Consider the following 72,089-nt stretch of genomic DNA (forward strand, 5'->3'; position numbering starts at 1 on the left):
GACTGGATTCAGTCTGTTAATAAAGTTTAATTCAGTCGGATTTACACTCTTTTAACTAGTTTAAGAAAAAAAAAGACAGTCCCGTGAACCAGATTCGAACCAGTGACCTAAGGATGATAGTTAATATCCACCTACCAACTGAGCTATCACGGGAACAGACTTGTCACTGTTTACAAGTGTACCTATGTAAACATAATATTAACGTATTTTTGAGTAATGTCTCTGTAAAAAGCAAAACTGGACTGTCTGTGTAAAATTAAAAACTATTATGTATAATTCAGCGGCCTATATTTCCATATCATTATGAAGTGCTTCGTTGACAGTTTCAAGTGTGAAGTGCTTTCAAACAATTGATTAAAGAATGACAGTTTACATGTGCAACAGTCCTCAGCTCTCTCAACTGAGCTCTTGTCATCGTTTTCAAATATATTCATGTAATTTCGACTTATATATATAGCGAAATACAAATCAATATATTACGTATGAATATTTCTACTTTGGGTTTAGCCTATGCAAAATTAAAAAAAAAATCTATAGCGTATGATTCAGTTACTTCCATAACAACTTATCAATCATAGTTTTTATTAACGCATTAAGTATGAGTAACTTTTATGAGTACTGTACGGAATCCTGTTGGGGCCATTTATAATGTCGCCGTCGCATTTGTGGGGTCGACACACGACAACGCGAAGTGACATAGCGACATTACGAAGTGACACCCGACAATCGCAAACGACGGCGACAATCCCAAACGACAATGTCGCGATATCCACTTTTGTCGTGTGACGACCCCACAAACGCGACGGCGACATTATAAATGGCCCCAACAGGATTCCGTAGTACTGTAATAAAACACAACTAGATTCTGTCAGCGCTAAATTAAAAATTCTGAAATATGATTCAGCGGGAGTCTGTACCCTTGATACCAGTTACCGCGAACCGGATTCGAACCAGTGACCTAAGGATGACAGTTAATATTCACTACAGTCCTCCGCTTTACCAACTGAGCTATCACGGGAACACGCTTTACTTACTTTTCATTGAAGAACATAAGATTTATCGATTAACGTATTGGTTAGGAGTAATTGCACTGTAATGAAACAAAACTGGATTTATCTGTGCAAACTTTCGAAATAATGAAGTATCATTCAGTCGAATTCATTTTAAAAAAATGAAACTTTAAAAAAAAAACAGTCTCGTGAACCGGATTCGAACTACTGTTGACCTAACGATGACAGTTAAAATTGTGCTAAGGTTCTCCGCTCTATCAACTGAGCTCCCGCCATTGTTTTTAAAATGTACTAATTTTCTTCAGAATAATCGAGCGAAATACAAATCAAAATCTATTACATATATATATTACATATGAGTAATTTTTCTTTCGATACAGTGAGTGCAAAATTTAAAAGTTATGATGTATAATGCGCGTTTGTTATGGGTTAATTCTATAATATTACTTTTATTAACGCATTAAGAGTGTTATAAAACAAAACTAGATTCTGTCAGTGCAAAATTAAAAGATTATGAAATATGATTCAGCAGGAGTTTACTTCTATAGTATGTACCCTTGTTACCAGTTAAAAGAGGGACAGTCCCGCGAACCGGATTCGAACCAGTGACCTAAGGATGACAGTTAATATCCCTCTACCAACTACCACGGGAACACGCTTCTCGTATTTTATCAAAGTACATTGGATTTGTCAAGCGTTATATCAACAGTAACGTATTGGGTATAGTAATTTCACTGAAATAAAAAAAATCGCTTCAGTCTGTACAAAATTTAAAAATAATGAAGTATAATTCCTACAAATTCACTTCCAAAATATTACAACCATTTTAACCAGTTTAAAAATAGAGACAGTCCCGCGAACCGGATTCGAACCAGTGACCTAAGGATGACAGTTAATGACCACTACAGTCCTCCGCTCTACCAACTGAGCTATCACGGGAACACGCTTGTCGGACTTCACAAAATTTATTGCATAGAAGTCGTAAGACAGACAGACGTTCAGATTTTGCCAGCTTTTTAAAAGACAAAATACTTAGCATATGAAGTATAATTCAGCGGGCGTTTACTTCCGTAATACCATGTACCATTGTGTGCAGTTTAAGAAAAGGGCAGTACAGTCAAACCTGTCTATAAAGACCACCATTGGAGAGCCAAAATGTGGTCTTTATTAGGAGATGATCTTTATTCACAGGTTAAAATACACTGTAAATGTTAAAATGGGAAACAAAATATGTGGTCTTTAGAGCCAGATGGTCTCTGTTCAGAGGTGGTGGTCTTTAACAGGTTTGAATGTACCGCAAATTGGAATCGAACCATTGACTACAGATGACTGTTAATATACACTACAGTCCTGTGCTCTCACACACTCAGCCATCACGGGGAGTCACTTATTACATATATGAAAATATTACTCTTTATTTACTAGTATGTACACTGTTTTAGCCAGTTTTCAAAAATAAAGAGCCAGTCTGGCGAACAGGATTCTAACCAGTGACATGGGAACATCAGTTACCTTCCTCCCGTCACCCAGATTTTCTGAAAACACGTTCTGAAGTGCTTGACAATAAAAATGCAAAACGGAATACAAATAGATATGAATATACGAGCAATCGCGATAGTTTGATAATACGCCGACACCAATTTTTACCTGTTTAACTATATTTTACGAAATCAAATATAACCTAGTCCATGTAGATCACCATCACCTCACCTCTAACGGGAAACTAAACTGTTTAATTCACGCACACAGTACCACTCAAATTCTTTCAGTACCACTCAAATTCTTTCTATGAACAATTCGTATGTGGAATATCGTCCCAAGCAATTTACAGTCCAGCTCCAGCGAGCGACTGACTTCTGTACCCCTTATTTAACGTATTGCTTTTGTTTTTAATAAAAACATGATAGTTTTATTCCCGTGAGAACTATCTCACTTTTATTAAAAATAACAACTGTTCACATGCATGACTTGCGCTTCTGCCATATAACCACAATATTATGTATGTATATGATGCACATTTTTATTTTATATTTTCACTATTATATACAATGTTCTTTTGTTGGTCACTGGCAATCAAGGACGGGCATCCACACAGAACCGTTTCTTTCAATGATGGGTTGGGCTGAAGTCATATATATCTGAGGTCATCGTAAAATAATGACGCTCATACATGGTCTCACTGTAAACTTATAAAACTCATAGATATGGGGTCATTTAAAAGTTATGGAATTCATAGATGTGTATTCCACGTAAAGTCATGGAACTCATTGATACGGAACCATTGCAAAGTTATGAAATTCATAGATGCGGGTTCCTCGTAAAGTTATGAAACTCATAGATGCGGGTTCCTCGTAAAGTTATGGAACTCATAGATGCGGGTTCTCGTAAAGTTATGAAATTCATAGATGCGGGTTTCTTGTAAAGTTATGGAACTCATAGATGCGGGTTCTCGTAAAGTGATGGAACTCATAGATGCGGGTTCCTCGTAAAGTTTTGGAACTCATAGATGCGGGTTCCTCGTAAAGTTATATAGATGTGGGTTTCTCGTAAAGTTATTAACAGAACAGAACAGGTTTTATATATGCGGAGTTGAACTTACGCTCCTCTTCCATACATGTTATACATACAAACAAGGTGCCAGCATATCAATATAAAAATACACTTATATATCAGTAAAAAGCAAAAACAACAATAATGGAACATGTATGTGGCTAACTTATTTAAAATCACTTTATTGGTTGAATTAAACAGTACGTATTACTGCTGCTACTGTTGGAAGTTCTAGCAGTAACAACAATAGTTGGAAGTTGAACGCGATACAATATGAAATTATGTATCTTTTTGCAGTCGGAAATTTTAAAATCTTTTCGTCTTTTTATGTCTCAGGAAACGGGCTCGGAACTCTGTTACTGCTGTAATTCACAACTTTCAGGAGAGTTTGAGGACGCATTGGACGATATAGGTATATTGTTGATATGTTTGTTCAAAAGAGGTGCATATTACGTTGCTGACCAATTTTCAAGATACCGACGGTAGCGTATTGTTTTTAGAATTTTTAGATGTCCGAAAATGGGCTCGAATCCTTAATTGTTACTGCTGTAATTCACAGCGTTCCGGAGGACTTGGAGAAGAATTAAACAATGTAGATATATTGTTGGTAAGTTTGTCCAAATGATATATGCATATTACATTGTCGACGGATTTTCAGGATGCCGACGGCATACGTCCAAAGAAGGCCTCACATGTTTTGGTGCTTAGTTATTGATATATTCTGCGCCAAAATGATGCACTTGAGCCTAGACTTCGTCACCTTAGGTCATCGTAGGGGCCTTAATGAGATACAAAATGAAATTAGTTGTAGCAATTCATGCATTATGCGCCCATGAAGAACGGTGATATGTGTAGAAAATCGTATTTTTTGTCATTTTCAAGAGTCCGAAAATGGGTCCGAATCATTGTTACTGCTGTAATTCATTGCTGGTATGAATGCCCAAATAACAGTACATATTACATTGCCGACGGATTTTCAGGATGCCGACGGCATACGTCCAAAGAAGGCCTCAACACGAAATTGAAACATGCATTGGGGCTTAGATACTGCTGTATTCGGCGCCGAAACGTTGCACTTGAGCCAAGATTTGGTTACCTTGGGTCATCGTTGGAGTCTTTGTGAGATACAAAATGAAATTTGTTTTAGCAGTTTATGCATTCTATGCCGACGAAGAACAGTGAAATTTGTTCAAAAACCGCAATTTTTGTCATTTTTCAGGTGTCCGAAAATGGGCTCGAATACATGTTACTACTGTAATTCACAGCGTCCAGGAGGACTTGAGTATGAATCAAACCATGCGGATATATTGTTGGTATATATGTCCAAATAATAGTGCGTATTACATTGCAAATCGTAGTTTTACACTTCGGTAATAAACTTAGATACTATTCATATCCGGAGTAGCATTTTATATATTTGTACAATGTACACAACACTCTGTTCGTATTAATATTCTCAAATCATCCTTGCCTGAAAGTGTCAATAAGTGTCTGCTTGAAAATATTTAGAAACTGTTTGTTAGTATATATAATGGGTTTTCCAAAACATAACCAAAATCAGTGGAACACAAAAGGTTTTGGATTCGGAATGGAACTCATAGATGTGGGTTCCTCGTAAAGTTATGAAGCTCGATCATAGTTGTGGGTTCCTCATAAAGTTATGAAACTCACAGATGTGGGTTCCTCGTAAAGTTATGAAACTCATAGATGGGGTTCCTCGTAAATTTATGACACTCATAGATGTGGGTTCTCGTAAAGTTATGAAATTCATAGATGTGGGTTCCTCGTAAAGTTATGGAATTCATAGATGTGGGTTCCTCGTAAAGTTATGGAATTCATAGATGTGGGTTCCTCGTAAAGTTATGAAGCTCGATCATAGATGTGGGTTCCTCGTTAAGTTATGAAACTCATAGATGGGGTTCCTCGTAAATTTATGACACTCATAGATGTGGGTTCTCGTAAAGTTATGGAATTCATAGATGTGGGTTCCTTGTAAAGTTATGGAATTCATAGATGTGGGTTCCTCGTAAAGTTATGAAACTCATACATGTGGGTTCCTCGTAAAGTTATGGAATTCACAGGTGTGGAAAGTTATAGAATTTACAGATGTGGGTTCCTCGTAATGTTGTTGAATTCATAGATTTGGGTTCCTCGTAAAGTTATGAAACTCATAGATGTGGGTTCCTCGTAAAGTTATGGAATTCATAGATGTGGGTTCCTCGTAAAGTTATGAAACTCACAGATGCGGGTTCCTCGTAAAGTTATGGAATTCATAGATGTGGGTTCCTCGTAAAGTTATGAAACTCACAGATGCGGGTTCCTCGTAAAGTTATGAAACTCATAGATGTGGGTTCCTCATAAAGTTATGGAATTCATAGATGTGGGTTCCTCGTAAAGTTATGAAACTCACAGATGCGGGTTCCTCGTAAAGTTATGGAATTCATAGATGTGGGTTCCTCGTAAAGTTATGAAACTCACAGATGCGGGTTCCTCGTAAAGTTATGAAACTCATAGATGTGGGTTCCTCGTAAAGTTATGGAATTCATAGATATGGGTTCCTCGTAAAGTTATGAAACTCATAGATGCGGGTTCCTCGTAAAGTTATGGAATTCATAGATGTGGGTTCCTCATAAAGTTTTAGAGCTCAAAGATATGGAACCATCGTAACTGCATGAAACTCACTGATATAGAGTATGCATCATCTACTATACTACTTGTCCTTTCGCGGAATCATATACTGCGCTCCTAAAGTCGCGCAATACTCGTGCATATTTCTAGATTACAAATCTAATATCCTATAAGAATATCACTTTTCTTTATCAATTTCATCAAAAGTTCCATCTATTACATTATCTGACAATATAGATTAAAACAAACTCTTTTCGTTATTCGTCCCATGTGGTTCTGGGACGATCTGTGTATGAAAAGAATTGGAACCACTGCCTTACCCTTGCGTGATCGTAAGAGGCGACTAATAGGGTCTTAACACTTGGTTTTGCAGTAACTCTGTGATTCCAGCAGGTGTGCAAATTTTGATTCCAAACCTCATGCTTTTATTTCGATGTAAATGAGATGTGGAACCAAAATTTGTAGTCCTGTTTGGCGCCATATAACCTATACTGTGTTGGTGCGCCGTAAAACCCAAATAAATAAATAAACTTTTCGTTATTCAACAAATTCTATCAGTTTCAAACGCATTATTTCCATTCAGATAATTGTTTACTGAGGATACGTTCACAATAATATTTATTTGCAAATGCAAAATTAATGGTAGATTATAAGGTTCTTTCACTGGTGGTAGGTGCATATGGGAATGTCTGGTTCGAGTGTAACTGTTTTTGGCGGTAACGAGGCTGTGCCGAGTTACCGCGTAAACAGTTACCCGAGAGCCGGATATTTCCATCTATACACTTACCCCAAGTGATGGAATCTTTTTCTTGCATGCCATATTCAACAAATTATAGTAAAAATAAATTCAAACAAATGACTTTGTTATAGCACTTGTTTCTTACAATAGTAGCGCATTAACAAAATGGGGGAACTTTACGTCCGTAAACAGGAAGTACGTCATGACGTTACAAATACAGTTCCGGTTTTGTTTTATCATCTGTAGTGAAACTGTATTTTTTTCCGTAAAATAACGGTTTTTGAATCGGGAAATTCATTGTAAGGAACAGAGAGAACTATCAGGGTATTTGATTTTTATCTGGTTTTACGTAAAGTTATTATAATTACTACACGAACTTCTGCTACAAAAATGTAGTTCGTTATACGTCATTTAGAGCACGAGAGTCATCTTCATCTTACACCCCGGGGTGTAAGGTGGAGTTTTCAAGCACCAGTGAAATCACCAGAAATCCCAGTCTGGTATGCAAGAAGATCACTTTCAGACCAAATTAAATATTCTATCAAAAATATTTCTAGTACTAATACACGTACAATAATCTATAACACTACATCCAAACGTACTGTTATTTATAGATTGTTAGATTTGTCTCGAGAAACAGCCTATGCACGAAATTCTTCAGCGGAAATATTGCGCAACTTTAGGAGCGCAATATCATTCCGCGAAAGAATGAGTGCATAATATTATTTCTTGATGCAAATCTAATAATTCTTTTATTGCATACGCATGTGCTAATAATCAATTCATATTAATATCCCTAACTGACATAAATGTGTTCATTAGCATGAGTAAAATTTAAGATTTTGACGTTAAAGAAATGTTAACGCCTACATACATGAAACTTCCGTCACAAATGACAAAACGCATCCGATGTGAAAAATATTGACGTTTCAGGTTCCATTGTAACTTAACGGAGTTTATAACTAAGTATGTAATAAATATGTAAAATCACCACTATTACCTCCAAATCTGCCAAAATGGTGAACACATAATACGTTTTACAAAATTCTGTTAAGTATCTGCCGAATTAATTGACAACATCATAACTATTGTGTCTAAATATTTATTACCGTTGGCATGAATAATATAACGAAGCTGTTACAACAGTATATATTCTATATTACCTACAGAACATAAAGGACAACCTTTTCAAAAAGATATTCCTTTATCATGCACTTTAACTTGAGCGTATCAGTTAACCGCAACCTATTAACATTATAGATCTGTCTGTAAGTCGATGTTATTAAAAAATAACCGACATATCCGAGAAATAAGCTTTACCTCCTAAAGCAATTCCCGTGAATTCCGTCCAAATAAAAAATTAATAAAATAATAAAAGTAGTCACTATATACTGTGCACGGATTCCAAGTAAAGCATGCTTCCAACATCACTTCAAACGGACAAATGTGTACAAGGTCTGCATTCATTGGAATACTGATGGTTTTACTTGAAAAAATAATAGTTAAATATGTTCTATATCAATGGAATCCATTTTTGCACGATGCGTTAGCAACTGAGCATTCGAGCATCGAAGCTGCGCATTGAAGAAGCAATATAAAATAATAAAAATGAGTTTATTCTGTACATTTCTGAAATTCTTTAAAAATATATGTACTTAAATTAAGATACCTGGTATTGGCTTAGACTTTGATCACCTTTATCTTTGATAGCTGTCAATACTTCACAATGACCTGAACTAATGGGTAAGTTTTAAAGCTGCACACAATCGTCTTTAGAATAAATTCCTTCCAATCATATCTGGCTGGCGCAAGACGGTCAATGGGAGGTAATCATAACTTCAAAAGTTTAAGTTTCCATAGCAAAGTTTCGACAAATGTGATATAAACATTTCTAATTTCAAACCACTTCCAACGCAAAGCAGGTTCATTTGATTTAATCTGATGTCCAAAAACAAACGGATTTGGTTGAGCTATTATGCTAGGTTATATAGCCCAAGACTAAATTATCGGAACTGGGCATTTATAACTTACATGGCAAGTGTACCATTTCACTAATTCGTTTTCTGATATCATGAGATGTATCGAGCGATATCTTTAAATTCAGTGTATTTAAGGATATTACTAATTACAAATTTAAGATTATTATAAAATGCCTTTCTGATATCATATAGAACAGAGTTCAAGACATAATAAAGTCTATGTACACAATTCTGATATCCTTACTTAATACGATCTGATGATATGATAAATTCGTATTTTTATAGCTGAACATACAACATTATTTCATTATATCAACGAGTCGTCAAAATTTTAAAGATATCTCCAAATGTGCGTAATCTATGATAGGCCTATCGTTTAGTCGCACAGTAGTATCAGTGTAAGACTGTTTTTATGAGCTTATTAAAAAGTTGTATCTATGAATGGATATCAGTAATAATTTATATATCGAACTGAAGATATCATGAATTGAATGCGTCATCAGAGTATTTATTACGGTTCTAATTTGAGTAGGCCTAACCCTGTGGAATTTAAATTAATTCCGCAAGTTGTTCTATTCATTTCTTTATATGAAAGTTTATCGAATCTACTGTACTGTAAACGTGCGAAAACGATTGCTTCCCGCTGCTCTCTAGAAAATATTATGCCTTCCCTATTGAAACTGCTAGCTACGGGCCTGCAATTATGTTATTTTTTATCATCAAATTAAGTCAGAGAAAACGAGAATCATTTCTGGTAGGCTACTGTACTCAACATTTATTGTAAAGCAACTGTAAGGAAGCACTAGGTGGATTGAGTAGCAGTCTTTTACTTTTTCTACCCCCTCCCCCACCCCTAGCGCATGGCCATAATGTATCAGTACTGAACGTTTGCCATTACTATAAATGATGATGATGATGACTATAAATGATGATGATGAATGATGAAGCATTAAAAGCCATTTGGGCTATCTATTTATATAAATGTTCTATATACAGTATGCTATTTTAAATAAGAGGGGGACTCTTTTTTTGAAAATGTTCTCGCTCCCTTCCCTCACCAAAAAAACTTAAATTATTGAAAATGTTGTTAAGTGGAATTGAGATCAATAGTAGATAATATTATAATAGCTGAGTAACATTTAGGACCTAAGGTAGAAGCATCGCCTCGCTGCCCAACAGCTACGCCACTGCAATTTTCTAACTATTCACTACTCTCGTGGCGGCGACTTCAAAATGGCGTCGAAACGAAATTTGTACAGACCTGCCCAAGTTCAAGAAAATGTTGGCCAGCGAAAACCAAGGCATGCTTTTTTAGTATTACAAAAGCGAAAATATGCAGTTATATAGTTCCTTTCAATTGCTGTCTGGATCAATGTATCCTCAATTAGAATAAGTTAATAAATTCTGTCGAAATAATGCCATCACATTTCGCGATGTGGAAGATTTTCAAAATTGTCTCTCGCCAGTCTCGGAATACATAGATAGTAAATTAATGACGCGTACACGTATTTATTATTCAAAATGTGTTTCAACTTTCATAACAGTCAAAATTTGCTAAGACCACTGTTGTGAAACGAATTTTTCATAAATTCGTGATAACGCGAAAATGGTTGGCAACAACCATAACCAAAGAATATCGTTAATTTGGTATTCAAGTTTGATGGTTTCTGGAAAGGTACAGAAATTGCAATCTATTTTTAGACGTACTTTGATGAATTCCAACCTAGCTATGGGTGGGGAAATTAAATTTATTTGTCATAATTTTCAGTCAAAGCAGTGGTCAGGAATTCCCAATATTTTTCACTTGTCCATAGACAAGTGAGACTTAGACAGCCCGGACCAGTATGTGGAAGCTACCACTACGCGGACACATATGTTCTGCAAGGTCTACGCATTTTACCCTATCTTGTATGACAATAGTAACGTCAATAACATTCGCTATACATACATTCTTCTGGTAATGTACAATATATATTTCAACTTTCACTATAGACACTGGCGTTGTTCCAACAGACTGGAGAACTGCTAATGTTGTTCCTATTTTTAAGAAAGGGGATCGTTCTAAACCATCTAATTATCGTTCAGCTTCTTTGACTGCAGTCGCATCCAAAATGCTCGAACACATCGTCGTTTCAAATGTTATGAGTCACCTAGACTCCCATTTAATATATTGCATGAAAATCAACACGGATTCCGTCAAAAGCGTTCATGTGAGTTGCAACTATTATTGACCATAGATGATATCTCCAAACATATTAATGCCGGACATCAAGTTGATATGGCTATCCTGGATTTTTCCAAGGCTTTCGATAAGGTCTCCCACCAACGTCTTTCTTCAAAATTAAACTTCTACGGCATCCGAAACAACACCAGACAGAGGATTGATTCATTCCTAACAGCTAGAAGCCAGAAAATCACGGTCGAGGGTGCGACATCTTCTTCATCACAGGTCACTTCCGGGGTACCCCAGGGGACTGTCCTGGAACCCTGCCTATTTCTGCTATACTGGTTCGAGTCGTAAATTCGGCCACTTTTTGCGTTTTTTCATAAATATTTCTTTCTTTATACAATTGATTTTTACAAAATTTCTACCATATGTGCTTTAATACAAGCAACATTGATTGCTATCATTAACGACTGTTTACAGTATGGTAAACAATAAAACCGCGCTTAAAATAACGGACAAGTTTAGCCTCCATATTTTACCTTCTAGAGGTTGTAAATATTCGGCCGCTTTTTGAACATAAAGTTGGTTATATTTTCAACATTGTCTTTGAAATAAATCGATGCTACAGCCAAAATCGTTCTTTTTTCAACAAATTGAAATCAGTTTGCAATAGCATACTTCGTGGGAAATATTTGCTATCAGAGATTTAAAAAGCGCCTGTCATCCTTCTCACACCAGCATGGTACGTAGTTTATTTTTTACGTCACTGTTTATCACACATTCTTGCGTAAAACTGCTGTTCTTGTCACTTTTCGGGGGTGTTTTAACAGGAAAGTAAAGAGATTCTCGCGCTCAAGTGCTGTTATAACACTTTTTATACATGCGTGTTCCGTGGCAAAGCATAAATGTACTATGGCCCCGAAACGGATAATTCAAAAGGAAATGAATCCAACGTGAAAAAAAACAACGTAGACATGGAAATTCAATGACGTTGAGGGACTATATATATTCATTTACTTTGTTTTAAACGCGTTTTATGCTAATTATTACATGTTCTTCTCGTGTTATAAAGTTTAGATTTGAATTAACCCTTGCCGGGCCTGAGCATAAACGAGCGAGTGCGATGATGTCACGCGACCCGCAAGACAAAATATTTGCTATTTAGAGTACACAACTTTAGGGAATGACAACTTTTTTTCTACTCACCTCCACTTGTTGTTTTTTGCCGACATTGTTGCTAACACAAGTGTTTGTGATGACACAGATGCGTTCTCAAGCATCTGGCTCGAAAAAAAACTTTAAAGTGGGTGGCCGAATATTTACGACCTGGCCGAATTTACGACTCGAACCAGATCATCAGTGACGTAGCAGATAGCATATCCTCAGAAATCCAACTTTCTGCAGATGATTGTTTTATATCGTCCAATCATAACACATGAATATCATCGATCACTGTAAGACGACCTGAACCATTTGGTACAGTGGAGTGAATCATGGCAAATGGAGTTTAACGTGAAAAAATGTGCCATCATGAACTTTTCTAACTCTACTAATAAGAAAACATTTAATTATACTATGAATAATGAAAAACTTGAAACTGTAAAACATCATCCATAACTGGGGGTAGAATTGAGTGATAACCTCAAGTATTACACACACATAGAACAAGTAACAGGTAAAGCATCTCAAACGCTTGGATTCATCAATGAAAATTTGTTGAGGAACCTCAAAACATGTCCATCAGTCGTCAAAGAAAGAGCTTATCGTACTAGTGATTTCTTTGTGCTTTTGTTTTTGCTTGACTGTTGACTCTCATTTTTTCTCAGCAGCCGAAGTTTTAACAAAAATTTGTCCAAAACTTTGTGAGAATTGTTCACATTTCCGGTTTCTAATTGTCGAGCTACCATGACATTGTGCAAAGCCATGCTAGACCGAGACCAAGAGCTAATCAGAACGCGGAAAGTAATGCTAAATTCTAGACGAAAGTGTATGGTTTCTCCATAACTTCAGCAATGGAGAGGCCCTTGTTGGGTTTTGTCACCTCTTACTTGAAGCAACAGCATTACTAAATTATTCTTCGTTTTTCTCAGTTTTATACTTGAGAATATACTGTGCTTGTCAGCAGACAAATGGAATGAAAAAGTTCACTTGTTTGCCTGCAAAAAGTCCCGAGTCGGACAAGTTGGATAAAGGAATTCCAGACCCCTGAAGAGTCTTTAAGACCTCTGCCTGTTACAACATTTACACCTGTGGGGTGCCTCCATGGCAGAGAGTCTTTGATTCTGAACTTTCTCTTTTTATATTTTAGGAAAACATTAGCGCAGGGCAGATTGATAACTAATGGTGCCCCATCACAAGGCAGTGTCCCAGCCTCTGGTAATTATAGTATTATTTATTTTTACGTTTTCTTTACTCTACATAATGTTAGAAAAAATTGTCAAATAATAGATAGTGCATTTTTAGCTCAACTGTTTGACAAATTATAGGTGTACACTCACATGTTTTACAGCATTGGTGTGCCAGTATAGAATTAAGCTTTTGTTTGTGAGCTAGTAATTCAGTAAACACCACATCTGACATGAGCTACACAGGTTCTTTAACTCTGTTCTGCTTTTGTAAAAAGCTATGCTACATTTTCATCATAGCAGTTTTGGGTTAGTTTTTTGTATGTAAGTTGGAACTATCTCAGAAACAGCTAGATGGAACGAATTGAAACTTAACACACTTGTTCAGTGTTATGTTATGACACTATTATACACAGATACCTTAACTCTGTTTGCTGTTCCACAAAGTTATGCCCCTTTCTCAACTGAGCATTTTTTTGGTGTAATCTGCAGGGCTCCACAATTCCACTTGTCTGCATATAAATACGAGCAGAAACTAGCTAAGGACTTTAAAATAGATGCTTTTCTGTTTTTCCTTAGTTAATTGCAGGATGAGTACAGAATCTATTGTGGCAGGATGAGAGAACAGTCTAGGCAGCTTGTCTTGCAGGACGAGTTGTTTTCAAAGAATTTGTCGAGCCCTGATTTGTTATCTCATTAAACAATGTTAAAACAAGCTAATACTTCATAGTTTGAATAAATTATCATAAGGTAGTTATCCACTGTATAGGATACAAACATTTGCTGGAAATACGTTGAAGCATTTTATTAGCTCACCTGTCACATAGTGACAAGGTGAGCTTTTGTGATCACCCTTCGTCCGTCGTCTGTCTTCAGTCCGTGTGTCAACAATTTCTTGTCTGCACGATAGTGGTTTCATTTATGATTTGATTTTAACCAAACTTGCACACAACTTGTATCACCATAAGATCTCGGTTCCTTTCTTGAACTGGCCAGATCCCATTATAGGTTCCAGAGTTATGGCCCCTGAAAGGGCCAGAATTAGCTATTTTGACCTTGTCTGCACAATAGCAGCTTTATTTATAATTTGCTTTTTACCAAACTGGCACACAACTTGTATCACCATACGATCTTGGTTCCTTTCTTGAACTGGTCAGATTCCATTATGGGATCCAGAGTTATGGCCCCTGAAAGGGCCAAAATTAGCTATTTTGACCTTGTCTGCACAATATAGCAGCTTCATTTATGATTTTATTTTAACCAAACTTGCACACAACTTGTATCACCATATGATCTTGGTTCCTTTCTTGAACTGGCCAGATTCCATTATGGGTTCCAGAGTGATGGCCCCTGAAAGGGCCAGAATTAGCTATTTTGACCTTGTCTGCACAATAGCAGCTTCATTTATGATTTGAATTTAATCAACTTGCACAAAACTTGTGTCACCATAAGATCTAGGTTCCTTTCTTGAACCGGCCAGATCCCATAATGGATTCCAGAGTTATGGCCCCTGAAAAGGCCAAAAATTAGCTATTTTGACCTTGTCTGCACAATAGCAGCTTCATTAATTTTATGATTTGATTTTAACCAAACTTGCACAAAACTAGTATCACCACAAGATCTTGGTTCCTTTCTTGAACTGGCCAGATTCCTTCATGGATTCCAGAGTTATGGCCCCTTAAAGGTCCAAAATTGGCTATTTTGGCTTTTGCAGCCATATAGAGACTTCATTTATGGTTTTATTTGATACAGACTTCCAAAATATCTTCAACAACAATAAATCTTGGATTCTATGACAAATCAGATCCATTTGTAGGTTCCAGAGTTATTTTATATCTGATTACCTCCCCTGATTGTAATCAAAATGGATTTATATCAGTAAGTACTTAAAGGATTTATTTGAAATTTCATTATTGTCATTAGTTAGACTGAGTCAATGAGGGTAGATAACTATGGACTGATTTTATGTCAAATTACCTCCCTTTATTTCAAATTAAAATGGGTATATCTCTGTAACTAATGAAGATACTGATCTGAAATTTCATTTATGTCAACAGATTTATTTGGCAGATCCTTCTTTTGTTCACTTACGATAATTTTTTTTTAATTACTTCCATTTTACGTTACTATAAATAGCTTGTTTTTAGTAACTTTTTTATTATTGGCCGTAGGGAAAAACCGAGACCACTTTTTTGTGGTACAACATGGATGGTACCTCCAGTTTTCAGTTTGTATTTTGACATATATATCTGTACCTAGTAAGAATTTTTTTTTTCTTTTTGGTTTAATTTCTTCCCTTTGTTGTTCCTGTCCTTTGGACTTAGATATTTTTTCTGAGGACCTTCTTGTCCTCAAGTGCAATGATAACAGGTGAGCGATATAGGGCCATCATGGCCCTCTTGATTTATTGAAACCTTGTGAAGATTGACTAAAATATATATGGAGTGGCTTTGCGTTTTTAGTAAAGAATTTTTCTGATCTACAGTCAGGAATACAAATATACAAAGCAACATTACCCCTACTACAATAAAGACTATTTTTTATAAAGATACAATTCATGTTAATCACAGAAGCAGTCTATTGTTACAGCATCTCAGAATGTTAGCCTGGCGTCTAATACATCTGTTAGGAAAGTGGCAGTATCACGTCCAAATGTTAGTCACATGATCAGTGATGAGTCGACAAATGATTCACAGCTTCATCAGACATCTCTAGTTCAGGGCAGGCTGGAAGAATCAGTTTTCTCACCTAGAAGGTAACCATTTTTCTTTTGTAATTATTTAGCTCACCTTTTGTTTGTTTGTTTTGGGTTGAACACTGTTTTTCAACAGTATTTCAGTTATATAACGGCGGGCAGTTAACCTAACCGGTGTTCCTGGATTCTGTACCAGTACAAACCTGGACAAATGATTTCAGACACAACGTCTTTTATCAAATCAACCCGCCCGCTTAGCTCAGTAGGTAGAGCGTCGGTCTACGGATCGCGGGGTCGCGAGTTCGATCCTCGGGCGGGGTGTATGTTCTCCGTGACTATTTGATAAACGACATTGTGTCTGAAATCATTAGTCCTCCACCTCTGATTCATGTGGGGAAGTTGGCAGTTACTTGCGGAGAACAGGTTTGTACTGGTACAGAATCCAGGAACACTGGTTAGGTTAACTGCCCGCCGTTACATGACTGAAATACTGTTGAAAAACGGCGTTAAACACAAAACAAACAAACTTTTATCAAATCGTCACGGAAAACATACGCCTCGCGCAGGGCATTTGTACCAGAATATCTCATAAATACAAGTATACCGAACTTTCTAAAGTTTGTGCATATGATTTGACAACTTCCTTTTTGGTTGCAAGAGCTAAAAACAGAAGAAAAAAAACTTTGTTTCTTGTCACAAACTGCTAGTGGATGTTCACGAAATTAGGTCAGAAGCATTCTTTACCTTTCAGTTTCTCAAATTTGTTAAGGTAGTTCCACTTAAGTCTTGACTGCAATTACATGCTGCAAAAGCATAAAATGGAAAAATACCCTATAACAATTTGTGCTCTGAAAAGACTTAGAGCCGCTTGGTGGATATTCATCAAACTTTTTCAAATATATCACTGTATGGTATAATGGATCGTTTTTATGTTCATGTAGATAGTTCCACTTGACTGCACTTAGACAAAAGCTAAAAAAAAACACAATTATTAATAATTAGATTGATTTTCCATTTATCTTTGCTATTTTAGATGTGTACCTAAGGTATCCGAGCCAAGAACTCCAAACAGGGGGCCTCCAGCTCGAAGCCTTGATCTCACAGATAGTGAAATGGGGGAGGAGGTAATATAACTATTTTTTAGCTCGACTATTCGAAGAATAGTCTAGCTATTCTACTCACCCTGGCGTCGGCGTCGGCGTCGGCGTCGGTGTCGGCGTCGGCGTCGGCGTCACACCTTGGTTAAGTTTTTGCATGCAAGTACATACAGCCATCAATTAAAGGTATATAGCTTTGAAACTTATTTTTTCTTTTTCTAGGTCAATTACCAACCTCTCTGGGTCAAGTCCCATAACTCTGACATGTATTTTGAGCAAATTATGCCCCCTTTTGGACTTAGAAAATTTTGGTTAAAGTTTTACATGCAAGTTACTATCTCAAAAACTAATGCAGATATTGATTTGAAACTTCACATGTGTCTTCGGGGTTATAAAACTAGTTGATAGCAGCAAGTCCCATAACTCTGACTTTCATTTTGGCCAAATTATGCCCCCTTTTGGACTTAGAAAATTCTGGTTAAAGTTTTGCGTGCAAGTACATACAGCTATTTCTAAAAGGCATATAGATTTGAAACTTATTTTTTCTTTTTCTAGATCAATTACCAACCTCACTGGGTCAAGACCCATAACTCTGACATGTATTTTGAGCAAATTATGCCCCCTTTTAGACTTAGAAAATTTTGGTTAAAGTTTTACATGCAAGTTACTATCTCCAAAACTAATGCAGATATTGATTTGAAACTTCACATGTGTCTTGGGGTTATAAATCTAGTTGATAGCAGCAAGTCCCATAACTCTGACCTTCATTTTGGCCAAATTATGCCCCCTTTTGGACTTAGAAAATTCTGGTTAAAGTTTTGCGTGCAAGTACATACAGCTATTTCTAAAAGGCATATAGATTTGAAACTTATTTTTTCTTTTTCTAGATCAATTACCAACCTCACTGGGTCAAGTCCCATAACTCTGGCATGTTTTTTGAGCAAATTATGCCCCCTTTTAGACTTAGAAAATTTTGGTTAAAGTTTTACATGCAAGTTATTATCTCCAAAACTAATGCAGATATTGATTTGAAAGTTCACATGTGTCTTCGGGGTTATAAAACTAGTTGATAGCAGCAAGTCCCATAACTCTGACCTTCATTTTGGCCAAATTATGTCCCCTTTTGGACTTAGCAAATTCTGGTTAAAGTTTTGCGTGCAAGTACATACAGCAATTACTAAAAGGCATATAGATTTGAAACTTATTTTTTCTTTTTCTAGATCAATTACCAACCTCACTGGGTCAAGTCCCATAACTCTGGCATGTATTTTGGGCAAATTATGCCCCCTTTTGGACTTTGAAAATTCTGGTTAAAGTTTTACATGCAAGTTTCTATCTCCAAAACTAATGCAGATATTGAATTGAAACTTCACATGTGCCTTCGGGGTTATAAAACTAGTTGATAGCAGCAAGTCCCATAACTGATATGCATTTTGGTCAAATTATTCCCCCTTTTGAATTTAAAACTCTTTTGATATTTATCCTTTTTGGGTAATATTTTCCTGCTTCTGAGACAATATTTCGAATAGTCGAGCTTGGCTGTCTTACGGACAGCTCTTGTTAAATTGTGTACTACTATACTATGATGTGTATTGGATGCTGTTTATTTCATATCACTATGCAGCTTTTCACATTACCATTGAATGCACACCTACCATTTAATTATTTGATGCATGCAGCAAACTACAGTGAACAAAGTCAGAATATTATATATTATAAATAGTTAAAGGAATTCTTACAGATAAATGTTAAAACCTAGAAGCACCTTCTTTCGTTAGAAACTGTAAATATAAAGTTCAGACAAAGTGATCCAGTTTGTTCTATAGAGTATATAAAAGATAACACCGGTCAGTTGAGGTCAAAAGGAATAAGCCAAATGCTCACGTTATCCAGGGTTTAGGGTGATCAAAACAGGAAATATAATAAAAACAGCCAGTGTCCACATGAGTAGCTTGAGCAAGCCAAGATGTTTGAGCCATCAATGCTTCCAGGTGTTAAGCAAACAGTGTTTTGTTATATTTAAACACTCCTGTTTTCTGTAAAATACAGACCTGTGAAATAATTTATTTTCATGGGCATGAAATTGCTATGTCATGGGAACAGGAATTAATGGATTTCAACTATTGCATGTAAAATATAAGGATTTTATTTGTTTGTTGGGATTAATTTTCTTAGGCTTATAAAACCAAGAAATCCATGAAAGTAGTCCCCCCACGAATACTAATGACTTTGCAGTCTATAAAAACCTATTACCCCCTATATTCTGCACTATTAGCGACAGTCTTACAGAATTTAGCACAAATTTGTATATTTATTGAAATAATGATATAAATGACTTTTATTTGCTGCACAGACGCCTGAGCTGCGGTCAAGGTATCAGAAACCAGATGAGGTACTGTGTATCGATGCATCTCGGCAGACTGTGAATCCAGATGTTTCAGAGGTGGATATAAGAATTGGGGTAGACAAATCTCCAGTGAAAATAGTGTGCCATTCTCCTTCTAGAATAAATCATTCTCTAAGGTATGATTAGGTCTTATTGTCCCTAATTATTCAGTACAATTGGCATGCAAGTAAGAGTTTATATGGGGCTTTTTAGCTACAAGTCAGTTATAGATCACATTGACATTATGAACTTTGTTTTGTATTCACTCTACTGTGCTTTATTTCTGCAAAACTTAATTTCATAAAGTCAATAAATAATCTATTATCTATAGCCTGTATTTATTATTACGCAGTGTACTGAAATAAATCCATAGTGAAGCATATTCAGTGTAGTTCTTAGCCAGACCTTAAAAAATACTTTCTGAAGGAAAGGGGAAATTCTTTAAAATAAGGCGAAAACCTTTGGTATTTTGAAAATCGCAGACTATTTATTGAAATTTTGTTATTGTATCATTGTCAGTTAAGAATGGAAAATAACTCTTGAAGCTTCTTTTTGACTTTTATGTTAAGAGAATTTTTTTATAGAGAATACTAGTAGTTCATCTTAGACTGTAATATAGGTATGGACAATTTCTTTGTCTGTGTCTTTCAGGCAACATAATGCTGTGATAGATTCAGGGGAAAATATAAGACAATCGAGACACAGGACACCTGTGATAATGAAAGAGAAATTGCAAGGTTTGTATTAATACATTTCAGAACTTCCTTCATCCTTAATACTTGTATGGCACATCAGACATTAGTTTTTAGTACCTGAAAACTGACATCGTTCTCCTTAAGCATATGTTGAATTTTAAGTCAATTACTAGAAGTCAGTCGGCAGATAGTGACAGGCTTGTTTTCCTTCGTTAAGGTGTACCAGCCCCAAATTTCATATCTGGAAATAGGATAGGAACAATTACTACATATAGTTTATGTAAACATAGAATTAACAAGTTTATTTGTAGTAACAGTACTATGCATTAGTGTTAAAATAGTATGCAAAGAATACATGCATAGCTTAACACAGTATAAATGTGTACTACTATTGAAAAAAATGGATTTTTTTTAAAGATGACTGTTATTGCATAACATTTAATTATGGATGTAATTTTACATACACAATTGATTTATATATTTAGTAAAGTTAAATATTTTTGACAAGGATTTTTCACATTTGAAGTAAATATCTAAGACCAAATATTTTAAGTGAATGATGTGCAGAGGATAACTTTTACAGGGGCCGATATTTAAAGTCAGCCCATTCAGCTATAGACCCATTACAGGGCTCACTCTGCCATATGCCACATGAGCCTTTTGCTCTAAATCCCTGAAAGTGGCTCAGCATTTGTGTGGCTTTTAAAATGATGCTGTGTGCATACAAAATGTACATCCAATTTCAGTTGTAGTGATTTTGCAATGACACTGACTAAAATGTTTTGAGATAGTGTGATTCCCTACATTTTTTCTGGCATATATATGTTCCAACTTTAAAACAGATTAATTATTTTTACATTTCAAGTCAGTCAAGACGTCTATGTCAACTTAAACATTTTTCTTATCTATAAGACAATGTGCTCAATTTAGTCTTTACTGAAACAGTTTTGTGTGAAATGCAACAATTTCATTAGAAGCAAAACCTTTAGAATAATATTTTTGTACATGTAGATGATCATATTGATCCCTATACAGCCGTCCAGTCAATACCTATGACCCCTCCTCAACAGGACAGGCGAGTGCTCCAGTCCCTGTCGACCAACTACCCTCAACCAGACTTCAGTGATTCTGGGGGCTCGGATAAATTCTTGGTAGAGAGACTGGATGATAAATTCTCTATAGCCAGTGACAATGATACCAGTAGTGTGAAAGAATACACCGTGACTAATCATAAGTTGAAAGATAAAGAAGTGATGGGGGATAGGTAAATATGAGAATAATTTTTACCCATTTTACTTTCTGCGAGAATAAATTTTATTAATTTTTAAGAATTAATTCCAGCTGTGGCATCAAGTCAACATACTTTAGGGGTCATAGGTAGTGCCACCACGTTTGATCTATATTTCATGTAAAAGATATTTGAGGAATGCAAACGCAGTCCTGTGAAATTATGCTACAGTATATAATTATCTCTTTGTAGTTTTTGAATTCAGTCATGCTTCATACTGAAGTTCTGCTATATATTATTGATAAATTTATGAAAGGGTTTTTTTTTTTTCAAGGTAGAGCTGTATATTTCTATTTATGTTGCTGATTATTCAGTTGAAATATCGCAGACCTGTGTTGTAACTAAGCAGCAAAATTGGCCTGTAAGTTTGGCGTGTAAATTTGTTATGCTTGGATCTGAATCTGATTAATAAGGCTTCATTACTTTTCAAATATCATCATAGTTTATAAAAGTGGTATATAGTAAAGCCCTAAATCTTATAACATTATTTAATGAGTCACATGTACATTGTTTTTCTTTTATAAAGGGTACCATCCTCTACTAAAAAAGAGAAAAGGCCTGAGACTGCTAAAAAGAAGAAAGGTACGATTCTAATTTGGGCTAAGAAGAGCATTTATTACTGAATAAATTAAATTGTACCACATGAATTTTGTTGATTGTAAAAATATACTTCATTAGGATGTAACTCACAGCCTTGTGGTTCATAGTTTTGTGCACTCAATTTCCTTTGGAAAGTTCAATTTTTCTTTTTTATGTCTTAGTTATGTACTATTATGCAAGATCAGTCTAAAAGATAAGAAAAAGTTGTCTCTTGTCCATAGAGCCGGGTTGTATTTGCTTGTCTGAATTACACATACATATTCTACAAATCTGTTTGGCAGTATTATTGAAGTGTCATGCTGTCTGGCAACCATAAATACTTGGTTAAGTTATTGGCCTAACTGAAGTAAAATAATGGTTCAAACTTCTGATATGGAGGTCAAAACTTCTCTATTAAATCCATCCATCCAGGCCATTTGATTTATGAGACAGCGAAATCATTATCTATGTAAAATTATTTATTTGGAAGTTAGAACTATTTACATTATGCTTGAATTGTCTTAGTGTTGCAAGGACTGCATTTTGGTGTTTGAATGCACAGCTTAGTAATTAGTGTCAAAGCTTCTAAAACTATACTCCCCAAGATGGATATCAACTGTCTGCCATATATCTTTAACTGGTAATGTCGCAGTAATGTAAAATAAAACAGTGTATCATATGCTCATGTTTCAGTAACTTTAGTGAGATGTACATTGCAAATGACTTTACTCTAAACTGCAAAAAAGCGAAATCTGACAAAAAACTGTCCGATTTAAGAAATGAAACTTTTAAACTCCCCTAACAGGCAAACCCTTTTTGTATATAATTTGTACAAGTCAGAGAACTTGGACAATGTATTTTTCAGGACGCATGGTACCATCTAGGTATATGCAAGCTGCAGAGTCAAAGGTCAAGGCTTCATTATCATCAAGAATGGAGAAGGTACTTATTTGTTTGTTATTTATTCCCCTTTCTTTCTTTGAAGTGTTGCTTCAGCAGGTGATTGTTTGAAGTCGAACCACTTGCCCCTGGCTGCTGTTTAAAACCTCGCTTGGGGTGTTGAATTCTTGTGAGGAAGTCATCCTTCTGGTTGAGAGAATGCCCGGATTTCTACCTCGGTGCCTGTCTGATGTTAAAATACTGCTTGAAGGCGCACCAGGTGCTTCCTCGTCCTTGAATAGCTGGGAAGTCGCCATATCACCTATAATTATGTCAGTGTGATGTTAAACCCAACAAAAAATGAAAATTAAAACTTGCTAGTACAAACAAGCAAACCCTCTCATAAGTCTATGAGGTGTACATTATATCTATACTGTATAATCATTGTTACACATATTTAATTGTAGTGCACTATGCCTGTAGAATTTGAGCAGTTTCATCGTAAAAGTTTAATATTACATTTTTGCAGTCCTCATTTGACAAGACAAGTAAAACTAGTAAAAGCATGGATTATCCACAGTCAGTCAAGAAAAGTGCTAGAAAGGTGCGGCGAAATGTCACTAGGGATGCTGCACCAGAACGTCCCGTCACCCCGGACAACCAGTCTATCTCCTCTACAGGGGGTAAAACGTCAACGCCAACCATGGACGGGTCACATTTGTCTCATGATATGGATATAGACGCATCGGCTATACATCCTGAAGTCTCGCTACTTGCAGGTTTTTACAGTATTTTACTTTGAATTTGTTTTTTAGTTGACTGAAGTTGATGACTTTGGATTTCTAGCCCTAAGAAATTAGAAGGAAAGTTGGCTGTACTCATGAATTACCAACTTTTAATTATAATTGACTATGAATCACTTGCCCTTGATTGGTGTGAGTTTGAAACCTTGCTTGGGATGTAAAATTCTTCATGTGCGGAAGCCATCCAGCTGGCTTCAGGAAGGTTGGTTCTACCAGAGTGCATGTCAGTCCCAGAAATGATGTACAGATGGGCTCTTGGGGTCCTCCATCACCGTCAAAAGCTTGAAAAGTTGCCATATGACTTAAAATTGTGTCAATATAACTCTAATCACAACAAAAACAAGATTAATTGTAATTGATTTATGATTGGTTTTTGTATTAACATTGCTTTCTGTTTGTAAAATTTTGATGTTAAGTATCTTATAACACAATCATTAAGATAAAGTTTTTAAAATTTCTAAATAAATTTTCTGATCTCTTCACATATTTAAGGTTTTTGTGTATTTTTAGCTCACCTGTCACAAAGTGACAAGGTGAGCTTTTGTGATCGCGCGGTGTCCGTCGTCCGTCGTCCGTCCGTGCGTCCGTGCGTGCGTCCGTAAACTTTTGCTTGTGACCACTCTAGAGGTCACATTTTTCATGGGATCTTTATGAAAGTTGGTCAGAATGTTCACCTTGATGATATCTAGGTCAAGTTCGAAACTGGGTCACATGCCGTCAAAAACTAGGTCAGTAGGTCTAAAAATAGAAAAACCTTGTGACCTCTCTAGAGGCCATAATTTTCAATGGATCTTCATGAAAATTGGTCAAAATGTTCATCTTGATGATATCTAGGTCAAGTTCGAAACTGGGTCATGTGCGGTCAAAAACTAGGTCAGTAGGTCTAAAAATAGAAAAACCTTGTGACCTCTCTAGAGGCCATATGTTTCTCAAGATCTTCATGAAAGTTGGTCAGAACGTTCACCTTGATGATATCTAGGTCAAGTTCGAAACTGGGTCACGTGCCATCAAAAACTAGGTCAGTAGGTCAAATAATAGAAAAACCTTGTGACCTCTCTAAAGGCCATATTTTTCATGGGATCTGTATGAAAGTTGGTCTGAATGTTCATCTTGATGATATCTAGGTCAAGTTCGAAACTGGGTCACGTACCTTCAAAAACTAGGTCAGTAGGTCAAAAAATAGAAAAACCTTGTGACCTCTCTAGAGGCCATATATTTCATGAAATCTTCATGAAAATTTGTCAGAATGTTCACCTTGATGATATCTAAGTCAAGTTCGAAAGTGGGTCACGTGCCATCAAAAACTAGGTCAGTAGGTCAAATAATAGAAAAACCTTGTGACCTAACTAGAGGCCATATTTTCCATGGGATCTGTATGAAAGTTGGTCTGAATGTTCATCTTGATAATATCTAGGTCAAGTTTGAAAGTGGGTCACGTGCCGTCAAAACTAGGTCAGTAGGTCAAATAATAGAAAAACCTTGTGACCTCTCTAAAGGCCATATTTTTCAATGGATCTTCATGAAAGTTGGTCTGAATGTTCATCTTGATGATATCTAGGTCAGATTCGAAACAGGGTCATGTGCGGTCAAAAACTAGGTCAGTAGGTCTAAAAATAGAAAAACCTTGTGACCTCTCTAGAGGCCATACTTGTGAATGGATCTCCATAAAAATTGGTCAGAATGTTCAACTTGATGATATCTAAGTCAAGTTCGAAAGTGGGTCACGTGCCATCAAAATGTAGGTCAGTAGGTCAAATAATGAAAAAATGTTGTGACCTCTCAAGAGGCCATATTTTTCATGGGATCTGTATGAAAGTTGGTCTGAATGTTTATCTTGATGATATCTAGGTCAAGTTTGAAACTGGGTCAACTGCGATCAAAAACTAGGTCAGTAGGTCTTGAAATAGAAAAACCTTGTGACCTCTTTAGAGGCCATACCCTTGAATGGATCTTCATGAAAATTGGTCAGAATGTTCACCTTGATGATATCTAGGTCAAGTTTGAAACTGGGCCACGTGCCTTAAAAAACTAGGTCAATAGGTCAAATAATAGAAAAACCTTGTGACCTCTCTAGAGACCATATTTTTCAATGGATCTTCATGAAAATTGGTCAGAATTTTTATCTTTATAATATTTAGGTCAAGTTCAAAACTGGGTCACATGAGCTCAAAAACTAGGTCTCTATGTCAAATAATAGAAAAAACGTCATACTCAAAACTGGATCATGTGGGAAGAGGTGAGCGATTCAGGACCATCATGGTCCTCTTGTTCTAACTGACAGATCGCAAAAGTTTGTTGTCTGTTACTTTAATACTGCATCTTATTAATAAAACGTTCCATTCTGGAAATCATCATATGCAATTGTATCAACTTAATTCATCACCTCAACGCAACAAAGTCGTATCTTATTATAAATTTATAATAAGATATTACTTTGTTGCATTGAGATGATGTTATGTCTTTTGCTTGATATGGGTTGCCCTTCTTTTCTGTAGAATTGAACCAAGTTCAGGCTGTCATGTATGGAAGCCACCCAGCTGGATTTGTTGAAAGACACTGTCTCTAAAATGAAGTTAAGAAAGACACCTGGGGTCTTCCTCCACCAGTTTAAATTTAGAAAGTCTCAGTGTGGCCTAAATGATGTTAGTGTGACTAAAATCAAACAAATATTGTAAATTTAGACTTGACAGAGATGAATGTGAGATCAGGAAATTTATGAAGGAGGTTTCCAAAATTTTTTGGAAAACTGATTATTTTTGACAGACTCATACTGTTTTGTGTTTCTGTAGGTGATACATCCCGGCTCCATCAGTCAGCAGGAAAGCCTGGTAGTGGAAAAACAAGATCTAGATTGAAACAAGACTTACGAGATGAATTAATGGGACAGTCTATATTATCTAACGTCTCAATGTGTAACCAGTCAGTATTAGCATCTAAACCTAAACAGGTAAGCGTTAATAGTTGTAACTCCTATGAATAAGGGAGACTAATCCTGCAGGCTTAGTTAAATGTCTAGTTAAAAGGGAGTTAATTGGGACGAGGCGTATTATTGGCATTTCATTGAAACTTCGCATAATCATAGAGGCCATTGAGACAAAGTGCAGTGTCATTCAAAGAACCATAACTCTACCTTACCTAGTTTTTTAAATTATCTCCCTTTATTATACAAAATAAGGCTTGTCTGGAGCATTACTTGAAAAGTATTAATGGTATTTCATTGAAACTTCACATAATCATAGAGGCCACTGACGGAAAGTGCAGTGTCAAAGAACCATAACTCTACTGACCTAGTTTTTGAATTATCTCCCTGTATTATACAAAATAAGGCTTGTCCGTCCGGAGAGAAACTTGAAAAGTATTAATGGCATTTCATTGAAACTTCACATAATCATAGAGGCCATTGAGACCAAGTGCAGTGTCAAAGAACCATAACTCTACCTTACCTAGGTTTTGAATTATCTCCCTTTATTATACAAAATAAGGCTTGTCTAGAGCATTACTTGAAAAGTATTAATGGCATTCCATTGAAACTTCGCATAATCATAGAGGCCATTGACGGGAAGTGCAGTGTCAAAGAACCATAAATCTACTTTACCTAATTTTTGAATTATCTCCCTTATTATACAAAATAAGGCTTGTCCGGAGTATAACTTGAAAAGTATTAATGGCATTTGATTGAAACTTCACATGAGCATACTGGCCATTGAGACAAAGTGCAGTGGTAAATAATCATAACAAATTATCTCCCTTTATTATACAAAATAAGGCTTGTCCGGAGCATTACTTGAAAAGTATTAACGGCATTTCATTGAAACTTCACAAAATGATAGAGGTCATTGACGGGAAGTGCAGTGTCATTCAAAGAACCATAACTATCTAGGTTTTGAATTATCCCCCTTTATTATACAAATAAGGCTTGTACGGAGCATTACATGAAAAGTATTAATGGCATTTCATTGAAACTTCACAAAATGATAGAGGCCATTGACGGGAAGTGCACTGTCAAAGAACCATAACTCTGCTTTACCTACTTTTTTAATTATCTCCGTCAAGCACATGATGCATCATTCGGTTTTACAGATTCCTTGTTTTTCATATAGCTTGCTACATGGATAGAGGGCAATGTGGAGAATATGTACATCTGTTTATTTTGTAAAAACTACGGTTGCTTCGGCAACAAATAATTAAAAAGTGTGACAAAAAATGAATCAAGTGATAGCAAAAAGTCAAGAGATTTTGTATAATAACACTTCATAGAATAAAAAACGTATTAAGATTATGCATTTTATTTAATTTTCTCTGTTCTTCTGTCTGCCCATTTTTCAATATGTCTGTCAAAGAAGAGGGGTTATGCCATAGGTTACATGTATAAAAGATTTTTACATGAAACCTGCTACATTAATAGGAGGCAGTATGAATAAAATGCACATCATGATATTTTATCCATCTGTATGCCTTGTTATCTGTCTGTCTGTTCATGTGTCAGACTGAGTCACAAATGATGGATCCCATGGTAACTTGGTGCAAGAGATTTTTTCTTGAAACCTGGTTTATTGATGGTGGACAATTTGGAGAAAAATACTGGTCCTTTCCTCAAACTGCAGTTTAAAACAGAACGGTTTCTATGGTAGCATAGTTAAAATAAGACAAATTATGAATCCTTCATTAACTTGGGCTGCCCCTGTATCCTAATGGTAGAGACCCAGCTTTGAGTGCAGAAGGTTGGGGGATTCAATCCCTGGACACATCATACCAAAGAATTGAAAAATGGTAACAGTAGCTCCCTTGCTTAAATTAAAGTTCAGCATTAAAACAGAATCTAAATTTCCTTCTCTCATGCTGTCGTGGTGATGGAATGTGGTGTCAGTAGTGATTAATGTAAGTTGTAGAAATTGTTCTCAATCAGGTAAGATTGGTATAAAGTAACTTTTTGAAAGTACATGAGATGTTTTCATTATATCTATTAGAGTTATAAAGAGCAATAAGAAGAATATACAGGTCATTGCTTTTTTTTAGCTCACCTGTCACAAAGTGACAAGGTGAGCTTTTGTGATCGCGCGGTGTCCGTCGTCCGTCGTGCGTCCGTGCGTCCGTAAACTTTTGCTTGTGACCACTCTAGAGGTCACATTTTTCATGGGATCTTTATGAAAGTTGGTCAGAATGTTCATCTTGATGATATCTAGGTCAAGTTCGAAACTGGGTCACGTGCCATCAAAAACTAGGTCAGTAGGTCTAAAAATAGAAAAACCTTGTGACCTCTCTAGAGGCCATATATTTCACAAGATCTTCATGAAAATTGGTCAGAATGTTCACCTTGATGATATCTAGGTCAAGTTCGAAACTGGGTCACGTGGGGTCAAAAACTAGGTCAGTAGGTCTAAAAATAGAAAAACCTTATGACCTCTCTAGAGGCCATATTTTTCATGAGATCTTCATGAATATTGGTCAGAATGTTTATCTTGATGATATCTAGGTCAAGTTCGAAACTGGGTCACGTAGGTTCAAAAACTAGATCATTAGGTCTAAAAATAGAAAAACCTTGTGACCTCTCTAGAGGCCATATTTCTCAATGCATCTTCATGAAAATTGGTCAGAATGTTCATCTTGATGATATCTAGGTCAAGTTCGAAACTGGGTCACGTGGGGTCAAAAACTAGGTCAGTAGGTCTAAAAATAGAAAAACCTTGTGACCTCTCTAGAGGCCATATTTTTCATGAGATCTTCATGAATATTGGTCAGAATGTTCACCTTGATGATATCTAGGTCAAGTTCGAACCTGGGTCATGTGGGGTCAAAAACTAGGTCAGTAGATCTAAAAATAGAAAAACCTTGTGACCTCTCTAGTGGCCATATTTCTCAATGGATCTTCATGAAAATTGGTCAGAATGTTCACCTTGATGATATCTAGGTCAAGTTTGAAACTGGGTCATGTGCGGTCAAAAACTAGGTCAGTAGGTCTAAAAATAGGAAAACCTTGTGACCTCTCTAGAGGCGATATTTTTCAATGGATCTTAATGAAAATTGGTCAGAATGTTTACCTTGAAGATATCTAGGTCAGGTTCAAAACTGGGTCAAGTGGGGTTAAAAACTAGGTCAGTAGATCTAAAAATAGAAAAACCTTGTGACCTCTCTAGAGGCCATATTTTTCATGAGATCTTCATGAATATTGGTCAGAATGTTCATCTTGATGATATCTAAGTCAGATTCGAAACTGGGTCACGTGGGTTCAAAAACTAGGTCAGTAGGTCTAAAAATAGAAAAAACCTTGTGACCTCTCTAGAGGCCATATTTCTCAATGGATCTTCATGAAAATTGATGAGAATGTTCAGCTTGATGATATCTAGGTCAGGTTCGTAACTGGGTCACGTGCGATCAAAAACTAGGTCAGTAGGTCGAAAAATAGAAAAACCTTGTGACCTCTCTAGAGGCCATATTTTTCACGAGATCTTCATGAAAATTGGTGAGAATGTTCACCTTGATGATATCTAGGTCAAGTTTAAAAGTGGGTCACGTGCCTTCAAAAACTAGGTCATTAGGTCAAATAATAGAAAAACCTTGTGACCTCTCTAGAGGCCATATTTTTCAATGGATCTTCATGAAAATTGGTCAGAATTTTTTATCTTGATGATATCTAGGTCACATGTGCTCAAAAACTAGGTCACTGTGTCAAATAATAGAAATAACGATGTCATACTCAGTTGAACACTGGGTCATGTAGAGATAGGTGAGCGATTCAGGACCATCATGGTCCTCTTGTTTCGCTTCTTCAGAAGTTATATTTGCTTTCAGCAAGAAAAGATACACATTTCATATCAATGTCATAAGTGATATAATTATGCCTCTACCAGTATGGGACTTCAATTACTGGGCAGTAGTCTGTTTAAACTGTTCAGCAATCTGTTTTAATAATTCTGACTTTAAAAGTTGTTCATAATGCTTCTTTGACACTATAATTGTGAAATTTATCCATTTTTGTGATTGCTTTATCCTTTTGGCACAGCAGTTTAAAAGAATTATGGGTCTTCAAGTATAAGTGTTTGATCAAGTTTTGAATTGCTTACAGAAACTGGATGCAAAGACTGTACAGCAGAAGCTAGACCTCCTCTACATGTATAATCTACAGTGGGCGTTTCTGGAAGCAAAAGCCAAGAAGACATTTCATGAACAGGAAAAACAAGCAATGGTTTGTGTTTCAGTTTGCTTATGCATTTATAATTGCCAACCAGGAAGAAACTAGGACACACAGTCCCTACTGTATGTGCAGCATGGTATTAAGTGAAACTTGCATTATATAATGATATTTCTTACTGTGTATACTTTAAATACTGCCTTATCTCTGTGACCCAGTTGTTAAGGTCACAGTTTTTAATTTATTTGCACCTCACCACTTTGGATGTAGATAAGCCATCCAGTTGGTTCTTTCCAAGTTGTGACTGAAATTCTGTCTTCGAATCCCATGAGAATGCCATCCATCCAGCTGGCTTAACAGAATGTCGACAGTTCTTACAAGATGCATACCACACCTGAAATGATACCAGAAGGGGCTCCTAAAGTGTACCACCACCATCAAAAGTGGGAAATCCGCCTTTTCAGTTTTGACCTAAAATTGTATTCGTTTGACTTTCAGCCCAGCGAATTGAAAAACAGAAACTGTCTCTAGCTTTTGTCAGAAATTGAACGTTATAGTCATTGCTTAAATAAAAAGAAGTGGTCAAGTGCACCATTATTTAAGATATTATGTTACCTTTTTTCAGGCACAAATCTACGGCTTATATGAGGAGGTAGAGAATTTACGGAAAGTAAAGTCTGAGAGGGAGCAGCAGCATGCTCGATTCCGACATACAAACATTACAGATAATCTGGCTGAAGTTCAGGTAACTGTTTGAGACAGAATGCAGATAGGGTTTGAGTTTTACATTTACCAACTTGTCTATTTGCATCTTAGATTTCCTGCAAAATTTACATAAATGATAATCATATAGTACTTGTGAAAGTTGCAAGGATAGTTTAACATGTTAAAAAAAGTTGATGAATTTCTAATATGAGGTAACAGTTTGCAGGAAAAAAATGTTATTTTAACATTTTCCTATATATATGTTACAGCGACAGTGCCTGGGTCCAGTGGTAAATAATTTACCCTCCTTACAAAAACAGTACAGTAACTTGGCGTATGCGCTCGATACAACCAGGCATCAGATTCCCACCAAAGATATACATTTACCTGAAAACGAAGAACAGTTTCAAGGTAAGAGCTGTTTACCACGCTTTGACACATAGTATTAACTTTTTTAACATGATTTTAAGATTTTTTGTTAGAAGTTGTCAGCAGTTAAAGCTGAAAAAATAAAAATTAGAATGTATTGACCAAAAAATGATTCAGAATTATTAAAGTAAAGTGTAGATGGTTTATAAACCTTTTGAATAAATCTTTCTGGTTCCCCAAAAATTTTGTGGGGAGGCACTTAGAGTTGCCATTGTCCGTCCGTCTTTGTGTCCGTCCCGTCCGTCCAAGTTTTAATTTGGATTTCACACAGCCAGACCAGAGTCATTGCCCTTGACTTAGTCAAAAATATACATAAGTTTTGAGTCGCATGTATCTCAAAAAGTATTTGACCCAGTATTATGAAACATTACAGGAATATTATTCAGCATGTGAAGTTGTGCACCTGGGGTTTTGTTTAGAGATATCACTCAGCCAGACCAAAGTTATGGACCTTGACTTAGTCAAAAATATGCATAAATTGGATACAAAATTGTGTCACACATATCTCAAAAAGTGTTTGACCTAGGGTCATGAAAGATTATAGGAATATTATTCAGCATGTTAAGTTACGCACCTTGGATTTTGTTTTGGATTTCTTTGATTGTCAAAAATATGCATAAATGAGATGCAAGTTTGTGACGCATGTATCTCTAAAAGTTTTAGACTTAGAGTCATAACATATTAGGGGATTGTTATATAGCATGTGAAGTTATGCACCTGGTCTTCTGTTTAGGATATCACTCAACCAGGCAGGAGTCCTGGTCCTTGACTTATTGGAAAATACACATAAAGTGCTTAAGTTTGTGTTGCATTTATCTTCAAATATTTCACCTAGAGTCATGAAACCATATAGGAATATTATCAAGCATGCGAATTTGTGCACCAGAGTTTTTTTTATTTTGCTGTGCAAGACCAGTGTTATGGCCCTTGACTAAGTCAAAAAAATAAACATTGTGCACCATGTATCTCGGAATGTACTTAACCTAGTGTCAGAGAATATCAGAGGATTGTTTTATAGCACTGTTGTTGTGCCCCTGTGGTTCTCTTTTGGATTTCACTCAGTTAGGCCAGAGTTATGGTCCGTCACTTAGTTAAAAATACACATAAAGTTCTTAAACGTTTGTATTGCAAAGATCTTAAAAAAATATTTAACTTGGAGTCATGAAACCAAGTATATTGACAGGAATGAACACATCTAGTTTTTACAAATTAATTTTCAAATTGCAATCATGTGCACTGCCTGTATTAACTGTGCATTTAGTTTGCCTCTGAAGCAGAATGGTTCATGATCACTTTTGAGTGCAGGGGCCAGGGGTCCATTCATTGTCATGCCAGAGACATGTATTGGCAATAGTACTGGTTGCTCCCTTGGTCCAGCAGTAACACTGTCTCACTGGGAAACCAGGTGCTGTGTGTTTGATCCCTAGCTTCTCCCACTAAAATTTACAAACATTATGAGTCCGATGTATGGGTGCTTTACACCTGGCAGGCTAAAGAACAAGGGAAACTTCTAGAATTCATGCGTCTTCTGTATATTGCACTATCAGCTAATTAAGGTGGTTCGCGGGGTTCCTACGAAAATTTCGAAGTATGAGATATAAGACTGATATTAAGAATGTATGTACTAACATATCCTGTCTTTCATTTGGAGAAAAAAGAAAATCGTTCCGAGTCCACATTTCCTTTGAAGAGCGCCACCTGGCGGCATATGTATTTTTCAAGGGAAATCGCCGTTTTACTGTAATAATCTCATTAAAATTAAAGTTATTACATTTTTTCAAACTCGGGAATATAGCTAAATTCAATGTTATTGTTTACATGTTGCGTTTTGTAAATTATTTCATTTGGAAAATGCGTAGATAAAGAGATATCCGTAGTAGGGGTGGGGGAAAATAACGAAAATAGTCAATGTATTTCATGGCCGTTAAGCCGAAATAAAATAAAACGGAACGGTCAAAGTTCTTGATTTTTAAATATATTCTTCTTTAATCATTTCTGAACAAGAAAATAAAATAAAAATAGGGGGTCTTCACGGCAGATTTTTTGCAAATTTACTTTTTATTTGTTTTGGTAAAGTAAATTTTGTGACGTTGATGCACAATGACGGTGTTAACGTCGCGCAAACGCTGGTTTCATTATATCTTTTATTGATATAAACAGGACCTTCAGAGTTCACAAAAATCTTTAGAATCTTTTTTATTTGAATATATTCACATGATGTACATTGTTGCGTATTTTGCAGTCAAAGTATATTATCTAGTAATATATATCAGAGTCAGTTAGAGCTACTTGCCCACAGTTTCGGTGAAATTTTTCAACATGTTCATGTTCACCAAGTTTGGCACAAAATGTGAATATGTCGCGCTAAAACATGTACTATAACTACTGAATATGGTATAAGTGGTTGAATTTTTATGAAAATGTTTAATCTTGCATAACTCGCGTATCTGGCTCCGTATTTAAGTGTTAGTAAAGTGTTGGGGGGACGGGGGTGGGGGTGTAGAAAAAATCTTATCAGTTTATCCGCTATGAATTAAAACGGAGCTGTCAAAATTCTTTATTTTCAAACATAGGTTTCTTTAATTATTCCCTGACAAGAAAATAGAAAAAAAAAGAGTAATTTGCAAATTTACATTGAGCCATGTGAAAAACAACATTGTGGCTTTCGACCAGCATGGATCCAGTCGAGCCTGCGCATCCACGCAGTCTCGTCAAGACTCCATGCTGTTCGCTTTCAAAGCCTATTGCAATTAGAGAAACTGTTAGCGAACAGCATGGATCCTGACCAGACTGCGCGGATGCAAAACCATTATGTTGGTTTTCTCATGGCGCGGCTCATTTTACTTTTTGTATGAAATGTTTAAGTGCGAAACTGAACGACATTCCTTATTGTTTTTCAATATTTCAAGTGACTAGCTAACAACGAAGATACAAGATACGAAATGTGGTGAAACTGTTTTCCAGACAAAAATGAAATACATTTTTAACGAAAAAGAACATTTTGAAGGGTGGCTAAAACATCAATATGTTTCTTTTTTGTTATGATATGTAACTTTATTTAGAGGTTTTGATTTTCATTATAATTCTAATTGTGTATTATATTTATTGCTTTTTAAACCTATATTGAATATTTTCAATAAATAAAATCATGGAATCTTAAGCAGATGATGGATAAATGAGATAATGCCTCTTACGGTAAAAATGTACTTCAGTCTGTGAACTTGAAACCGTTACTTGAATAAAGCTCATTTTGGTGCCGCTTAGTGCATTAAATTTACAACGTCAACGTGAATGCACAATGCAAACCGTATTGAGGGAAAACTTGCTTCAAAATGACAGAAAAAAAACAAACTCTAACTCATTTCGCTTCAAAACATTCAGAAAATAATATAAAACAGATACAGTCGAAGCAGACGCTATTTTAGGATGGAAAGATGGAAGAAGGGTGGTTTAACTGAGGCTACTGTTGCGAAAGGTTTAGAGGCATGCGTTCATTGTTCAGACCCGCTGTTTCTGTCAGATGTTTTCAAGGAAACGCACTTTCGACATGGTTCACTGTTGTACATACAAAAAGTTTCGATTATAGAATTTTGGCGGCAAATTGGGATTATTCTTATTTGAAGAAGGGTTTATTCCAAAATCGAAGTATGGTATTCCAGTGCTGAATGTAATATCAAAAAAGTAACCACTATGACTTCATCTCGTGCATTTCTTTTGGTGTTTCAAAAATTTTAAAAGACGGATAAAACTAAGAAATAAATAAAAGCACCATTTACATGTACTTTGAAATGTTTTCGCCAGAATGCTGAAAACAAAATATTTGACTGGTATTTTGTGTAAAAGTGCATTTTGACGCAGATGCGAATAAATTCGGATATTTCAGGACTGCAAGTCCCTGCAGACCTGGAAGGCCTGTATAAATTACAGACCCCTGTATATACCGGATTCAAGCAATTTGAATGAAAATTATCCTTAATGTATATATTTTGTGACCATTGTAATACTATCTCTAACCTTTTGTCAGTATATTATACATATTATACACTAAATGCATGCTGTCGTACAAAAATTGGCATATTTTTGCCGTGCGCTCCGATTGATAATCAGTTCAGTACATGGGCAGAAGACCGCTCAAGCTATGACAGACTTCAATGAGCAACACTGCATAAAGAATGTCCGTGACATTGAGCGCAAAGTGAACAGAAGTTACGATATGCAAGCATCAAATGGGGATTTTACATTTATGCGTTTTGAAGCGCCTTGTCAGATTTTTCTGTTGATTTTATTTTCACAGTTTTGCATATCATGGATCACAAATGTATCATAATTAAAATGATTATAGTGAAGTCTACAAGCAACCACCGACTGGATACATTCCTCAATGAATTACTGTGATCATTGCGTTGGAGATCCACGGCTTAAAAATGTACCATGAATTGATTACAGTGAAGTCTTCATGCATTAAGTTAGCTCTAAAACTGTTTCAAAAATGGATGAAACAATTTAGCAGATGCGTATTGTTTGCACGCAATGCTAATTACGACTCCAGTATTCAGAAATCCATGTGAATATAGACTCTGTTCTTGCAGACAGTCTAATAGAATTTGAGACAGGCTGAAATTTTAATACCCTGACAGAAACGGCATGCGTGTCCGTGGTCATCATTTTAAATGACATTTTACATAATAATATGTACAAAATAATTAGCGTCTTTAAGGAAATTGTTGAACTGACATTGAAGTACATTTCTAGATGACATACTTAGATTGTAAATTACTTAACACTGTAAATAATGTGAATCTATTTAATAAAAATATTTCATTTTTCTGTACTTTCATCATCCTGTATATACAAAAATGTATCTTTAAAGGACATAATGAACAAAATGTTTGTGTGACGTTAACACCATAAATGACGTATCAACGTCACAATATTTACATTACCAAAACAAATAAAAAGTAAATTTACAAAAAATCTGCCGTGAAGACCCCCTATTTTTATCTTATTTTCTTGTTCAGAAATGATTAAAGAAGAATATATTTGAAAATCAAGAACTTTGACCGTTCCGTTTTATTTTATTTCGGCTAAACGGCCATGAAACACATTGAATATTTTCGCCATTTTTCCCCCACCCCTACTACGGATATCTCTTTATTTAAGCATTTTCTAAATGAAATAATTTACAAAATGCAACATGTAAACAATAACATTGAATTTAGCTATATTCCTGAGTTTGAAAAAATGTAATAACTTTAATTTTAATGAGATTATTACAGAAAAACGGCGTTTTCCTTTGAAAAATACATGTGCCGCTAGGTGGCGCTCTTCAAAGGAAATTTGGACTCGGAATGATTTTCTTTTTCCTCCAAATGAAAGACAGGTTATTTGAGTACATACAGACTTAATATCAGTCTTATATCTCATACTTCGAAATTTTGGTAGGAACCCCGTGAACCACCTTAAGAGATATTCCAACTGTTGTATTTTGGTAACCAATACAAGCCTGTAACACTGTTGTCACTATTTCAGCTAAACTTGAAGCACAATTATTGGAGAGTGAGAGATTACTTGGAGAAGTCAGTGCTGTTACTAGGCAGGACGTACCTACAATAAGTGCCATGGGCAATGCTATGGTAACCATGGAACAAGCTGTTGAAGGAATGGAGGAAGAATTAAGAAAGTAAGAGCTTTTATGCTGATTAAAGTTAAGTGTTTACACAGAGCTTCTGTTTAATGCCCTTTTGAATTGATTGAATGGGAGAAAAAGTCCATAAGAAATACTTGAATTTTGAAGATAATTGTATGAATTTCAATAGAATCTTGAATTTCTGTTTTTAAAAGTCTATTTCAGTAAAAGTAATCTTTTGTTTTTAACAATATGCAAGACTGTAAATTCATGTAAATTTGATCATTCATGTACAAGAATGTGTAACCTTGACTTATAATATGCTAGTTCCACGGTTTCTGTATTTTACAGGAGTCGTGAATTGTTAGCAGCAACAGAGACTTTAACTATGCACGAGTGCTCATTACGTGTACAAGAAATACAACTGCTTGACCAGTCCTGAGACCATGATATAACAGCAAAAAACTACACTTGACTGAAGAAGTGTTTACATGGCAGTCCCTCCAAGCATCTTGAGACAATGGAATTTCTATTTATAGCAGAGTGATAAATGTTCAGCCGTTAGAGTGATCATAAATCATATTTAAAAAATGTGAATTATTAACAGATTTTTGGTAAAACAAATGCTCCTGTTACAAATTGAGTGTGATTTTAACAACATACGGTTTCTTGAAGAATTGCAGTCTAGTACAAAGTCCAAATTCTGAAAGGTTTAGAGATTTTCAAAACAATTTAGAATCTCTCTTTACATTTAAATATTTTGCATGTTTATTTACATAATATTTAGTACATAGTTTCTATTTCTTTTGTTGCTTCTTTATGATTTATAAATTTTGTTCAAGCTCCACATACATTTTTTTGTGATTGATGTATAAATGTTTTACTTTCAATGATGGAAAGAAAACATTAGAATGTGCACAGATTGTTTGATAGATAATTTATTGCTATTACACTTTCCTGAAATAAATTAACTAAATGTACAAAAAAGATGTAGTGCATTTCTTGTGTAGAAATAATTTATTTTCAAACATTTTTGGAGCACTTTCATTTTGGGCAAATTAACCTTTTATTTTTCTTGTTGCCAAAATGTAATACTATATATATAGTCTTTCCTGCAAGATGTACATTATTTAATCAGTAGAGCCCACACATGTCCTGTTGACTCTCGGTCAGATGCCATAGATTTGAAAAGACCATTGGTCTGTTACTGGGACATCGTGGGGATATTCATCATGGGATCTGTGATGGGTTCATAGTGGGATATGTTACAGGGCCATTGTGGGATCTGTTACACGGCCATCATTTGATCTGTAATATGAAAACACTGTTTACTAACATTATATTGAAAGGATGTTGAAATGAATGGCATTTATTCTGTGTCGTAGTTCGATACCAGTAACTTGTGTGAAAGGAAATAGGATAGATTCATTTGAAAAAGAGGAATAAGGAACTGAGAAATATAAATATAAATATAAATTTCCATGCAGAAATTTTTCTCTTGCTGCACTGGCAGGTCACTTACAGGCAGAGATTTCTTCTGCATAGTGCAGTGTGGTGGAACTTTGTTAAGGTTAAACCTGTTAGTCAGTTTTAATTTAAGAAGTAGGATTACAGTGATGTTATAACATGTTAACCCTTAGCCTGCTAACTTTCTAAACTGCAAAACGGACTGGTTCATCACTCAGTTTTTATTCGAAGGGGTGTTCACTGAAAATTATTTACTGACTGAATAGCAAACAGTGCAGACCATGATCAGCCTGCACGGATGTGCAGGCTGATCTTGGTCTGCACTGGTCGCAAAGGCAGAATCACTTGCCGCCAGCAGGCTAAAGGTTAATGATGCAAGAGGGAAATGCCAGTAACTATTTCTTTGTTAGGTAAGGTATATACATGTCTGTGATGTAGATTGTAGATAAATTATTTCTTTGTAATTAGTACAAATGTACGTTACACCAAGTTTTTACTTCTGCTAGTTTTCATTTTGTAAATTATTTTAACTATATATTGTAGTGATATTAAAGCAACAGAAATAATACACTGTTATTATCTTTTACCTGTATTCCTTAAAGATATGTTATGCCCATGTTTCATATTTGAAAATATGAACAATTATTGAAAGGTGTCTATATAAACAAAATAATATGCTTGTGCTTATAAACGGGATTGTTACATTACTGCCTAGTCCATATTTTGTACTAAGGACCAGTCCATATTTTGTATTAAATACCAGTCCATATTTTGTACTAAAGACCAGTCCATATTTTGTACTCAATACCAGTCCATATTTTGTACTAAATACCAGTCCATATTTTGTACTAAGGACCAGTCCATATTTTGTACTAAGGACCGGTCTATATTTTGTACTAAGGACCAGTCCATATTTTGTACTAAGGACCGGTCTATAGTTCAACAATAAATTTCGTACCGCCTCGGTAGCCTAGTGGTAGAGTGTTTGCTTCGAGTGCGGGAGGTCGTGGGTTAGATCCCCGGCTGCGTCATACCAAAGACGTAAAAAAATGGTACTAGCAGCTTCCTCGCTTGGCGCTCAGCATTAAGGGGATAGTGCTAGGACTGGTCAGCCCGGTGTCAGTATAATGTGACTGGGTGGGGTATCATGCCATGTGTCTACGGCGTGATATTCCAGTGAGGCAGCACTATAAAGTTTGGCAATGTGCTCACTGCTACAAGTAGACACCGTCGTTTATGACTGAAAAATTGTTGAGAAAGAGTGACGTTAAACCCGAACACACACAACAATAAATTTTGCTGGGGGCTAAAGTCGGAACTCGAAGAGAAAAATACCAAAAAAATTATTTTGATGTCGTGCAGTATTCCTGGACTGAATGTGCGCGTTAATGGTAAAATCTTTTAGAATTTGGGCATTGATCGGCAAGCTGTACAGTAATTATGTCTCCCCCAGGAGACATATTGTTTTTGCCCCGTCCGTCCGTCCGTCCGTCCGTACGTCACACTTCATTTCCGAGCAATAACTGGAGAACCATTTGACCTAGAACCTTCAAACTTCATAGGGTTGTAGGGCTGCTGGAGTAGACGACCCCTATTGTTTTTGGGGTCACTCCGTCAAAGGTCAAGGTCACAGGGGCCCGAACATTGAAAACCATTTCCGGTCAGTAACTTGAGAACCACTTGACCCAGAATGTTGAAACTTCATCGGATGATTGGTCATGAAGAGTAGATGACCCCTATTGATTTTGGGGTCACTCTGTCAAAGGTCAAGGACACAGGGGCCTGAACATGGAAAACCATTTCCAATCAATAACTAGAGAACCACTTGACCTAGAATGTTGAAACTTCATAGGATGATTGTACATGCAGAGTAGATGACCCCTATCGATTTTGGGGTCACTCCATTAAAGGTCAAGATCACAGGGGCCCGAACATTGAAAACCATTTCCGGTCAGTAACTTGAGAACCACTTGACCCAGAATGTTGAAACTTCATAGGATAATTGGTCATGAAGAGTAGATTATCCCAATTGATTTTGGGGTCACTCTGTCAAAGGTCAAGGTCACAGGGGCCTGAACATGGAAAACCATTTCCGATCAATAACTAGAGAACCACTTGACCCAGAATGTTGAAACTTCATAGGATGATTGTACATGCACAGTAAATGACCCCTATCGATTTTGGGGTCACTCCATTAAAGGTCAAGGTCACAGGGGCCTGAACTTTGAAAACCATTTCCGGTCAGTAACTTGAGAACCACTTGACCCAGAATGTTGAAACTTAATAGGATGATTGGTCATGCAGAGTAGATGACCCCTAACGATTTTGGGGTCACTCTGTGAAAGGTCAAGGTCACAGGGGCCTGAACATTGAAAACCATTTCCGGTCAGTAACTTGAGAACCACTTGACCCAGAATGATGAAATTTCATAGTATGATTGGTCATACAGAGTAGATGACCCCTAATGATTTTAGGGTCACTCTGTTAAAGGTCAAGGCCACAGGGGCCTGAACATGGAAAACCATTTCCAATCAATAACTTGAGAACCTCTCGACCCAGAATGTTGAAACTTCATATGATGATTGTTCATGCAGAGTAAATGACCCCTGTTGTTTTTGGGGTCACTCCGTTAAAGGTCAAGGTCACAGGGGCCTGAACATTGATAACCAGTTCCGATCAATAACTTGAGAACCACTTGACCCAGAATGTTGAAACTTCATAGGATGATTGAACATGCAGAGTAGATGACCCCTATTGATTTTGGGGTCAGTCTATTAAAGGTCAAGGCCACAGTGGCCTGTTCATGTAAAATCATTTTTTGGAAATAACTTGAGAACCACTTGACCTACAATGTTGAAACTTAATAGGATGATTGGACTTGCAGAGTAGATGACCCCTATTTATTTTGAGGTCACTTGATCAAAGGTCAAGGTCACAGAAGCCTGAACAGTGACTTGAGAACCACTAGGCCAAGAGTGTTGAAATTTAGCGGGATGATTGGACATGCCAAGTAGATGATCCCTATTGCAGCCAACCATCAGTGTCTCTTTGACTTTTGCTCCTGACCCCTATTGACTTCTTGCCTATAGGACTTTGCATTGGGGGAGACATGCGCTTTTTTACAAAAGCATTTTCTAGTTGTATACTGTTTGTTAGGCTTAAAATACAACATGTGTATAAATAACATATAATGGATAATTACTATTAAGAAAAACTTGAAAGACATTACTGTTACTAGTTAACATTTAACTGATTGCATTTCTGCAAACACAGTTAATATGAGCTGCGCCATGAGAAAACCAACATAGTGGCTTTGCGACCAGCATGAGTCCAGACCAGTCTGGTCAGGATCCATGCTGTTCGCTTACAGTTTCTCTAATTGCAATAGGCTTTGAAAGCAAACGGCATGGATCCTGACCAGACTGCGTGGATCCATGCTGGTCGCAAAGTCACCATGTTGGTTTTCTCATGGCGCTGCTCTTATATTAATCCTAGCTAAATGTATTTGATGCAGCTTTTTAGCCCACCGTCATCAGATGGTGAGCTATTCAAATCACTCTGTGTCCGTGGTCCGTCGTCCTTCCGTCCGTCCTTCCGTTAACAATTTCTTGTTATCGCATCTCCTCAGAAACTACCAGGGGGATTTTCACCAAACTTTGTCAGAATGATGTATTGGTACCCTAGTTGTGTCCCTCTGAAAATCAGACTGGTTCAACAATTTTTGAGTGAGTTATGGCCCTTTGTTTATTTTTATAATTTACATAGATTTATACAGGGAAAAACTTTAAAAATTTTCTTGTTCAAAACAACAGGGCCTAGGGATTTGATATTTGGTTTGAAGCATCATCTAGTGGTCCTCTACCAAGATTGTTCAGATAATTTTCCCTTGGGTCAAGTATGGCCCGCCCCGGGGGTCACATGGTTTTCATAGACTTATATAGGGAAAAACTTGGCTTGAAAATCTTCTTGTTCAAACCACAAAGCCTAGGGCTTTGATATTTGTAATGAAGCATCATCTGGTGGTTCTCTACCAAGTTTGTTCAAATTATCCCCTAGGGTCAAATATGGCCCCGCCAGGGGGTCACATTGTTTATATAGACTTATATAGGGAAAAAAATTGAAAAACCTTTTGTCCAAAACCATAGGGCCTAGGGCTTTGATATTTTGTTTGAGACATCATCTAGTGGTTCTCTACTAAGATTATTGAAATTATTCCCCTAGGGTCAAATATGGCCCTGCCCTGGGGGTCACACGGTTCATATAGACTTATATAGGGAAAAGCTTTTAAAATCTTCTTGTCAGTAACCTACAACATTCAAATTTGGACCACATGTATGGTTTTGAGTGGCAAGATGAACCTTGACATGAGTTGACCTTGATTTTGACCTAGTGACCTACTTTCACATTTCTGTAGCTACAGCTTTCAAATTTGGACCACATGCATAGTTTTGTGCACTGAAAAAAACTGACCTTGACATTGACCTAGTGACCTACTTTCACATTTTTGAAGGTACAGGCTTCAAATTTAGACCACATGCATAGTTTCGTGTTCCGAAATGAAATTTGACCTTGATTTTGACCTAGTGACCTACTTTCACATTTCTCAAGCTACAGCCTTCATATTTGGACCACATGCATAGTTTTGTGTACCGAAACAAACTTTGACCTTTACATTGACCTAGTGACCTACTTTCACATTTTTGAAGGTACAGGCTTCAAATCTGGACCACGTTCCGAAATAAAATTTGACCTTGATTTTGACCTAGTGACCTACTTTCACATTTCTCAAGCTACAGCCTTCAAATTTGGACCACTTGCATAGTTTTGTGTACCGAAATGAACTTTGACCTTAAGATTGACCTAGTGACCTACTTTCACATTTCTGTAGCTACAGGCTTCAAATTTAGACCACATGCATAGGATTGTGTACCGAAACAAACTTTGACCTTGACATTGAGCTAGTGACCTACTTTCACATTTTTGAAAGTACAGGCTTCAAATTTGGACCACATGCATAGATTTGTGTTCTGAAGTGAAATTTGACCTTGATTTTGACCTAGTGACCTACTTTCACATTTAGCAAGCTACAGCTTTCGAATTTGGACCACATGCTCAGTGTTGTGTACGGAAATGAAAATTTGACCTTTAGCTAGTCAATAAGTCTTGAAATTTGGAACACTCAAAAATGGCACATTGGTGGGCGCCATGATCACTCTGTGATCTCTTGTCTACATTTAGATTAGTGTCTTATAATAAAATATTTTGGCACAAGATGGGCATTGTGTATCTTGAATTATTGAAGGATGACAGTATCTTTGTGCATTTTAAAAAAGACTTCAAGCGGTAACATCATGCTTCATCGTGACTAAATTAACATTTTTAAAGAAATTGAAAACAATCATTTACTATATGATCCCCAGACACCAAAATTTTTTCTCGCTTTCTGTTTAAATATGATATAATTCCATTCATATGAAACATTATTAAAAGTGGTAATTTGAACTTTTCAGTGTTTAATTTTTTGTACATGAAATAAATTTGATAGGCCTTTTTCCATAATGATTGTAGATTTCAGCCATTTTTGACCTTATTTGTTTTTAGTGCAATGTTAACCTTTTCTGTCATGATTAATATAAGTTTTTCAGAATATTTTAGTCTGGATAAAATTAACAAGTTTATTTTAAACAGATCCTTGCCATAGATATACATTTACAGTGGTTGTCCTATGAAGGTAACATTTTTGCTTACAAAGATAAAATGATCTAGTATATGCATGTATAATACGCACCTTCAAATTCAAAATGTTCTTAGTACTACCCTTGGGTATCTGTAGAATGATCTGTTAAACTTGTATCTTGCTCTCAAAAAAAGAAATTCAAGAAAAACCCTACTAGGATTTGGCTAATCAAACGGTACTGACAATTTAATGTAGTTTGGAAAGTTCATTGTCTCTACATCACAATACCAGCATCTGTAAAAACACCTACATTTTTATTCCCTCCACACAGTTATGTGTGTGTGTGTGGGGGGGGGGGGGTGCATATATCGTTGCTGCTGTTCATACGTACGTACATACGTCCTTTCATCTGTCCATCCATACATCTCGAAATCTTGCGTGTCCAACTCCTCCTACACTAAAAACTCTGATTTTATTCAACCTTGATTGAACAACCTTGATGTGTAGATGACCATAAAGGAAGGCTTTTAAGCTCAGTTTTTGTGATCGCTCGATGTCCGGCATCTGTCTGTCTGTCATCTGTCAACATTTAGCTTTTGTATGCGATAGAGGCTGTATTTTTCAACTGATCTGCATGAAATTTGGTCAAAATGATTACCTTGATAAAATCTAGGCCGAGTTCGAAAATGGGTCATCTGGTATCAAAAACTAGGTCACTAGGTCAAATCAAAGAAAAACCTTGTGTATGCGATAGAGGCTGTATTTTTCAATAATCTTCATTTTGGTCAGAATGATTATCTTGATGAAATCTAGGCCGAGTTTGAAAATGGGCCATCTGGGATCAAAAAGTAGGTCACTAGGTCAAATAAAAAACCTTTTGTATGCGATAGAGGCTGTATTTTTCAAATAATCTTCAATAATTTTGGTCAGAATGATTGCCTTGATGAAATCTAGGTTGAATTCGAAAATGGGTCATCTGGGGTCAAAAACTAGATCACTAGGTTTAATCAAAGAAAAACCTTGTGTATGCGGCAGAGGCTGTATTTTTCAATTAGTCTTAATGAGTTTTAGTCAGAATGATTACCTTGATAAAATCTAGGCCAAGTTCGAAAATGGGTCATCTGGGATCAAAAACTAGGTCACTAGGTCAAATCAAAGGAAAACCTTGTGTATGCGATAGAGGCTGTATTTTTCAATTGATCTTCCTGAAATTAAGTCAGAGTGATAACCTTAATGAAATCTAGGCCGATTTTGAAAATGGGTCATCTAGGGTCAAAAACAAGGTTACTAGGTCAAATAAAAAAAACCCTTACGTATGCGATAGAGGCTGTATTTTTCAATTGATCTTCATGAAATTTGGTCAGAATGATTGCCTTAATGAAATCTAGGTCAAGATCGAATATGGGTCATCTAGGGTCAAAAAGTAGGTCACTAGGTTAAATCAAAGAAAAACCTTGTGTATGCGATAGAGGCTGTATTTTTCAACTGATCTTCATGAAATTTTATCAGAATGATAGCCTTGATGAAATCTAGGTCAGATTTGAATATGGGTTATCTGAGTTCAAAAAGTAGGTCACTAGGTCAAATCAAGGTTAAACCTTGTGTATGCAATAGGGGCTGCATTTTACACTGGATTTACATAAAATTTGGTCAGAATGGTTTCCTTGATGAAATCTAGGTCTAATTCTAATATGGGTAGTCTGAGGTCAAAAACTAGGTCACTAGGTTAAATCAAAGAAAAACTTGGTGTATGCGATAGAGGCTGTATTTTTCAATTGATCTTCATGAAATTTGGTCAGAATGATAGCCTTGATGAGTCTAGGTCAAGTTTGAATATGGGTCATCTGTTGTCAAAAACTAGGTTACTAGGTCAAATCAAAGAAAATACTTGTTTATACTCGGGATTTTTGCTCCAATTGTAATGATAATTGGTCAGAATATTTTTTTCCATGAAATCACTAGGTCAAACATGTTTACACTGTTATGGTGTGTTTCTCAGGTGAGTGACCTAGGGCCATCTTGGCCTTCTTGTTTTCTGTGACTATTTCTACCGCAGTTATGGGCCTTTGATTGTTTTTGCAATATGGAATAAGGAGAAAATTTTTGTCTTTTTTTTGTGTGTCCAACTCCTCCCACACTATAAGCCTGATTTGCTTCAAACTTCCACAGATGAACACGCTTGATGTGCAGATGACAATAAAGGAAGGATTTTTATTCTGCGAATATTTTTACCTTTGATAGTTTTTGCTATGTAGAGGATGGCACAGTATGTGGGGGCATCCGTGTCCTATGGACACAATTTTTAGTTAAATTACCAAAGTCTTTAAGGCCATTATATATTAATTGCTTTAAAAAGGGGGATTGGAGGGGGAAGGAATTTATTTCTGATAAGAAAAGGCAGAAAATGCCGAGCTAAAATTAAAAACAAAATATGCAGTACAGGTTAGGTCAATTTAATTGATAATGAAACAAGAAATAGTTATTAAATTACAAAAATGATATATTTTCATGCTTCCAAAAGGGGTGGAAAGGGGTGGAGCATAAAGTTGCCACTTTGTCCGTCTGTTCATCCGTCACACTTCTTGTCTGGAGGATATCTCGAGAAGTATTGAAGGTACAAAGTTTTAATTTTATACAATGATAAAGCTTTTTTAGCTCACCTGAGCCAAAGGCTCAGGGTGAGCTATTGTGATCGGCCGGCCGTCCACACTTCCCTTTAAACAACATCTCCTAAACCATCAAACCAATTTTGATGAAACTTGACAGGGATCATCCTTGGATGGTCTTCTTTAAAAACTGTTCAAAGAATTGAATTCCGTACAGAACTCTGGTTGCTGTGGCAACCTAAAGGAAAAGCTTTAAATATCTTCTTGTCCAAAACCACAAGGCCTAGGGCTTTGATATTTGGTATGTAGCAACATCTAGTGGGCCTCTACTAAGATTGTTCAAATTATCCCCCTGGGGTCAAATATGGCCCCGCCCCGGGGGTCACATGGTTTATATAGACTTACATAGGGAAAAACTTTGAAACTCTTCTTGTCCAAAACCATATGGCCTAGGGCTTTGATATTTAGTATGTATTATCATCTAGTGGGCCTCTACAAAGATTGTTCAAATTATCCCCTAGGATATAATATGGCCCCGCCCTGGGGGGCACATTGTTTCTATAGACTTATATAGGGAAAAACTTTGAAAACCTTCTTGTCAAAAACATAAGGGCCTAGCGATTTGATATTTGGTATGTAGCATCATATAGTGGGCCTCTACCAAGATTGTTCAAATGATCCGCCTAGGCTGAAATATGGCCCCGTCCAGGTGGGGGGGGGGGGGGGGGTCACATGGTTTATATAGACTTGTATAGGAAAAACTTAAAAAATCTTCTTGTCTGAAACCACAAGACCTAGGCTTTTGATATTTGGTATGTAGCATTGCCTTGTGATGTGATCCACTACCAAGATTGTTCAAATTATTCCCCTGGGGTGAAAAGAGGCCCTGCCACGGGGTTCCCTAGTTTTACATATACATATATAGGAAATTTTTTAAAAAGTCTTCTTGCCTGAAACTGCAAGGCCTATGCTTTTGATATTTTGTATGTATCATTGCCTAGTTGATCTCTAACAAGATTGTTCAAATTATGCCCCTGGGGTTAAAAGAGGCCCTGCCCCAGGGGTCACTTGATATATGAGTTATATAGGAAAAAATACTTCATATATTATCAGATCATATTTCCAAGACTGTTTAATTATATTTACCTGATGACCCAAAGTGATAAGGGTCACCCGACTGTGATCTTGACCTACTGACCTACTTTCTTGTTTTTTAAGATACAGCCTTGAAATTTGGATGACATGTACAGTTTTGCACACCGATCTTAAAACTGACTTTTAGTGACCATGAATGTGACCTACTGACCTACTTTATTGTTTTTAGCTCACCTGAGCACGAAGTGCTCAAAGATGAGCTTTAGAGATCGCCCTGTGTCCGTCGTCCGTCCGTCGTCAACAATTTGACTGTTAACACTCTAGGGGTCACATTTTTGACCCAATCTTATTGAAACTTGGTCAGAATGTTACCCTTAATAAAATCTTGGAGGACTTCGATATCGGGTCATCTGGGTTCAAAAACTAGGTCACCAGGTCAAATCAAAGGAAAAGCTTGTTAACACTCTAGAGGTCACAATTTTGACCCAATATTAATGAAACTTGGTCAGAATGTTACCCTCAATTAAATCTTGGACAAGTTTGAGATTAGGTCATCTGGGGTTAAAAACTAGGTCACCAGGTCAAATCAAAGGAAAAGCTTATTAACACTCTAGAGGTCACAATTTTTGCATAATCTTAATGAAACTTTATCAGAATGTTACCCTCAATAAAATCTTAGAAGAGTTCGATATTGGGTCATCTGGGGTTAAAAGCTAGGTCACCAGGACAAATCAAAGGAAAAGCTTGTTAACACTCTAGAGGTCACAATTTTGGCCCAATCTTAATGAAACTTGGTCAGAATCTTACCCTCAATAAAATCTTGGACGAGTTCGATATTGGGTTATCCTGGCTTAAAAGCTAGGTCACCAGGTCAAATCAAATGAAAAGCTTGTTAACGCTGTAGAAGCCACATTTATAATGTATCTTCATGAAACTTGGTCAGAATGTTAATCATGATGATCTCAAAGTCCAGTTTGAATCTGGGTCATGTAGGGTCAAAAACTAGGTCAACAGGTCAAATCAAAGGAAAAGCTATTTAACACTCTAGAGGCCACATTTATGACCATATCTTAATGAAACTTGGCCAGAATGTTAATCTTGATGATCTATAGGTCAAGTTCAAATCTGAGTCAGGTGGGGTCAAAAACTAGGTCACCGGTTCAAATCAAAGAAAAAGCTTGTTAACACTCTAGAGGCCACATTTATGACTGTATCTTCATGAAACTTAGTCGGAATGTTAATCTTGATGATCTTTAGGTCAAGTTCGAGTCTTAGTCATGTGGGGTCAAAAACTAGGTCACCGGTTTTAAATCAAAGGAAAAGTTAGTTAACACTTTAGAGGCCACATTTATGACCATATCTTAATGAAACTATCTTGATGATCTTTAGGTCAATAGGTCAGGTGAGCGATACAGGGCCTTCATGGCCCTCTTGTTACTTAAACATATTCTCGTCTGAAACTACTGGTCAGAATCACACCAAATTTGGTCTGTAGCATCCTAGTGAGGTCATCTATCAAGTTTGTTCAAATGGGGGCACTTGGCCTCTTTTAGGGGCCACTAGAGCTAAAAATAGAAATACCTTTAAACGACTTCTTCTCATGAACCGCTTGATGAGTCTTCGTCAAACTTGATCTGTAGCGTAATTATATGGTCCTCTCCCAAGTTTGTTCAAATGGGGGCACTTCTGCTAGTGCTAAAAGTTAAAATACCTTTAAAAATCTTTTTCGATTTTAATTGTTTTAAATTCTTTTTAAATTTAAACTTTATCTAATTAGATCAAGGTCTGCATGGTGAGTGACTTAGACCCATTTGGGCCTCTTGTTTGAAAACCTTGTACGGGACATAATTCGAATACTATGTAAGGTATTGACTTCATACTTTATATATTGATAGAGGCCAGTGAGAGGGAGTGCAGTGACAAGGAACAACAACTCTCAAGTGGTCCCGTTCTTGTTTGCGCCATGTCTTGAATACTACATAAGGTATTGACTTCATACTATATGTATTGATAGAGGTCAGTGTGACGAGGAACAATTACTCTTGAATTATCTCCCTTTTTAGCTCCGCTATTTGGAGATCAGGGGTGCTATCCTACTCGCCCCGGGTTCAGCATGCAAATAAAGTATATGCAGGGACTGGGCCCATTATACCCAAGGTCAAGATCACCAAGGTGTTATACTTGGGTTATTTTTAAGGTTAAAGTGTTTCAGCAACCTTTGTTTTTCTGTCATATCTTTGTTACTATTGCCTATATCTTTCTGTAAGTTCACATCATTATTGTCCAGCATACAAACAAAGTATGTACAGGGGCTGGGCCCATTATACCCGAGGTCAAGATCATCAAGGTGTTATACTTTGGTTATTTTTAAGTTTTAAGTTTTTCGGCAACCTTTGTTTTTTTGTCATATCTTTGTTACTACTGCTTATATGTTACTGTAACTTCACATAAAACATTGTCCAGCATTCAAAAAAAAGTAAGTGCAGGCGCTGGGCCCATTATACCCAAGGTCGAGGTCAACAAGGTGTTGTACTTGGGTTATTTTTAAGGTTAGTTTTTCGGCAACCTTAGTTTTTAGCTCACCTGAGCAATGCTAAGGTGAGTTTTTCTGATCACTCGATGTACGGCGTCCGTCGTCTGTCTGTCGTCAGTCCGTCAACATTTAGCTTGTGTATGCGACAGAGGCTGTATTTTTCTACTGATCTTCATGAAATTTGATCAGAATGATTTCCTTGATGAAGTCTAGGCCGTCTTCGAAAATGGGTCATCTGGGTTCAAAAACTAGGTCACTAGGTCAAATCAAAGAAAAACATTGTGTATGCGATAGAGGCTGTATTTTTCAATTAATCTTCATGAATTTTAGTCAGAATGATTACCTTGATAAAGTCTAGGCCAGGTTTGATAATGGGTCATCTGGGGTCAAAAACTAGGTCACTAGGTCAAATCAAAGAAAAACCTTGTGTATGCGATAAAGGCTGTATTTTTCAATTAATCTTCATGAATTTTTGTCAGAATGATTGCCTTGATGAAATCTAGATAAAGTTCGAATATGGGTCATCTGGGTCAAAAAGATAGGTCAGTAGGTCAAATCAAAGAAAAACCTTGTGTATGCGATAGAGGCTACATTTTTCAATTGATATTCATGAAATTAAGTCAGAATGATTGCCTTGATGAGATCTAGGTCAAGTTTGAATATAGGTCATCTTGGATTAAAAATTAGGTCACTAGGTCAAATCAAATAAAAACCTTGTGTATGCGATAGAGGCTGTATTTTTCAATTGATCTTCATGAAATTTAGTCAGAATGATTACCTTGATAAAATCTAGGTTGAGTTTGATTATTGGTCATCTGGGGTCAAAAAGTAGGTCACTAGGTCAAATCAAAGAAAAACCTTGTGTATGCAATAGAGGCTGTATTTTTCAATTAATCTTCTTGAAATTTGGTCAGAATGATTGCCTTGATGAAATCTAGATCAAGTTCGAATATGGGTCATCTGGGGTCAAAAAGTAGGTCACTAGGTCAAATCGAAGGAAAACCTTGTGTATGCGAAAGAGGCTGTTTTTTTTTTCAATTGATCTTCCTGAAAGTAAGTCAAAATGATTGCCTTGATGAAATCTTGGTAGAATTTGAATATGGGTCATCTGTATCAAAAAGTAGGTCACTAGGTTAAATCAAAGAAAAACCTCGTGTATGTGATAGAGGCTGTATTTTTCAACTGATCTTCATGAAATTTTGTCAGAATAATAACATTGATGAAGTCTAGGCCGAGTTTGAAAATGGGTCATCTGGGATCAAAAACTAGGTCACTAGTTCAAAACAAAGAAAAACATTGTGTATGCGATAGAGGCTGTATTTTTCAATTAATCCTCACAAATTTTGGTCAGAATGATTACCTTGAGAAAATCTAGGCCGAGTTTGAAAATGGGTCATCTGGGGTCAAAAACTAGGTCACTAGGTCAAATCAAAGAAAAACCTTGTGTATGCGATAGAGGCTGTATTTTTCAATTAGTCTTCATGAATTTTGGTCAGAATGATTGCCTTGATGAAATCTAGGTCAAGTTCGAATATGGGTCATCTGGGATCAAAAAGATAGGTCATTAGGTCAAATCAAAGAAAAACTTTGTGTATGCGATAGAGGCTATATTTTTCAATTGATCTTCATGAAGTTAAGTCAGAATGATTGGCTTGATGAAATCTAGGTCAAGTTCAAATATGGGTCATCTGGGGTCAAAAACTAGGTCACTAGGTCAAATCAAAGAAAATACTTGTTTTTGCTCCAATTTTAATGATAATTGGTCAGAATATTTTTTTCCATGAAATCACTAGGTCAAACATGTTTACACTGTTATGGTGTATTATGGTGTGTTTCTCAGGTGAGCGACCTAGGGCCATCTTGGCCCTCTTGTTTCTGTCATATCTTTGTTTCTGTTGCTTTGTTGCTTATATCAAACTGCAACCTCCCATAAACATTATCCAGCATACAAACAAAGAATGTGCAGGGGCTGGGCCCATTATACCCAAGGTCAAGGTCACCAAGGTGTTATACTTTGGTTACTTTTAAGGTTAAAGTTTTTCGGCAACCTTTGTTTTTCTGTCATATCTTTTTTTACTACTGCTTATATGTTACTCTAACTTCGCATAAACATTTTCCAGCATACAAACAACGTATGTGCAGGGGCTGGGCCCATTATACCCAAGGTCAAGGTCACCAAGGTGTTACACTTGGAATTATTTTCATGTTTAATGTTTTCGAAAGCTTCATTTATAGACATGTCTTTGGTACTTTAAAAGATAATGACTTGAATTTTTTTTTTCTTTATAATCATCATCTGCACGTGTGGTTAAAATCCCCATAACTCTAATTGTATTTTTGACAGAATTATGCCCCTTTCATACATAAAGCTTTTTGGCAATCTTCGCTTTATCGCTGACAATCTTATATATTATTGGTTAATTTTCAAGATTGAGCTCTGAATCAACCAGACAGATGCTGGAGTGGTTGACTGGTCTCCAAACTTGGAGAACTGTTTTCTCTTACTTGCACTATCCTTCCACTAAAATTACTAACAGTCTTCAGGACTCGCCCATATGGGTTACAGGCGGCGACTATAGATAGATAAACACATACACACAAACTGTGACCATGAAACTAATATAACAAATTGGAGGAGCGTCCTGTATGGTTACTGTTGGCGACTATAAATAAACTAAAATATAGACCGACTGAAAAACAACATAGAACGGTGATAACACGCTGGACTACGAAACCACGGGTCGTGAATTCGCGCCCTCACTCCTACAACTAAAATTATTAACATTCACTTTAAGAGTTTAGTTTTTCGATGCTTTCCACCTGTCAGGTTCAAACAGAAAGCTTCTACGATTATGTTATCTATCAACTAAAATTACCGACATTTTTCTGGATATGTAACCGATGGCTCTGATACACGTACATGATAAGCCAATGCTGAAATAAACCCTAAGTGGCACGTAGCACTGTAAGCAGAAGGCTTGCTTTGAACCTTCTCAAACTGACAACACAACGTTGACATAGTCTTAGATTGTACTTCTTCAGCTGAACAATTCTTAAGTTGAACGAGGCTTTTGCAGCATTGGTTTAGAAAGAACTATAAGAATGTAGTACACGAACTCGAATAATAGTTGACGTCATTACAACATGCCAGAAAGGTTCTAATGGCTACATTACGCAATTTGTTTCGTGATAAGAATAGGTAATTTATATGTGGCAACAGTTTCTTATTCGGTAACTAAATCTCGGCCGAGGCGTGTTTTGCATGAAACCTAGCCGATGGTACTAACTACAACGTGCGCACAGACCTTGAATAGTGCTTTGCTGAACAAACGTTGTCTCCTCGCAATTAAATGTGCAAAAAAAGAGCAAAACGAAATAAAAATCTTCAGTTATCAACTGATTCTGATGCTTTTTTTTTATGAAGAACCATTCATCAGTATGAATACACCATCTAAAAGTTTGATTTTTTTAAATCAAGTTTTGATTAATACTGAATAGAAAAGCTTTGGCATATTCGCATGATATTTATCAAGTTCTATAAAACGCTATAAATAGGATACTCTTAAAAGCGGATTGATATAGGTTATAAACAGGACACATTGAATATCAGAACCCACTATAAACAGGACACATTGAAAATCGAAACCCCTATGAACAGGAGACACTGAATAGTGGAACCCCTTTTAAATGGACACACTGAAAAGCAGAAACCCCTCCAAACGGGACGGTTGCCTTGGTCAGGGAATAAAAATAATCCTTTTACATATGTACTTGTTTACGGTTTACTGCGTCTCTGGTGTATTCATAACTTTTCTTACAACACTAATAAGAGACTTCGCCGAGAGAAGAGATTCGTTGAGAATAGACCTAAAGTCTGTCTCACCTAATTTTGGACCTCCGATAATTCATTTATGTTGCATGTAAAATTGTTAAAAATAGCATCGTTATTATCAGAAGGTTTATATCTCCAGGCATGTTGAGGTCCAAAAATGGGATGAGACTTTAGAAATCATGCATGTCTAGTTCTTATCGCCATCTCATGTCACGTTTTGATTATTATCTCCGTATTACTTGTACCTTCTCCGTAATATTTCATTCAGTTTAGTCTTTGGCTTATAGGTTATAAACGCCGAAAAAAGCAAGATTTAAACGTTAAATATTAGGTAATTTTGGAGGTAATTTGTTTGATATACTAACAAAACATAGATCAATTTCAGTATCATCAAGTATAACATATTTCTTATATCTTATGGTATAGAAATCTATATTCTTATTTGTATCGCGCTCTTAATCTAGAAAATTGACTTAATTATATATTTTTGTATTATTTCTAGAACTGACGTTTTCCTAAGAATGTACCTATCATCTGGGATTTGATTGTTTGTGAGTATAGAACATTTTTTCTCTTACTTTTAGCAGCAATCCATTTTTTGTTCTTGAAGTATCAACTTCCATTTGAATACTAGACCGGGAATTAAAAAAGTATAGAATAAATGAACCGTTTCTATCCTTGAATTTGACATCTAGACATATTGCAAGTATCTAAAAACATTACCTTGCCGATGTTTGCACTCGTTTTTAAGACATTTGACAGAAAGGTTAATTTCCAAGACTATATAAAACAGAGAGGCGAATCTTTATTTACTGACTTTCCAATAGATAAAAATATGAATAACAAGATGATAATGAAAACATACCCTTAACAAACGACAGCATAAAAACCACCGACAACAGAGCAAAGGAAATGAAACACCAATGACAGAAAAATGAGAAGAACGCCAACGGCAGAATAAAAAGTATACACCAAGGCAAACAGGAAATGCATTCAGTTTAATAGAAAAACGCCAAACAATACCAACGACAGAAATAAACGCCAACAGCACAGCAAGATAAATACACGAAAAGAAATGCAAAGGACAACAAGAAGCCCAGATGGGCACTAGTCGCTCATCTGAAGAAGAACTTGACCACCTGACTTTGCTTCTGACAAAGTAACGGGATTACCTTATACTAATGATAAATACCAAGTAGTTTGACGAAGATCCATCATGCAGCTCATGAGAAGAATTCTATTAAAGATTTTATTTTCATTTTTAGCCCAAGCGGCCATTAAAAGAGGCTGACTGGCCCCATCTGAACAAATTTAGAAGATGGCCTTTTAATGATGCTATATACCAAGTTTGATGAAGACGCATCTAGTGGTTGATGAGAAGAAGTCGTTTAAAGATATTTCTAATTTAACTTCTAGCGGCCCCTAAAATTGACCAAGTGCCCTATTGAACAAACTTTGGAGAGGACCTTATAATGATGCAACAGACCAAATTTGAAGATGATTCATCAGTCGGTTCATGAGAAGAAGCTGTTCAAAAGTTTTTCCAATTTTTAGCTCTGGGGCCGAGGTGAACCATTTCAGGAGGTCCGTGCCAGGATTCTACTTTCCAAGTTTTGTGTATTTCTGACCAGTAGTTTCAGGGAAGAATTTCTTTAAGTACAAATATCGACACAGGACGCAGGAAGATGTTCGACGGAAAAAGTACAGGTGAGCTAATAACAAACGAAAGTGTACAAAAAAACCACGCTAACAGCAGAATATGAAAAAAATGTCAGTGCAAATGCAGAAGAGAAGGACGACGCCAACGATAGAGTGAAAAAAAGGAAAAAGGATATGTCAGCCTAAAGAACAAACTCCAAAGCCAGTTTGATCGGACAACACAGGAAGGAAAAATGCCACCAATAGCACAAAGGAAAACGCCAAAGCCAGAGCAAAAGAAAAAGGGAAACGCCAGTGTATGAAGGACAAAACGCCAATGACAGTGTAAAGGTGGCGCCAACGACGTACAAAAAATATAAACAACGACGGAACACAAAAGAAATACAAAACACAACACCAGCGAGAGTGCGAAACGAAAATACCTCCGGCTGAGCTAAGAGATAACGCCAGAAGAAAACAAAACATTGGTAGTACGAATGACAGAAGTCTACAACATTATGAAGGAAACGCCGTTGTTCCTTGTCACTGCAGAGCAAAGTGCAAATGAAAATGATCAACAGAAGTGCAAAAGAAAACGCAGACGACAATATATTGGAAAACGCCCATGCAAACGTCAGAAAAAGAGGGACGGCGCCAACGACAATATAAAAGAAAAACGTAAACAACAGTTTAAACGGAAAACGTAAATGTCAGTACGAAGGTAAAACGCCAACGACAATATGAAGAAGGAAAACCAACAAAGATAGCATGAAGAACAAACATTAACGACAGTATAAAGGACACATATCAGCGACAGTATGAAGGACAGACATAAACGACAGTATGAAGGACAAACATCAGCGACAGTATTGACAAACATCAACCACTTTATAATGGTAAAACATCAACTTCAGTATGAAGGACATGCATCAGCGAGGGTTTGAACGACAAACATGAACTACAATATAAATGACTAACACCAGCGGCTTTGGAGTTTGTTCTTTATGCTGACATATCCTTTTTCCTTTTTTTCACTCTATCGTTGACGTCGTCCTTTTCTTCTGCATTTGCGCTGACATTTTTTTCTTATTCTGCTGTTAGCGTGGTTTTTTTGTACACTTTCGTTTGTTATTAGCTCACCTGTACTTTTTCCGTCGAACATCTTCCTGCGTCCTGTGTCAATATTTGTACTTAAAGAAATTCTTCCCTGAAACTACTGGTCAGAAATACACAAAACTTGGAAAGTAGAATCCTGGCACGGACCTCCTGAAATGGTTCTACTCGGCGCCAGAGCTAAAAATTGGAAAAACTTTTGAACAGCTTCTTCTCATGAACCGACTGATGAATCATCTTCAAATTTGGTCTGTTGCATCATTATAAGGTCCTCTCCAAAATTTGTTCAATAGGGCACTTGGTCAATTTTAGGGGCCGCTAGAAGTTAAATTAGACATATTTTTAAACGACTTCTTCTCATCAACCACTAGATGCGTCTTCATCAAACTTGGTATATAGCATCATTAAAAGGCCATCTTCTAAATTTGTTCAGATGGGGCCAGTCAGCCTCTTTTAATGGCCGCTTGGGCTAAAAATGAAAATAAATCTTTAATATAATTCTTCTCATGAGCTGCATGATGGATCTTCGTCAAACTACTTGGTATTTATCATTAGTATAAGGTAATCCTGTTACTTTGTCAGAAGCAAAGTCAGGTGGTCAAGTTCTTCTTCAGATGAGCGACTAGTGCCCATCTGGGCCTCTTGTTGTCCTTTGCATTTCTTTTCGTGTATTTATCTTGCTGTGCTGTTGGCGTTTATTGCTGACGTTGGTATTGTTTGGCGTTTTCCTATTAAACTGAATGCATTTCCTGTTTGCCTTGGTGTATACTTTTTATTCTGCCGTTGGCGTTCTTCTCTTTTTTCTGTCATTGGTGTTTCATTTCTTTTGCTCTGTTGTCGGTGGTTTTTATGCTGTCGTTTGTTAAGGGTATGTTTTCATTATCATCTTGTTATTCATATTTTTATCTATTGAAAAGTCAGTAAATATAGATTCGCCTCTCTGTTTTATATAGTCTTGGAAATAAACCTTTCTGTCAAATGTCTTAAAAACGAGTGCAAACATCGGCAAGGTAATGTTTTTAGAAACTTGCAATATGTCTAGATGTCAAATTCAAGGATAGAAACGGTTCATTTATTCTATACTTTTTTAATTCTCGGTCTAGTATTCAAATGGAAGTTGATACTTCAAGAACAAAAAATGGATTGCTGCTAAAAGTAAGAGAAAAAATGTTCTATACTCACAAGCAAGCAAATCCCAGATGATAGGTACATTCTTAGAAAAACGTCAGTTCTAGAAATAATACAAAAATATATAATTAAGTCAATTTTCCAGATTAAGAGCGCGATACAAATAAGAATATAGATTCCTATACCATAAGATATAAGAAATATGTTATACTTGATGATACTGAAATTGATCTATGTTTTGTTAGTATATCAAACAAATTACCTCCAAAATTACCTAATATGTAACGTTTAAATCTTGCTTTTTTCGGCGTTTATAACCTATAAGCCAAAGACTAAACTGAATGAAATATTACGGAGAAGGTACAAGTAATACGGAGATAATAATCAAAACGGGACATGAGATGGCGATAAGAACTAGACATGCATGATTTCTAAAGTCTCATCCCATTTTTGGACCTCAACATGCCTGGAGATATAAACCTTCTGATAATAACGATGCTATTTTTAACAATTTTACATGCAACATAAATGAATTATCGGAGGTCCAAAATTAGGTGAGACAGACTTTAGGTATATTCTCAACGAATCTATTTGTTCAACGAAAGCTTGAATATTTCGGCTTGGATGGTTCCAATACTAAATATATATATACCGCTTTGATAGCTTTCGGTTTTGTTTCATCACCCTAGGTTATGTTGCCTGCTGTTTAATCTTGTCTTTAAACAGTTTCTGTGATATATGCAGGCTCCGTAACCTCACATATCCTCTCTTAATTCAGTTGTTAATTTTGCCGATTGATTTCTCGTTTAGGACAAACCCATTACTTTAACTGGGGACAATATGCAGCTTTCCATGGAATTACATACTGTGTATCATTGAAGGTTCCACCTACACCGCCGTATGAAAACTCCTGCGGGTGTCTCTAAATTTTATTTCGGTGCTTTAAAATTTGTGACTGTTGGGTTCTGATCTACCCGGAGCTAGAAGGCGTGGATGGAAGCTTGCATTTCTACCTCCTTTCATGAACAGGCTTTATCAAACCGAGCCTGCAACATTTCCATTCATGTCGTGTTAGAAGACCTGTGGTTGTCCACTTTTCTATTGTATAATTTTACATAAGCATATGTTGTGTTTAATGAGTTAGGTTCGACGCCAGTAATCTAATTCACCTCCCCAATTGTGGTTTTGGCCTCTGACTATTCAAATGTGGCACAATTCTGTGTTTCTTCTTCATGTATGTTTATGTACGATTGTTTCTTCTTTGTTATTATTGTATTCGTTGTGTAAATGTTCAAATGTACCCAGCTACTGTGTACATGTATAAAATTACACATACCCTTATTTCCATACGGAGTGCTATACGGACAACTGCTTTCTTGACTGTAGCTTATCCAGTTGGACTTAAGTGTAAACCGTAAAATGACATATCCACAAGTGGAAAACAAAATACTTAAACACAATTAAAAGAAGCTGTATTAGATGAAGAACATGAATTTGATCACATGTGAGAAACACTTAACATTGGTATAAAAATGATTATATAAATAATATTTAAATAACATCTGCATTAAAGGGAATTCCTATAGTTTTTTATGCGCATCTTTCTGCGCAGCCGACACTTTCTATGGAAAACTGAACTGAAGTCAACATTTGTTGAAACATGTGACAGACAATCTTAAATATGAGGAATCTTGAATGAAATAACATTTTTGATAAGTTTTATCAGTAATCAAATGTTGATACTGGTTTATGTTGTATTGACAAGTACCATGCCTGACAGGTATCTTGCTATTTTTGTGGTTGTGTTTTCACATCGCATTTTAGTACAAAGACAGTGTTGTTCATATAATGTAAGATAATTGACTTAGTACTGATAAGACAATATCACCTTTCAGAATATTTAGTATTCGATTATAGAAGGAATTAAGAATTTTTAAAACTTTTTTTAAAATTTTAGCAGACATACATTTAATCAATGTGGCCAGGTTCGCGCCATTTCCGTCCGAACAGGTGTTGTATTCTAGCGGTTTTAACATAAAATTTAGCCTGGTGACCCATACATTTTTAGCCATTTTTATGCTCACAATACAATTATCTATACACAAGAAAAACAGGAAAAAATTCTATGAAAAAGTTTTTTCAAAATTTAAAGAAATATTCTTCACTATGGGTATTTTTCATAGAAAAAAGTTCACAAAAGTAAATATGAAACAATATTCTTTTTTCATTTGTACCCATTATGGTAAGGACAGAGTATTACAAATATGACTATGATATCAAATAAGCATATAATAAAATCTGTAAAAAGAAAAAAAACGTATTGTGCTGTCTTGATGTATATTTTGGTTGGTGTTTATAAAAAAGCAGAAAATTATGAAAATGTTGAAAAATCGCTGGCAATTTCAGCAACAGTGGGTGTGTTCAAAACAACTTTCCACAAAAACAAGCCTGGTGACCTATTGTTTTTATTTGTTCATTGTTTTCAGCACAAATTTTCCTATCATATATGTGAATTTAAAAAAATTCTATGAAAGGAAAAAAACTATAGGAATTCTCTTTAATTAACTAAATAGTGCTACAGACTGAGTAAAGTCGAATACGCTATCCCTACATAATTGTTATCTTAACCGTTAAATTATGAAACCTTATTAATTTATACCAGTTGTTACATGTTTTCAAATACTTTGGCAATTAAGTACTAGGTATAGCTTATAAATGAACATTGAAATTCATCCAAATGCCATTAATAATAATCTTGAGGAAAGAGAGAGTACACAGAAAAACATAAAAATTTGTGCTAAAACGATGTAAAATCTAGTACACAGTACTACAAATCATTTAGTAGTAAATCAGAAGATATCCAAGAATTTGTGTCTATGAAGCACAGTTATTTCTTCGTTTCCAAATCTAAATATACAAAATACACTATAATATAAATAGAAACAAATATAGTGTACCATGGCATTATGCAACACAAATCTTGCACTGGAGCAATACATGCTCAAGTTTAGCACATACACCACAATATTACATGGTTTCTTCCCGGTTTTATAAACAGGCTACAGCAGAATATGAAAAAGAAGTTAAATACCATTTGTAATGATGAGTTAACATTACAAAATTATTTTATCTCAAGTATAACTTTTTTTTAAAATTTCAACTAAATTAAAGAATTGCAGTTGTCAGTCTTTATATTGGTACAAAGTTGAAAATGAAGTGCCTGAAGTACTTTCCGGCATAATTCTTAAAACAAGCAATGTATTTCAATCTGAAGCTAAATATTACACAAATCACGATGCTTATATTTACAGACTTTTTATTTTTGTCATTAACCTTTTGGAACTCTGTAAGTGGTCTATACTTTCAAAGTTATAAAGCCAAAATACAACAACACGGTTACTAACGTCTCACTACTTGCTTTTGGCTTCCGCTTCCGCATTTCCTTTCTTCTGCTGTTCATTATAGAGGTGACATTTTGCCATACTAAGGCACGCCCTAAGTGCAACAAGTAATGGCAAGCTAGACTTCCATCCAAATGAAATTTCATCCTCGAAATTGACAATAGGGTGTATATTTTTCTTCGGAACGCTTAACGCCTTTTCTACGGTTATAACAGCAGTGAGTACTTTCTTACTGTGGTAAATGTACTCTACATTTTCAGCAACTCTGCGACATAATTTGTCAGCCTTTGTCAACATCACGGAAATTGGAATATCTATAACATCGATTTGAAATATATTATTATACAACTAATTATACAACTAATACTAAACACTACAAATATTTCAAGTTAGCCTAGCGAGTTATGAAACTAGTGTTCTTAAAGTGATTAAAATGTACATTCTTGAGCAAGATATGTAGAAAGGACGGGAAATCACTCTTTACAGAAAAAATAAACGACAAAATACCGGAGTTGTTCTTTTTTTTCTTATCGAAAACCTCCACTAATCAATTTAATCATAAATCCTTCTGATTATTAAGGAAAGATTATATTTCAGAGAATTAGTGACAGACATAGTAATGGTAATTTCAAGCCTTTTTGTATCAGTGTGAGTATCAGTTGCTCATCATTTTGATAAAATAACATGATCTACGTATCGGACTATTACTTCAAAGGAAAGAATTTGCGTTTAATACACTAAATGTGATACATAATTTACAGATGGTTATTATCATTTTGATAGTTGCTAGCGTCCGCTTTCATTCAAAATTTTTGTAGTTCAAGGTGGGCTAGAGCAGTAGTAATTGACAGTGGTAATATAGTTTTTTTGAGAATTACTAGACATCTGTTAAGTGTCATTATACATATATCGAACGTTTCTAAAACACAAATTGCCTCATGTATGCTCGTTACACGAATATTGTCACTACTGACGTGAATTAAATAACAAAACAAATACAGAAATGGGAGATAATTAGGTAGTAATTGCAGACGTATTACAGTTCGTGTATCTCTTAGTATGTTAAGATACAGCTTCCGTCATTTATTATTATTAATGAAACAATACAAAAGGGGGATGTTTTTTTTTCTTCTGGTCTTAATATTTATCTTTAAAGAGTTATTGATAAAGCTGATGGAATTATTCCTTTTGCTGTGGAAGATTTCAAATATGCTTTGGAGTTATAAGCGAATCATCTGCCATTGCCTTAACTTTAATTTTAGACGGCAGTGAAGTGTGTACCAAAATATTGGCCCGTAGTATCTAGTTTTCAAAATGCAGATCTGGTATTAATTCATGAAGATATTTTATCAAAGTTATTTTCAATGAGTTATTTTGGGTGAGACGTACATCTCTTTGAACACATTCCATACTTAGGCCAGTGTGATTTAAGTCAGATGCCTTTTGAACCTGACGTCAGTTGTTTTGAAAAATAGGCTATGCTTTTAGTTGGACTAGGTTGCCTATCTTTGTGTTCGTCTCATGATATAATTTGAAATGATCTGTTCACTTTCATGGGGTTCTAAAGCATATTCCAACATAAATATTCCCGACCCATTGTTTCAAGGGAAAGTAACGCAATACACTGTTGCAATTACGTTATGCAGTAAATAATACATATTCAATAAAGAATCACCGTCTACTTTCGTGTACTTTTATGTTTATATGCATAACTAAATATATATATACTTACTCATTTCGTGTAGTTTTTTTGTAAGATCTTTTATATCATTTAAGTGAGCCGCGTGTATCTCATAGGTTTCAGTGATATCAAATACTATGATAACACCATGAATCATATAAGCTGTATTGGGGTTATCAATGTAGAAACTATCATCTGTGGCAATTGGCTTCGTGGCGTCGAACTTTAAAGTTAAAATATTATAACAAATAATATTTTCATATCTTTTCATTTACAAATACTAATTATTAATACTGAGGCAAAGACAGGCATACGCGTCTACATTTCTTGCGATAAAACTTATGGAAATGTTGTTATCTAAACTTCCCTGCAGTTTATATCTAATGAAGATGATTTGCAGTATGAAACAATAAAAAAGCTGACAATCATCATTTGACTATTTTGGAAGGAGATCTTTATGTCATTGTTAGTAAAATCAATTAGAAGTTTAAGAAAGGAAAGTAATTTCGAGGCTTTCATTTGTGAAATTTGTATAAAATTTGCTCATTGGTTTCAGACCAGACATCTTGTTATTGTGGATGTAAAATGGATGTCTTCCATAGTTTACGTCCTATTATAACTTTACCTCAGGTTATCTAAAATAATTCAGTTAATTCAACAAGTGCTCTGCGAAATCGATTTGATGTGGAAATAAAGTTTTGATTAGGTTTGGTTTCAAGCAACATTAGTTTTTTTACATTCGTATTAAGCTGCGTCTACAATACGTGCACTTGTTTATACAATGAATAGATTAGCAAGTTTGACTTAAAATAAAATTGTTAGTGCTAATACTCTGTGCCATTTGCACACACATAAGAATTATGACAACACTCCTTAATTTGGAAATTATCCAAAAGACGTCAAAAATGGAATTCATTTATATGTTTACATACCTTGTAGCCTGGCTTTATGTGTCCTTTTATTAGCAGTTTCAAGTCTTCAAGCAAGTTAGATGAAGCTCCGACTTCTTTAGTGAGACCTTTAACATCACCAACCGTAAAGCTATCGAAAAGACCGGGGAATTTTATTCGTCTGTACTGCAAATATTATTAAATAAGACTCTTTAGAAACAAATTAACAGATTTGTAAAATGCAGCTGGTCAACTTTCAAACATTGAACAGATTAAACATGTGATGATGATAAATTAAACATGGTCGATTAAACCCTGGTGCCCACACATGAAACAATGCTCGGAGGTGCACCTGGGGTCTTCCTGCACAACCAAAAGCCTGATAAATTGCCCTATTACCTAAAACGATTGACTCTAGACCCAACAACCAAACTGAGACCACCGCTCTCATTAAAACTTTGAATTCACAAGCAAATACCCCAGTCACACATACGGCGCGGATAGCTTCGTCTAGCCACGGATAGAAACGTAGTAATCCGTATCGATCCGTACCGGAGCCGTACGGATTGGTACGGATTGATACGGATAACTACTTTAAGGTACGGCTCAGGTACAGATCGATACGGATTACTACGTTTCTATCCGTTGCTACGTAAAACGCGAATATTATTTGAAACTTCAACTTTGTTCAGTTAGGATCTATCTCTTTAGAGAAGATTAAGAAAAACTTTCCAAAACTGTGTAGGTTTATAAACACTCTAAATAAAGTAAACAAAATACAAACCTTTGACTATTCTAATTAACAAAAACTATTATCATACGTTATATGCAGCTTTAAACTAGTTTGGTGAAAAACTACCCAAGGGTTGTTATTGTAGTTGTAACTTAGTTTGGCTACAAAAATAAAACGGGGAGCACATTATTTGGGCTTGATATCTTCAAAAAATATGTTTGGGAATTTTAGCCAGACCTGATAGAACTTTTTCTACTTATAACGCTGTTGAACTACAAAACACACATAACTGTGACTTAAAGAGTACCTGGACACTCCTCTCCTTAAGACATGAGCAATTTCGATGTTTAAAGAAGTCAATTGGAATCGAAATCCCATACCGTAGTTCACTTTTAATTAGTATGCTTAAAATGGATTGAAAATTTAAGTTTACTTTCTATACTAAATAATATAAAACAGCAGTGAAACAGAAAACGTTTGGAATGCCACTAAACTCACCACTGTTGTCACATTGTCAGAACTTGATTGACCAGACCCTGCGTTGCTCATTGTTGTTTTTTCTTGCATGCTGACAGAAGCAATTGCATTGATAAGAGACGATTTTCCATGCGCTTTTGGTCCAATTATCAACAAATTGAGTTTGTCACAAGCTTTGACGTTTAAAGGTTTTATTTTGGCAACTTTCTCCTCAAGAATCGTTTTTTGTGTCTGATAAGAAAAATTGAGAGTTCATAGTAAGTTATTTAATATATACTTAAAAGTAATAAATACCTTCACGTTGTTTATTATATGTTTTACATCCGTTCGAAGACACGGGATTAAATTTGTGATCATCAAGAGTCAATTTTAAGTAAACATACCATATATTTCTAATTGGTAAATCTGCAATTTTAATAGCCTTCATTCAAATGAAATTCGACACTGAGACACTTCAGGAAATACTTTCATTATATTAACAATAAAGAAATAGCAATGGGTAGAAGTTACATGATATTTTATTTATAACAGAAAATTTGAAAAATTAGCTATTTTGGTGAAAAATGTTAACATTAATACATTTGTCTGACAACTTCTTTGGTTTCCCGGATTACACAGATCGAGTAATTGCCATTCTATTACACTTTTACTCTTACTATTACACTATTTACTCTTACGTTGTTTATTTCAGGCTGTAAGTATGCATGGGTTCAGTTTGAATGTTCTCTCGTTATCAATTTAAAAAAAGATTAATACTGTAATATGACCTGCTGTAAAGATATATATGTATATATGTATATAATATAAGCGGGAAAAAAAGATTGAAGATAATGCCTTAGTTTAATTGTGTAAAATTACAATTAAACATCTCAGCCTGACGATGACGTCATTATTAACATTCTCCTGAAGATCCATATTTTAAAATGGCGAAACCGGTTGAGATTTTAAAGTTGTAATTGGCACAATTAAACTTTGTAAACATGAAAACCAACTATTATGTAAGATAAAGGTGTATTCACAACATGGCCTTGCCGAGCAAGCGGAAATGTATTGACAAAAGATGATAACCGCTTCATAGCTGGAAATCACATGTAAGAAAGGTAATTTTATTTTTGTTATTTTAAAAATACATGTAGGAATAATGATAAAATCGTATGTCATAGGATGTATTAAAATCGTGTTGTTTTTTAACTTTTGTTGAAAAGTTTTATTTGAAATACTGTAATTAAGCTACAAATAGTTCTGTCTAGAAACAGCATTACAAAACCAAACTGATAATTAAGTATTCACCTACAAACTGTTTAAATTTAGAACGATTTTTGCAATCCTCTACTGCTGTTTCTAAAACCATAGTCAAGCTGTTAAAATATGCAAATGTTATGCTCTAAAGAAACTCACCTCTTCTTTCCATTGCCATAGTGTGCATGCGTCAGGAATGCGCCAAGGGTCATAATATAGACCTGAAACTGAATAAAATGAATGATGGTGTGTATTTAATCTTTTCTATAACACAGTTATCCAAGTTTCATATACATTTTATTTAATAAAACAGAAACATAACTTACAAGAAAAACATAAGTAATGACGGTATTAAATGACTTTTCGGGAATTAAAAAGATCCAGAAGACTGTCCGGACAAAGAACAATATCGGACGAAGTACGTATTTGCTAAAACAAATTATAAACTTGATAAGTGTAGCAATCAGTTTTCTTTGTGAAGTGCGGCGGGGATATAGAAAATATGGAATTTACACCAGTGTTTAATGTAAACATTCCAAATATTATAAATGTGAATCAGCCTAAATGTAGTCAAAAAGAAAATATTTTCTAAAACATGAATTGTATCTCAGCATCGTTAGAAAACTCGAAAAATAAAAGTGTTCAACTTTCTTTCACATCATTTACAGAACAGGGAGGTGGGAGATGGTAACGAAAATCAAGATATGATGTTAGGTCATCATGACTTAAGCAAGTATTGTTAAAATGAATAGCATATAGCTGTATTGCCAGGTGGCCGAAAATCAAATAAACAATTACTTTTTCATAGATTCTTAGCAGTAAGAAATAATAATTAAATCTTATGCATTATTTACCTTGATTGTAGATTGGACGAAAAAGGAACATTTTCTTTCGACACTACTGAAATGCAAAATATTATGTTAAGCACTAACAAAGTACGTACTCAAAATGTAACCGTACTATATGTATTCGGATTGGATAAATATTGGATGGCTCAAAACTTGTTTTGGTTTTATTGATATTTCAATGAACGATAAGAGATGATGCCTTATTAAATTTAATGTCACCAAACGTTTGAAACGCAATGTTCTCCTCTGAGCACTAGATCAAATCATTTTTCAAAATCTTCTTAGCACTATCGAAGTCATATGTTCTACATCATCAAAATAAAACCTGGTAAGGGTTTTGGAAATCAAAGCCAAGTTTGAAACTGGCTAAGATGGTAACAAAAATTGGGTTACTAGGTAAATTAATATAAAAACCATTGTCGACACTCAAGAGGCAATATTTATGTCTCCTACATGATGTAGGTGAGACATATTGATCTAGTGTTGTCCGTCTGTCTACCATTTTGTCTGCCTGTCAGCCTGTCTGTCCGTCTGTCACAAATTTAGTCCACGCTGCTCCTACGACACCTCTGAAATTTTTACACAAAACTTCACTAGAATGCCGAGTTGTGCATATCGTCGGCATTTTCCGGTTTTATGATTTTTAGTGGAGTTATGGCCCTTGATTCAACAATTTTTATGATGTTTTGGCCACTTTTCTTATATTTTTGTATTTCCAACAAACCTTAAAGGAGTGATCTGTACCAGTCCACGTTGTGTATACTGTCAACATGTTCCGGTTCAGTGATTTTCAGTGTAGTTATGGCCCTTTTTTGTCAAATTTTATGATATTTTGGCAATTTCTCTTACAACATTGGGAAACTTTTCACCACAACATACAAGAGTTGACCCTTGATTTGTTGTATATTATTTTTTCCGGGCAACTATGCGAAGGAATTACACCAAACTTTACAAAAGTGATCATTGACAAGCCTCAGTTAAGATTAGATGTTTTTTAGTTATGGTTCTTGATTCGTTACAATTTTATGTTTTAGCCACTTCTCTAACATAATAGGGCGAATTTTCACCACACCTTAAAGGAGTGATCAGCATGTTCCAATTCAGTGATTTTCAAGGGAATTATTGCCCTTTATTTGTCACAATTTATGATATTTTGGCAATATCTCTCACGACATTGGGCAGATTATCACCAAACCTTACAGGAGTTATCAAGTGCCAAACCTTCTGATCAGCTATAGCGGAAAACCCACGATTTTCCTCGAAGGAAAAATGTTGTAAAGCGAGGAATTATACCGAGTACTGGTCGTTCGGTCAAAATCCAAAAAACAATGGAAGTCCTAATCCAGAAATTAGGCAAAGTTTTTCTTTTATTGCCCGAAATAACAAAATGGTACTTTATGTATTATATACTAAATGAAATTCAAAACGTTATGATCGATGTACCCAACCCATCACATTAGTACATATACTTACTTGAAAAATCTTATGAATTTCTAATAATTTAAAAATAAACAGTGCGTTCATGTTTGGAACACACACAAAAAAAAACAACAAAAAAGATAAATATTCAACTTAAGAATCAAATACCTTTGCAGCTTAATGTAAGTAGGCTTAAACTGTGGTTCCCTGTTTCATTTCCGAGATACTGACAAAACTATTCTTTACTGGTAGGTAGAAATTATGAAAGTAAGAAAGCTACAAGCGTAAAACTTTCAAGAAAGTTCCCCTTGGTGAACATCAAAAGGGAAGCAAATCCAAAAAGTATAAGTCTTTATCCAGGATATTAGCAAACTGAAATACAAATGAATTAAAGCCACCAAGGTCTTCATATTTTGATGGCTTCGGTTTAGTTCTATGCTAGCTTTGGTCTAACTTTAGATAACCATTGATTTACTTAGAAATCAGATAACCCAAATTTAAGTTAGTTAAACTATCATTGGTTTTACTTGACCTCAAACAGCTTCCTATTAAAGCATCAGGGAGGATTTAAAAACTTTCATGTATTACTAAGAATAAAAAGGAAGACTCGTGCAAACACCCAGAACAATACAAACTTTTTAATTATTGTAACACCTTTGTTATCAGTATTTGTGATAGAACATTCTAGGATACTATAGAATATAGATAATTTATAGACATACATGATGTCTCAAAAGTAGGTCAGGTTTTACAGTAAACAATCAGTCATCAATATGAAATAATAATAATAAGTAAAGCATAAGGTAAAATGACATGTACATAACAATATACCACCATGAGTACCTGTCAACCTAAGCAAAACAATGTTAGCTTTTTGTAAATGCTAGTCAGTGGCCCGTTCATCAAAACTGATACTGAAAAACTTGTGAAGTATATAATTATACTAGTATACCACCACACAAAAACGAAAAACAGAAAAAATATTCATTTAGAAATAGTTTCTTTGGATATATAATGCAATAGTTCGTTCTTAGTTTGACATCGCATTTGCTATTTCTGGCAAAAATAGCCGTTATAGGATTCGACAGCTTTTGTTTTTATCGTTGTGTTCAAACAAAAATCCTTTTGTGATACCGAACGGTCAAGACAGACCAGATGAATGGAAAATGCGACATCCATCACGCTTATTCTAACGCATGTTGGGGACCAAGTGAATCAAACGGTTTAAAGTCCGCATTGATTTCTCGCAAATGATAATTCCAAGGCGGCATACTGCTGTAGAGATCTTTTTGTAAGCCTGTGTCCTTGGAATGTAGCTATTCCTATCTGGCCTTTGTCCTTGTTTTCACGCTGTCTGACCTACTTCATAGCTAATTGGGTTCACATACATGTAATAGGTTTGTGTGTTTTGTTGGGTTTAACGTCTCACCAACCCAATTATAGATCATGCTTTGATGGTGCAGGAAGATCTCAGGTGCCCCTCCGTGCATTATTGCATCACAAGCGGACACCTGGGTAGTTAGTCCGCCCACTTAGCTCAATAGGGAGAGCACAGATCTATGGATCTCTTGGTTGTGAGTTCAATCCCAGGGCGGCGAGGCGTATGATCTCCCTGACGATTTGATAAAAAGACATTGCGTCTGAAATAATTCGTCCTCCATCTCTGAATCATGTGGATAAGTTGGCAGTTACTTGCGGAGAAGAGGTTTGTACTGGTACAATGTCCAGGAACATTGGAACAGGAACTGCCCGCCGTACCATAACGGAAATGGTGTTGAAAAACGGCATTCAACCCGAAACAAACAAAAACCAAAAACTACCGACGTGCCGTACCAAGCTTGATGGATCATCTCATGAAAAATTCAACGCTCCGAGTGAGGCTCGAATCGACACTGATTCGAAGTCAGCGACCTTAACCACGGAGCCTCCCCTTTCCCCTTATAAAAGGCACGTATAATAGGCACATATTTATAAAATGTATGTAAAAACGTAGACACAACACACATTTACAAACAAGAAAAAAATAACAATTTGAAAGTACAATTACAGCCTTCAAGAAGTAAATTTGTTGATTTCGAATAAAGTTTGTTCTTGATTGACAATTGTTTTATCTTTCATGTATTGTAGAAGACTCATAGAAATAATGTAAAAACTTCGGTTCGTACATCTTTCTTATGCGATAACGATTGTATAAGAATTATGGACAGCAATATCCGAAAATCAGTCAACTAATTTATCTCTGCTGTAATTTATTATGAAAATAAAGAAAGTCAGCAACTATTTCTGATTTTAATTAAGGCAAAGGAGTTTTTTTTATCTAAACCGAAATATTGCGCATGAACGTAAGCAATGAGATCATCTGACTTATGGTCCCTGATTTGTTATATTTTACAGTGTTCACACAACTGCTGTCTACAATTTGGCTGAAGATTCCAATCTGATTAGCGAGAAGCGTAGTTGTGCATGTTATCGTAATGTTCTGATTAAATTATTTTCAGTGGAGTCATGACCGATGTTTTGTCAAATGCTTTGATCTGTGCTACTTCTCATATGGAGTTAGAAGCTGCAAAACGTAATTGTCTA

General features: G+C 35.8%; 2 protein-coding genes and 2 non-coding genes across 5 annotated transcripts in view; 1 reads left to right on the top strand and 3 right to left on the bottom strand.

Moving 5' to 3' along the window:
• Positions 1–930: 930 nt before the first annotated feature.
• Positions 931–1,018, bottom strand: Trnay-gua (transfer RNA tyrosine (anticodon GUA)). Its single transcript is given in 2 exon segments — positions 931–966; positions 982–1,018. It is a non-coding gene; the product is annotated as a tRNA-Tyr (tRNA).
• Positions 1,019–1,861: 843 nt separating this feature from the next.
• Positions 1,862–1,949, bottom strand: Trnay-gua (transfer RNA tyrosine (anticodon GUA)). The gene is given in 2 exon segments: positions 1,862–1,897; positions 1,913–1,949. It is a non-coding gene; the product is annotated as a tRNA-Tyr (tRNA).
• Positions 1,950–10,131: 8,182 nt separating this feature from the next.
• Positions 10,132–39,764, top strand: LOC123546104 (uncharacterized). Its single transcript, XM_053551184.1, has 16 exons — positions 10,132–10,207; positions 13,382–13,449; positions 16,008–16,173; positions 17,147–17,237; positions 19,564–19,733; positions 20,248–20,333; positions 21,303–21,555; positions 22,106–22,161; positions 23,024–23,100; positions 23,567–23,816; positions 26,630–26,787; positions 30,904–31,023; positions 31,595–31,714; positions 31,944–32,085; positions 37,633–37,783; positions 38,081–39,764. Exons 1-16 carry the CDS (start codon positions 10,140–10,142, stop codon positions 38,169–38,171), a joined length of 2,067 nt encoding a protein of 688 aa, XP_053407159.1. The 5' UTR covers positions 10,132–10,139; the 3' UTR covers positions 38,172–39,764.
• Positions 39,765–60,994: 21,230 nt separating this feature from the next.
• LOC128559680 (interferon-induced protein 44-like) overlaps positions 60,995–72,089 on the bottom strand; it is a 12,098-nt gene continuing 1,003 nt past the window's right edge. The window contains exons 2-7 of one of the 2 annotated variants that reach the window (XM_053552011.1): positions 68,094–68,139; positions 67,399–67,466; positions 66,022–66,231; positions 64,833–64,976; positions 63,952–64,123; positions 60,995–62,533 (exon numbers count right to left, since the gene is read on the bottom strand). In XM_053552011.1, coding sequence (XP_053407986.1) covers positions 62,229–62,533; positions 63,952–64,123; positions 64,833–64,976; positions 66,022–66,231; positions 67,399–67,466; positions 68,094–68,124 — 930 coding nt within the window. In that variant the 5' untranslated portion in view covers positions 68,125–68,139 and the 3' untranslated portion in view covers positions 60,995–62,228. The remainder of the gene's footprint in view (positions 62,534–63,951; positions 64,124–64,832; positions 64,977–66,021; positions 66,232–67,398; positions 67,467–68,093; positions 68,140–72,089) is intronic. The other variant, XM_053552012.1, reaches the window with a different exon arrangement.

Source organism: Mercenaria mercenaria, chromosome 9 (assembly GCF_021730395.1).
Source record: "Mercenaria mercenaria strain notata chromosome 9, MADL_Memer_1, whole genome shotgun sequence".
Lineage (NCBI taxonomy): Eukaryota > Metazoa > Mollusca > Bivalvia > Venerida > Veneridae > Mercenaria > Mercenaria mercenaria.

Bases quoted from the DNA above. Each gene is read 5' to 3' on its own strand.
- LOC123546104 (XM_053551184.1), top strand. From the start codon at position 10,140: ATGGCGTCGAAACGAAATTTGTACAGACCTGCCCAAGTTCAAGAAAAT. The intron at 13,450-16,007 runs GTAATTATAGTA...CTATTGTTACAG, and splicing joins AGGCAGTGTCCCAGCCTCTG to CATCTCAGAATGTTAGCCTG. The intron at 23,101-23,566 runs GTACTTATTTGT...ACATTTTTGCAG, and splicing joins TATCATCAAGAATGGAGAAG to TCCTCATTTGACAAGACAAG.